Raw genomic sequence first — 72,089 nt, forward strand, 5'->3', positions numbered from 1 at the left:
TCAGCTGTACATTACAAATCTACTTTCTCAACTCAGTTCTTCTGAAAACTGCTTGCTACAGTCCACCTCTCTTGCTGAGGTGCATGATCTGATGCTTCTCTTCCAGCAGGGTAAACCAGGTTTGTATCTGTCCTGCCCACGAGCAGCTGCTGGACCCACGCAGCTCTGATCCTACTGGCAGCACATGCACCAGGGCAATCCTGCCAACATATTGCAAAATTCTTTTCAGAGAGCACACCGCAGAAGACAGAATAGCATCTCTCCAACCATACAGTCATTTTCATTAAATCAATGTATCTGCCCCCAGCCTGGCCCCAGGGCAGCGTGCAGGAAGATGGTGTTGTGGAGACAAAAGGCCCATTTACACAGTCTTGGTGCAATGGATAAGGGCAGCCAGTCACGATAAATTGTACACAAAAAGAAAGTAAACCCTCTGATCGACCTTCAGAAAAGAAGAACCTTTGAAAAACTCCCTGTATCTGTTTAAAATTACATTAGAAAAAAGTTATAACGAATGTCCCTATTTTTCACATAGGATGTATTCTCTATAAACTCTTGGCAGACATAACACTCTAGACAACAGGATAACAACCATACATTTAAGCTATCACTTCCCAATTACACACAAATTAATAATTTAAGAGATCTCAATTCAGAGCTCCACCGCCACGGGGAAAAATGAGCCCAATCATACATCATTCTTACAGCAGCTAATTGGGCATGGAATGGGCCAGCTCTGGTGGTAGATGGTAAATAATACATATAGGATACCAAATGCTACATGTAGATAGACAAGGTAACTTGCTTCCCACTAAAAAAAAAAAACCTTTTTATGAAGTCAGCCATTTATCTGACCACTATCATGCAGAAGTGCCTTCACAAATACACCTCTGATTACATGTATCCATCACGCATGAAAAACTTATTAGCAAGCATCAAATTTAAAGATGCATCTGCATACATACACATGTATATGTATATATATATATGTGCACATAAACAGAGAACCTACTGATGCTGTGTATTGATGCTGAGATCTAATGACCTAAAGGCTCTCCGCTCTTCTTCCATTTCTAATAGCACACTTTTTGATATTTAGATAGCACACTCTTCTCTATGGCCCCTACAAACAGAAAAAGGAAAGAAAGCCCTTATAAGTTCTCCTGGCTGATGCTGAAGGAACTTGTCAGCCCACAAAGGGATATGGCGAGATCCAAAACTGAGCTCTTTGTAGTTGAAAAGTCTTTAGCCAACTGGAAAGGACTTCTGATGGAAATGTTATGATTTTTCTTTTCCAGCAGATTAATTAAAGGAAAAGTTTAACATATTGTTTCATTCTGTATCTACTGGCAACTGATATTCAGTGATAACTGATACTCTCGATATTGCAGAGTCAAAGCTTTTCTCCTTCATGCAAATGGCATCACACATTTGGTGTTGATAATGCAGAGAGATTTGGCCAGAATTCAAAGTGATCTAAGGATCCAAACTCATGAAACTGATTATTTTTCAAATCTCATGTTTTTTAAGATGAAGTGGAGCTCACGTTCCCTCACATCACCATGCATGCTTGTAGCCTTAGAAAATATCTGGTTCATGTTTCAAATGGTCTGATTTTCTGATCACAAGGACTAGAATTTTCTGCTTTGTACTTTGTTTTTATCATTCAGCCTAATTATTTATTATTCACCCTAAAATTCAGCCTCTGAACGCTGAGGAATACTGCAGACACCACAGTGCTAGGTACCATAGGAGCTGCCTCTGTGAGAACTCCCTGAGCTTCTCCTGGCAGTGCGAGGCTGCGGGGTGCTGTACATGCAGCAGCCACTGTGCCGTGGGCAATGTGCAGTATGGTACAGCCCTCACCAGACTGAGATGATGGAACCAGGGCTATCACGCTGATTTAGAGCAATTTTGGTGGCAGAACATTCAAACAAATAAAGATATTAAAACATGGTTACAAAAGAAAATAATTTGTCAAAGGTTGAAGTAAGTTTTGCCTAATTTTGCCTTTGGTAAAAAGAAAGATACATGTGTGACAGGCTTCATATTTTATTTTGACCAACTTATAGTGTATAAACAACCCTCAGCTTCCTAATGAGCACTGTAGGAAGAAAAAAAATTATTATTAAAGCCATATCTGGAAACACAGGATCATCCAAAGGCACAGAAAGAAACAGCCCTGGAATCCTCTGGCCTGGTGTTTTGTTCCCCAACCCACAATCTGATGACACATTGTAGAAGAAATGCTAAGTCGCAGCCTGAAACTGACTGAGCACCTGGTGGGAAGACAGGGCAAACCCAGATGAGCTCAGGTGTAAACAATGTACCTGAGTGACCAGAAGGGATGGAGCCAGGATCCACCCCTTCCCAGACCTCATTTAAGGGTTGGCAGTGGAGGCAAGAGTATCTCTCTGGAGATCCCTACCTACCTGAGATCTTTTGAAGGTAAGTAGTTTTTCTTCCCCTGTTTCTGCATTCACAGCTGCTGCATTTGGCCTTGTTCTCATTGGCTGCAGCCTAGGATTGTGTCATCCTGCTTCTGTCATTGTACTTTCCGTCATGTTATAGAATTACAGCTTTACACACACCTGAGCCATTAGCCATTCTGCAGTTTCTGTAAGCAGAGTTCATTTAAACTGGCCAGATGGTTTGAGGAGGGGGATATCTCTGAAGCCTCCTGCAAAGATGAAACTATAAATCATGTCCACATAGTTCTAAAAAATATATATATAATAATAATAAAAAAATCATGAAGATAATTCTCATGAAGATTGATATAATGCTAAATGGAAATAAATCGACATTTTCACTCCCCTACAGCAACTAAACAGAAAAACCCATATGGATGAAACAAAACCACATCATTTGCTTTGGAAAGACAGCTTAAAATTCCCAAGTTTTAACTCAAACATTTATTTTATTAAAGTATGAATGCATTTATGCTGCAGAATAGTTTACATACATTGTAAAGCAACAAGCTTTTTTTTTTTTTCAAGGGGTGTGGGCCCTCCTCAATATATCTCCATGCTCAATCTACATGCTTTAACACTGGACTCGCACATACACACTCGCATACAAACACATAAACCCACAAAACATAGACATTGAGCTATCTGCTTCAATTAGCTTTCTTTTAAGGCTTCTGTAAGGTGCCCCAGTGCCCCTAACAGTACCAAAATTACAAACAATAGTGTATAAAGGAGCAGCATTACTTGCAAAGCATTGATCTGCTCTTGGCCTTAAAAAATATCAAGTGAAACAAGATTTTTTCCTTTTATCTGAGTTTTATTAAACATCTGCATTTAAGAAAGGCATGACTCTTGATATCTGTGAACAAGGAAAGGTACGAGAATCTTAACATGAGCTTCTCAGCCAGAACAGATATTCAAATCTGGCTCCTACTGGACCATTTCCTTTGATCTTTATAGTAATGCAGCCCTGGATTCCTGACTAGGCAGCACCAGCTCCATTCGGTCAGGCCCAATAGACCACAGAGTTGAGGCTATCATCTTCATTACTGCTTCAGACCTGAGGTTGATGAGAAGTCACAGTTCAAACACTGACAACAGACTCAAGCGTCCCTCAATTCTTTACCAGTGGGCCACTCACTTGTAGAGCAAATAAGGGCTTGAAAATGCCCAGGTAAGGGTGCTGCCTCACTGTACTCCTAGCCACCATGGGAGTTTGGCCCACCTTTCTTGGTATCCTGCAGTCTGCAACTGCAGCTACTGGTGCTGGGTGGAAGAGGTGGCAGCAGGTATATTAAGAAAATAGGTACAATGAATAAAATAAAGGATAGCATATGATATAATGTGTAGATACAAGCATCTTTTTTTCATTCTTTAATCTGTGAAATGTGAATTAACTGCAGAAATGCCAGGCCACTAGTCTAAAGGCTACGTATGGCTGTCTTAGCATATGTATGGTCAAATGATTTTTGTGATGCATCATGGAGAGAGATTCTTTGGGAGCCATTAGGGCTCTCCAGGTCTACTTGATCTTCTGTATCATCAGCCCCCAGCTAGGAACGCCAGAGGAGCAACTAATAGTATTGCCTTACCAGTCTTTAAAGATAAACAGGAATGCATCTACTTCTCAGTATGCACCTGAACTACAGAGATGAGAAAGGGACAGCAATGAGTGGGTGCGAGACATTTGGGGCAAAAGAGGGGGAAGCTTTTTTTCTCATGTTTACAACAGCAGCAGGTTTCAATGTAACATAATTACTTTAATGATGCATATCTTTAGGTACCAAATTACTCTTTTGACTTGAAAAGCTAGTCAGCCAAGGGTTTGGCAGTCTTTCTGTTCCCCAATTTCAACTGTTGCTTATTCATCTATCAGCTCTGATTCCCTAGGCCATTTCTGCCTTTGCTGAACCATGAATGAGTTCAGTCAGCCATCATCAGATTCAAATCCATGAGACACTTCCTCTGATGAGCTATTCCTGTGGATCCGGCCATCACTTTTCATGCTGTGAAAAGTCTTCTTAAAGGCCTCCATCATGGCATGAGCCAGCTTCTTGGCCTCCAGCTTGCTCTCACACTCTACAGCATGGCAGTCCATCTGGTAGGACAAGTCATCGTTGATCTCCCTATAGACCCAAGCAAAGATGTTTGGGCTGATGTTGTGGTCAGCAGTGCAGTAGGCTATACGTGCTACCTGAAAGGTATCCATGTGGACTGTTGCCTCGCCTTTGAGGTCTAGATGATGCAGCCAGACTTGGAAAGGGCGAATTTCCAGAAGAGCATTAGCTGGGTAAATATCCTCCCTGGCAAGCGTGTGCTTCTTCCATAATTCAATGACTGGTTTCTCTGTGCAGCCTGACAAAAATTGCATCCCTTTTGTGGAAACTTTACCCAAATATGTAACCTGCAAAGAAGAGCAAAGATAGCTGAAACACAGACATTAGATTCCAGTGTTGCTTCCTGCAATTTGAGGGAACGTACTTTTACCTGGAAAATAAAAGCAATTCCATGCCCAAATTTCCCTATAGCCCCATCACTTCATTAAAAAAAAAAAAAAAAATTCTAACTGGTTGCCAGAATTTGTTTCTTCAAATGATTTCACCATTCAAATTCCAACACTAAAAATGTTCTGCCTCCAAATTTCAAGGGACTGCATTCTCTTCAGCTCACCTGGAATAAGCCCAGGTTGAAAGCCCGTGCCTCTAAGCTCATGTTAGCTGGAGCAGGCCCCAGGTAGCTGGGATGCTAACCACTGTTTTTGTTATTTTATACTACGTTCAGATTACTTATTTGTACCGTATTTCAGACATTAATAGTAGAGGTCGGAAGAGCACAGTCACAGCAGAGGAATTAAAACTGTTTAAATGTTTTGTTTTCCTACTACTTCTGTTCTTTCTACTTAAGTATTAAGCCAGGAATAGCTCAAAACTGTTCATACTCTCTCTTTAAAAAGGGCTGAGCTACAGAGCTGAGACATTCCCTATATTGATTTAAGAAAACAAGCTGTTAAAAAAAAAAATATATATAATAATCTAGTGATAAATCCAGCTTAGTTTAATCACATCATCTCCTTGTCTTTCTGAATAGCTATTTTGAGTGTTTTTCCTTTTATCCAATCTACAAAAAAAGGCAATGTGTATTTCATGCCCTTACCCTATTTTGTTCACTAAAAGTCAAAGTCACTGAGTAGTCCCTATCAAAATGCCATATTAAGTCTGCAGAAAAATTCCCCTAACTCACTATAGCTACTGAAGAAGCATTTTTCCAATTACAGCTGAATGGAAGACTACATAATCTGGGAAAAGAGATTTCCTCTAGAAAAAGATAGAGCAATACTATAAAAATACAATTACACAGATTATTCTCTTTATTGCTATTGTTAGAATGCTGCATTTATGAATAAATATATGAAAGAAAAATTATTGCTAAATTACCTCTTGCAGCAGTTACTGTTTGAGATAGAATATGGTGAGTTTCATCATGCCTTATAATCTCATGTGCATTTTACTCAGGGTGATTGGAGAAAAAGTAATCACATGCACTTTCCAAGCTAATTTCTTCAAAACGTTGTATTAAGTACACAGCATCAGCACTTTTTTTATTTTTTTACATGCTTTAAAAAGATTAAAAGAAAGAAATACTAGTTTTAAAACATCAAAAATCCACAAGGAATACAAATTTTGTATTCCATGCAAACAAAATTTTCAACAAGAAAAATATTTTGCTGCTAGTTTCATAGGTTTTCTTAAGCTCAGAGACCTAAATTAAGGCATAATTAAGAAATAAGCTTACAAAATATTATTGGAAGTCCATGTGGCTTAAACACTTGCCAAAAAAGCAATTTCATAGCACTGACATTTCAAAATAAGAACCCTTATTCTTTGTCTATAAATATTCTCACTCTGCACTGGGAATATTTTAAGTCTTATATGGCTTTATAATTTGCGGAACAGCAGGAACCACCAGCTAGAGCAGTTAACAAGGCAAGACCTACCAGAGTTTTGTTTTACTTTATTTTATTAGTGATGAGAGATGAGTTCCCTAAAGTACTGTACAGTAATGTAAGAGAAAAACCTCAGAGCTCATAATGCCAACTGAACACGTACAAAAAGCACATAAAAGACCAAAGAGGAATGTAGCTGCAACATACTGTGGGGTAGTTCAACATACATCTGCAGTCATACTCCTTTGAAAAGATCGAGATCAATGTGCAACTTTGCATGTTCACAAGTACTCAGTGTATCCTCCGAAGGTTTGCTTGGTACCACTTCATATTCGCAAGCCAGATAGCAAAAGACTAACGCATGCTGCAAGTTAATTGTGCATCTGGGGTCAGATTCAAAGCCCACTGCAGCAATAGAAGTCCTTCACTGACTTCAAGGAGACTTGCACAAAGCCCTTAAACCCTGAGGAAAAGAAAATTAGCCTCCTACTCACGCACTCTGTCACTGCCCAAACATTGCTCCGAATGCCTGGCTGCAGGAGAGATGCTGCCACTGCTACAGCATTTGTGCCCCAGAGAAGACCAGGATTTCTTGGAGTGTGCAGAGAGTAACACCTCAGAGCTGAGCCCAAACCCTGAGGCCCCACAGAGAAGGGCTGCAGCAAGAGGCAGCCACCGCAGCATGCTGGGGATGATCTCCAGGCGATGCCCAGGGCACCACCAGCTGCAGAGGCTGTTCCTCCCCCTACTGCCAACTGCACCCAGCTACCAACCCCCACGTGGGCTGCCTAGGTCTGGTGTTAAAAAGTAATTCTCTTAATGAAGTTATTAAATGAAGAAGAGTGGTGAATTACTCTGGAAGTGGCCAAGGCAAAGCAGCTAGTGAGAAGGATGGGATGATGGCTCATTCACCAAAATAGGACTTAACAGTCTTACTGTCCCCAGTGTGTCACAGTATAACTGTGTAGCAGCACTTGGAAAGTTGCTTCCTTACACAACACACTGCATCATCATTATACACATTCATTTTCCTTTGAGGATGCATTCATAAATATTTATAAGATGCTTAGACAATATAAGGAGTCCACAGAAGTTTTTTTTTAAAAAAAAAAAAAAGAATGAATGGAATGGAAAAGCCTATCAATGCCACTGTGTTAACCTTAAGGAACACAGGTATCTCATATCGTATCTTCTTCCAGGGGAAGAAATATATTTTCTTAAGGTTATTGCAGTCTTTTGGTTTGTACATCTCATTTTTCCAAGAGATTCCTGGAAGATTCCAAAGAATGCCCTGTGCATGTTAAAAATTATCTATAATTCTTTCCATCCTCTCTGTGGAAACTGGCATTTTCCATTAGATCTTTCTCTTGCGGGCAAGCCACTGCCACCCAACAAAACACCACATACTCATGGTTTCAGCACTTCTGAGCTTGCAAACATTCAAACCTTTAGGAAAAGCCAAGATGCTCTGAAGAGCTCCTTATTTTGCCCTAGAGACTTGCCAACACTGATGTCAGTATCTGACAAAACTGTCCTCAGTGGAAAAACACCATGCCTTAGCCTTTCATAACAGCTACAGCTATCTGACATGTAAAGATGCTTCATGTCAACATACACAATGCATCTTCCTTGCCCTATGGTGGACATATAAAACCACTGAGAATTTTGACATTGTTGTTTTAAATGTCTTCGGTTCAGTAATGCATAGTCAAAATTTGCTTTAATAACTAGGCTTGACAGCTTACACTCTAAAAAGACCAAAAGAATGGCTGACAGAAATCTTCATTTCTATCACAGTCAAATTTGTCAGATGTAATAAAGAGTTTTCACTTTTCATACACAATTCCTTTCTTCATAATTAATTGAGCACATATTGTTTACCTTTAGCTCATCTGAGCAAAGAACAACTCAGCTCCTGCACATGCCAAGCACAGCTCCACAACCCAGCCCACAGCACCATGTAGCTGATGGCCCACTGGGCACAAAAAGCTCCACATTACAAGTCTATGCTGCCCTAAATCACCATCTTCACCTGGGCTCCTGAAGTCAAGTGGCCCAATTTCCTTTTCTCCCTCTGTTCCCCATTTCCAATCTGTCAATTAAGATTGCTCCAGGAAAGTGGATCCAAGCTGTAAAGAGGTGTAATTATTGCATTACGCAGGGGCAGATGCTCTCTTGGCACAGGAGTCTGGCACAGGAACACGTACACACACAGGACTCTGGGAGTTCTCATTCAAGACTGTGATCAAAAGGTCATACAGAAAATGAACGACTCAGTTATTTAATATATTTATTTCCTCCACATCAGACAACAAGGGTCTCTGTCAACAAAACTGACAAATAAACACAGTTAACAAAATTTAAAAAAAAAATGAAATGAATCACTGGACTTGAGCCATCAGTTATTTACTCTGGATATTTGCAATTACCAAAGTCCAGGCTCTGATATAAAATAACGCATCTGTTACACAAACACCATCACCACAAAGTGTAAAAACAGCAGAGAGAAAGTTAATGCTCCTGCATGGCTGATCCCAGAGAGGCAGTGACTGGCCCTGAGAGAGGAAGAAGAAAGGCTGCTGGGATACTGAAACTGCCCTAAAGGAACTGGTATCCTAATTGATCTCAGCACTGGTGACAGTCTCCCCTCACCATATGGCTCTCTCTACTCTTCCTAGCATAATCTCTGGATGCTCAGATATCTCTGGATTCCCTGTATTCTCCCCAAGTTGCCCTTCCTTGTTTCTGCCCCCTGCATTAGCTACAGTGCTGGCAGATCATAAGCATCACCTCTTTTTGTTTCAGAGACAAAACAAGTACAAAATGAAAAAGGTGCGTTTCACCAGAGCCATTGCCACCTGCATACTGCCTCTTCATGGAGTATGTCACCCTGTTGTCCCTGGGCACACAGTCCTGAGGCAGTCTGGCGGGACCGACCATGATGTCTGCCAGAGCTATCGGGACAGGGACATGGTACAGCACTGGGAAAGCCAGCCAGGAGACAAGGCATTGCTGCAATGGGAGCATGCACAAAGCACCCAGTGCTCTCCCTGCACTTTCACAGCACTGGTTCTCCTCGCGCGTGGGCAGTGACTGCTTCAGGCCGGCGGCGCAGGGATGAAGAGCCAAAGAGCACTTTTTGGCTCTGGAGAAAAAATAAAAATATCCCAGACATTCCACTGGGTCACTAAGCAAATATTGTGAACTGCATTCAAGCAACGTTTACTCAAGACCCAAAAAACTAACTCAGTTAAGGGGAGAAAAAAGGCTGCACAGTTTCCCTCTGCCTGTCACAGCCGCTTTGCCCACACTGAGGCCTTCCAGGCAAAGCCTTCACAGCACAAACATGGGGGCTTTGTGGGAACCGCTTGGCTCCACAGAAACAGGCAGTAGGTGCAGTAATGTGGCTCACAGATACGCACGAAGAAGAGTTTTATTTTAGAGAAGCAATTCAGAGGGAGAGCAGACTGAGCTGGGCAACCATCTAATGGAAAATAACCATCAAGTGATGGTTGACTTTCAGTTTAGGAGGGAGGGGAACTGCCACCCTTTGTTAACATCAGATTTTTCTGAGGAACCAAAGCACAGCTTTAGAAGAAGAGGGGAGCACCAGTGGGGAGGGAGCCACCAGCCAGGCCTCCCACTCCAGTGTGCTGGGTGGGGGGCAAGAACACCAAGCTCCACAGAGCCGAGCGCCCATGGGCTGCAGCCCTAATTCCTACCCAGCCACCACTGCATGGGGCTGAGGAGGGAACGCTGGTGGTTGACAAGTTTAATATTTGGTAAATAAATGTGCTGGAAAAGTTTTACCCTTTACAGCTTAATTGGGAGACTCTGAGAGGAATCAGAGCAAACAAGAAAAAGCCGACTGGCTCCGCAAACCAAATAGCCAGTATGGGATAAAGGCGGCAGCAAGTGAGCTCTTCTTTGGAAACACAACTCTGAGAAATGCAGCAGTCGGAGCTTTTCACCTTATATTACATCAGACTTCTGCTCAATGAGTTTCTTTATAAACTACCCAGGATATTAAATACTGTCCTCGTAAGAGTGAACTATTAGGCTCTGCCCAACTGTCAAAACCCAGTTAACCAAGCACAAAGACAACCTTAGGCAGAGCCAGCTCTGCATCCTCTGCAGCACTGCTCCCCACAGCCACCCATTAACAACAAAGGGATATTCTTTTGCATTTCATTTTCCACTGGACAGGAAACTCTTTTTGTGGTTTGGCTTGCGGGGATGAGTCTGAAATGAAATCAAGTGAACTGGCAAGCTGAAATTAGCTTGCACTCAGAGATACTTGGGTCCCAGTGCAAGTGAAGGCTTATAATGCACTATTTAAAACTCAAGGAATCACATTAATTCTAACAGCAATTTAAAACAGTTGCAGTTCAAGACATAAATAGATGAACAAAGATCATAGGCAACCTCAACAGCACTGCTGGACACCCAGCTGTAAAAGATTATGATTGCTTTTATTCTGAATTATTTTTCATCTTGATATTTAGATCACTTTCCTCCTTTGACTCTTCTCCTTGCCTCACGTAACTTCCTTTCTCTGTGTCCAGATACTATTGGGTTGCAATCCTTTCTTGGATACCCCAGGTCTTTTCCTGCTGTCCTTCAGGAGGCTTCTCAGGATGAGAAAAGATGGGGAAGCAGCCAGGGAAGCACGAAGAAAATCAACCCACACTCCAGTTACTTTTTACAGTTACTTGGACCTTCCTTCAGACAAAATCCTTCCAAAACCTAACCCTTCTCATTTCAAAACTTCCACTTGGAGAAGACCCTTCTACTACGAGAAAGTGGTATAAGAGTGTATGAGAGTGATCTCCAATACAGACGTCTATCTTTACTTTCATGCTCAAATTACATTAGGGTTCTTTTCCTACACATTCTTTATAATATTTATCAAGAATGGAAATCTGATTAAGCAACTTATCATGTTTCAGAAAGCTTTTTGGTCTTAGCTCCCTCACAGTTGTTGTCTTGTAACAGAGGGAAGGAGCACATGGGTGGAGGGGGAGAATGAGCTGGTTGCTTTCATTTTTTTCCCCTTCCTTTCCAGCCCACAGAAAGCTCATGTTGGCACCAGTCCTATGAAAACTTCTCCAATCGTCCTTAATGGAGCATGCAAAGGACAAGTACGGGAACGGCTGTATAATGTGGGCCACTGTTTCCACCAAGGCATGTGCACTTTATATACTCTCCAACACTTTAGATACTGAAGTACTCCCAGAAAGCCAGGTGGAGTACATGTTTTTCAGGATCTTTTATGGTTAAGAGATTTGTTCTTAGGGTTCCGTTCTTTGAGCATTCCCCATGAGATCCTTGTATTTCCCCTTTAGTTCTTCCTTTCAAAAGAAGATGCCAAGTAATAAAAATGAACAAAGCCCACGTTACTAAGATATTGAGTTCTGGAGACCAAATAGCTCAACTGCACTTGCTTTCTGGCACAGTTTAACAACACCTGAAATTAAGAGCAAAAGGGAAAGGAGCCAGCAACAGTGACAGCTGAAGATGACCACAAATTGTTTTTGTATTTCAAGAAGTGTTAGGCCTACATTGCAGGAGAAATAGGGATAAAAAAAAATTAAAAAGAAGAAAACTAAACCATTTCAGCTCTTCCTCCCGTTGAGTGTTGCAAGACCAGTAAAATTAGGAAAAAAAAACAACAAAAAACAACCACAGTAATCACAAAACAAGCCACAGAGACATGAAAAAGTCCTAGAAATGGCAGCATTTATTCCTTCTGCTATCCTCCCCATACTGCAAGTGAAATGCATTCCCCTAAAGAGAAAGGGAGACCATGGAAATATCAACTCCCACATAAACGTAACTATAGCCACATCTACAAAGTCTCCTATAAAGGTACACAACCATTAATTTTACATCTCCTCTATGTATCACTATGTGAAATGAGTTCCATGACTTAACAAAACCCTTAGAGATTATTTTCTAGCACTCAAAATTTATAGTGTCTCCAGGAAAAAGCTTTATTCCAAAGCTGCCAAAGTAACACACTGCCTACGCTGAGCTGCAGCTCTTAAACTGCAGCAATGAGAAGAAAACTTTGCATATTTCAACATAATAAAAAGCACTAAATATGTTATTAGAAGAAAATATAGATAAACAGCTCTTCTTATTGCTAAGTGACTCTTTAGATAAATACACCTGATTTATCATTCATATTTGTTTGATCAAATTCCAGACTAGGGGCATAACAACCCAGTCTCTGTACAGACAGAAAGAACACATCACTGCCTCTGAGATTTAAGACATGATGTTACCCTCTAACCAGAAATTTCCCACTCAACAATGCAACAGTATGTTAGCAGACTAAACAGAAGATTTAAAGAAAACCAAACATGTCCCATAGAGTAAGTATAAGGCTAGAAGATCATGATGCCATACAGAATTTAATTCATTTCAAAAGCCATGGTTCACAGTGCCTCCAATGTTCTGTTTTCACAATGGATTTAGTGTTGGCCTGTGCCTTCAATACAGTCGCTTTCCATTTGGCTCAGGTGGGTAAACTGTTTCCAACCAGTATAGAAAGAGCCAAAAGCAATCCTCAGCCTACATAAGGAACCAGTGAATTGAGTAGTGACGCAGGGTGCCTGGCCCCAGAGAGCTTCACCTCCTGGGAATCTCTCCAGGCAACACAAGGCCTTTTACAGTGACTTGGCGAGGAAGCCCTCCTCATTGTCTAGCTAATTTAATCTCAGCATCACCTGCATGCCTCTCCAAAAAAGCTGCGTTACCCCCAGTCCACTCTCCCAGCATACATTTCAGCTCTAAGATGATAAGCCTACACAGCAGCTGAAAAGCACTACCCAGAACAACCTGGAGCAAAAAAAAAAAAAAAAAAAAAAGCAAGATGGGAAGAGTTCTACGGTACCAAGTTTAGCCAAGATGAAAGGAAGACAAGCCCTGGTTTGGAGAGACTGGAAGGCAGCACTCCGAAGTGGAGGACTGTCTGAAAGAGAGAAGGGGAGAGGTGCAAAGATCTTCTCTGCAGGCAGCTCTTGTTATCATTACTTCAATTTAGGTATCTATTATAGCAGCTTTCCTGCAGTATAATTTGGAAGGCTACAGGTCAGAGCAATCACTATTCTCACCAGCTGTACAGACAGCAAACTCCTAAGAGCTCCCTTCATACCCGTAGTTCATCTCTCTGGTATTACAGAGGTCATCACTCTTACAAAGGGCTGAAACATCATTTTCATAGTTTCCACAGGCCCTGAAGTTGATTTTGCATAGAGTTAGTGACACTGTCTATAGCAGATAGCCCTGCTGCTGCTCTGTTTGACAAATGACAACCTGGTGCAAATTTGGGGGATCTCTGGAATAAAAGAAACTACTTCTGATGGAAATAGATCAGACTTCTACTGTTTTTCTCGTGACTCACTGTCCTCATGAAAAATAAATACCTCAGTTAAAAACGTAATAATCAGTAACATTATATAGAGGTCCCAATCTTGCAGTTCTCAGCCAATCAAAACAGCCACCTGGATTTTAAAAAGATTGTTCTAATTTATATTTGCAGAGGATCTCTGTATTTTTAGTACACTATGAAAGAAAGGATATAAAAATACAGCGCCAAAACACAACGGTAGGATCAATACTAATTCAGAATGGCCACTGAGCATCACATTCATCTGTTCTCTATATCCTATCTTGCTTTAGAAGAAAAAGAAATACAGCTGCAGCCCCATTTATTCCCAGTTTTTTTAATCTTCCTCTTCGCAGCTTGGCAGTTGCTGGGACTGTACAGCAAAGCCTGCACAGCCGGGAGCCCAGCGAATGCTCTGCCACTGAAGTTTGGGCACCTTTGCTCCAGTTGCTGCTGGGTATAAACAGGGATGAAAGGCTCAGTACTGAAGAAAGCAACACTAACACTCTGAAATCACTCTTCAGCATGACAACAAAAGACAACTTTCTCAAGCAAAGGACATTACAGGTGGCCTACGATGTCCTGAGCAAAATGCATACCTCCCTACGAAGCACAGCCATTCTGCAGCACAATAAGCTCAACGACGTCTCATCATCTAAAAGTTAATAACATTGCTAGCTATGACTACAATATGTAGCTGATAAAAATCCCAGAAGTCTGATGATAGTGTTCTCCACATAAACAGTTGCTTGAATGCTTTCCATCAAGAAGGTTCTTCACAGCTCCCAAAAAAATGCTTAACTTTAAGAGACCATACAGTCAGAGAAAACAGCATTTAGGGTAACACTGAACAGACACAAAAAATATATATACATTAATTTAAAAGAAGAAAAGAGAGAAGAAAGTGTTTTTTACTCCAGGCAAGGGCATCTAGCACACGATGCTTCTTTGGAGAATCTTCTTTAACCTTTTTTCCCAAGGAGAAAAACCTGAGATACAAGTTAGTCCAAGTCCAAAAACCAGGACATGTAACAGATAGTATAGATTCTAATTTGTCTTTGCGGTTTGTCATTAGCAAGATAAGATTTGAATTAAAGAATGTAGATACAAAACAACTGCCAGAACTCTTTGCAACTTCCAGTACCAAAGAGATTATAAAAATCTCCACATTTAAAACACAGCCACAGCAAGAACAACACAGTCCTCCCATGGATGTGTGTGGGCAGCAAGATCAAACAGTATGCACTAGTGAACTGGGCCATGGTCCTTTGGTGATGAACTTGTTAACAGCCAGAAACAGCATTAATGTATCATATTGTAATGCCCATCACAGCTTAGGTTTCTAAGACTGAAGATTGCTCAGCAGTGCACATCAACAACTTCCTATGTGCATACATCAAGTGACACTGCACTATTCTTACAAGATATGATATACATATCTATATACTACAGAATAATTCCAGTCAATTATTCATAACACCTTTCTTCCCAAATAAACATTTAGCAAGCTATATCATCTGAACATAAAGAGCAGCTGTTTAATGTCCCTGTATACACAACTCCAGGGTTTAGAAGAGGGATGATAAATAGCATTACCAAGAGAAAATGCAAGGGCAGTTTATGAGGGAGCAATGTAATTAACCAAATGGAAATTTGGTTCTAGCAGCCATGCTCAGAGTGTTACCCTTGCAGAAAAAGACACAGTTTTCAAATGACTGCAGTGCTCAGGACACTGTGTCTCATTCCCAGTATAGTGTCATCAGGAGCTACTAACAACATGTGGGAGAACTGCCTTGACACCAGTATGTCTGCTACTCTCCCACTCACTTTGCAGAGCAGGTCCTGACTGTTATAATCACCCAGGAATACAAAAGGTAGGCATTCATGAAGCAAAATAACTTCACTGCTTTCTTTTATCTGCCTTCTCTCCTGCCTGCCAGTTGTGCTTCTTCCTCCCCTCCTGCCAGGGAAGCAGTGCTGGCAGCAAGCTGGTGCCACAGCAGCACAGCCGCACAGGCTGCAGGATGGACATAGGCATGCAACTGCTCAGGACAGAGTCAACACCAGAATGCTGAAGCTACGATAACCACAGTGAGTGGGGAGAGTGGAAAAGTGTGGAAAAAAGTAAGAGGCGTGGCAGGACCCTGAGAAAGCTCTTGCTGAATATGCGACCATTCCCAGGGTAGACAGCAAACCAGAGCACACTCTTCACATGGTAATGTGTGGACATCCCTGGCCAATTCATAAGAATACTACCTCAAATTTGATCATAAATCAGTGATTAGAATGAATACTGCATGGTTTAACCAGACATTTTTAATTTAAGACACTGGGAAGAAATTTTAGAAGGTGAACAGAAGAAATTCCATGAAGTGGTCCAAAGGAAGTGCATCGCACGGGTGGGTCGTTACAGTGGAGGATACCAGCCAGAAAAGGCTAATAAAAACAGAGAAGCTGTGAGATCCCAGCAGAACTGCCACCTGTGCTCTCCTGGAGATGATCCAAGAGGATGACAGCACAGTACCACATGCCAAAGCAAAATCTACTCTGTTATATAAGGCTGCTGTACTTTGGAAAAATACATAACCAGCACAATTAGGTTTTGCAAGTAAGAACTTAAGAGAAGGCAAAAATCACTTTGGCTACTACTTACAGATTGGGTTTGGACTTGTATTAGAAACTATCTGGAAGGAGTCATGAAACCAAATGTTTATCTTTTATGTAAAGCAAACTGTTCAGGAGAACTTCTCTTTAAAAGGAAAACAGCCTTCTCATTTTATGCTTTAGGCAAAGGGGATAATGGCCTTCACACTTTCTAACTAACAGTCAGACTTTTGTACACAACATGGAGTCAGGTATAGCCAAGGTATTGTATTTGAACTAATTAAATCAAGAATGCAATGGCAAGAAGGGGTTTCAGCTTACATGTATTCTTCTTCTGCCCCAGTAATCAAGCTGCCACATTCAGGAATTTTCTTTTTAATGAAAACAAAAGAAACACACACTATGCACATGACACACCCACCCACTAAGAGAATGGAAGAGAAATTTGTATCTAAGGGTGTACTACAAGTGTGGAAAATGATGTATAGCTCTGGGTTTTGTCAGCTGGTATAATCATTATCTTAGGCATGGAAGAATTCTGTAATGGTCAAGAGAAGATGAACGCAATTCCTTCCATGTAGATGGATAATGCTCAAAGAAGACTGACTTTGGTAACTGTATAATGACTCTTCTTTCACTATAGAACATTTTAGGGAATAATACTCTCCTAATCCAAGTTTCTTCAAATTCATATGCAATCCTCAATGGATGATTCTCTGACAAAGAAAACCATAGCAACACCTGAAGGACACTGCAATATATATAATATTACTGGGAAAAAAAAAAAAGAAAAAAAAAAAACCACCACTCATTCTGAAGATGTACCAAATTCCTGGTTAAAAGAAGCTATTGCCAGTCTCTTTTCCAACAGATATCAGTTTGAAGTTACTAAGAGATGAGTGTATTTCTTTGTTACTATTAAAAAGATAGAGTAGCATCAACTCTTTGATAGCAAATCAACAGAGAGCAGGAAATCACCACGGTCATAGAGCAAAAATTACGTTGGGCTTTCCGGTCTTCAGCCCATGTGGATTTATTTTGTGTTTTGGCAGCAGAGGACAGAGCAATGCTCTTCAGTTTGCATTCCCCTCACAGTGACTTCATGAAGAAGAGCAACAGCTGAAAGCAAAATGTGATTTTGACATCCTTGAACAAGAAAAATTGTAAAAGCTGGTCAGGATAGCTGGCCAGGGAGAAAATTGAGGACAGAACTGGAGGTCCCAGAAACACTCAAGGTAATTCCTGCTAACACCATAGAGGGAAAACAAGCAACAGCATTAGTAATACTTTTCCAAAAGTATTATGAGTCCTATGATATGGCCTTGTTTGATCTATCATAACCAAGATAAACAGATCAGTATAAAAACTTGAAGGAATAGCAAAGCCCTGGTTCTGGTTCATGCAATGAGTACCAAGTTGTCAGTCAGACATCTATCTGAAGTATTTCATACTGCCCTTATGTTAGTCCTAGCCATTGCCTAAGAGGAAGGTATTTGGGCTTTGACCCACCCTGCAGAGGATCACCAGCATTTGTGAAGTGAAAGAAACAAATACAATCCTAACCTCTGGCACAGAGCAGAGCAGGCAGAAATGTGATGGCCAGCCCAGCCTCTGGTACATTGCTGCCTGTTGTTCACATCAATCCCATTTACTAACAGTGCAGTCAGTTAGATGCCTGTTCCTTCACCTCTTCTTCAGCTGTGCATCCCATGGTCACTTGTGTTAAAGGAATTGTACTGATATACAGATCTAGAAAGCTCATGGAGGCCTGACAAAAAGATAAAGGCTTCATAAAAGATTTTCTCAATATGGTAATCTGTTTAGTATATACAACTGGATGTCTGATACATCAGGTTTATGCATAGTGTGGTGGTACTTCAATGACATGTAGGGAAACAAGGGACTACTAAAGCATCTCCCAAAACAGATGAGAGTGAAACTGTGGTGCCATATGGTGAACAAGAAACCAGAGCCAAGATAAATACTCTGCTTTTCCCTAATGTAGCCAAGACACCATTGTAACAGCTGTGTTGAACCAAAACTAAAACAGGAAAAGGATCAAAAGCCCATTCTGATGTCTAATAAAGTCTTCTGGAATGCTCAAACCTATCAGAAAGGAAATCCTGTGGTCATACACAGATGACATTTGCTTGGATGCATCAGACTTGCGAGTAATTCGCAGAAAAGTTATTGTGCAAGGCAAGAGTGATCTGTCTAGGCTGGCAGAGGAGAAGAATGGGAAAAGTACATGGTATACCAAAATGGAGCCACCAATAGGGCCTGGAAATCCCAAAAGGTCAGATGAAGAGCTTGCCATCACTATAGCAGTAGCATGAGCATAACCTCCTTCTCCACTACTAAATACACTCTGCATAACATTTCTAACCACTGTGGGCTGGTCAGCTGGGGAGGACAGCATGGTGGAACCTAGGGGAACCATGCCTTGGCCACCCACACCCTCTCCAGCACTGCATCTTCCCCCTGCTGCATCTTCACCCAGGCTAGACTGGAGTAAGAGTGGACCCATACCTAGCAAGTTTCCTAGGCAGTGAGCAGGGAGCTCACCCAGAGAGCAAGAGATGGGGTTCTCAGAAGGGTGACCAATCTCTCAGCATCAGCTGGCAGTGCTCAGCTCTCGCCAGGCCATGGAATGAAGCCGCATCTGTTCCTTCTGAAGGGCTACTGGGCTCTGAGCACTTCTCAGCTCAGGATCTGAGCCTTTTTTTCTTTCTTTCTCTCTTTTTTTCTTTTTTTTAAACAAATCCAGAGTGATCAGTGAAGGTTCATAATTTCTGACCACCACATGATAAATGTAAAACAAGTATATGCTAAAACATAAACATCTATTTCTGTTGTATAACTAATCTGATACTAACAATGGGAACTTGTGCAATAAAGAAGTGGAGTAGTCTACCAGGTCACATGACTAGAATACTAAGTGTTTGGCTTAACTTCCCAAATACCACTTTTCAACCCCTAAATCATCACTGGAAATCAGGTTCAAGAACAGAAACTCATGAGAAATTGGTCATACATTTTCCTATGACAGTCCATTGCTACTTAGGAGGAAAATACAAAGTGTTCTCTTTGTTAAGATAAAAATGAAGAATGACTTCCCATTATAAGTCTTTAAAGGATATACAATTACTGTTACACTGCTGTTAAACCTGTTTATAGTTCTCCTACTATGAAAAAAGATCATACTTCCAGCATTACTGCAATTATCAGTCTTTAAGGATGCCATTCATAATGAAGTACACATCCAGTATAAAAATATTGTAACTTCAGCTGATAATGTTTAATTTTATTTCAGTTAAACAACAGTCTAGAAATTAATGGTCTTCTTTGCAACTTGAATGCAAACCAGAAAGCATATTAAAAATTTGCCTTTGAAGAGCACTTAATATCACAAGAGACCATCCCACATAGGTCCCATATTCAATGCAGAGACATTTGAGAGATGAAGTTATATAACTTGAAAAGAGCCAAAGATATCTGAAAATACCAAGTTTGATTGGCATTTGCAGTTAAAAGCTAAAAGTAAGTATTTTAAAACACTGAAATTTCAGTCCTGGTCTGATATGGCCTCCCACCACAGGGAGCTGACATTTGAAAGACTGCTTAGAGAAAGTTTGAAGGTATCTATGCCCAATCCAAATCCGTAGACATACAGCTGTCAGATAAGTTACAGTCATTTATCCCAAATAGGGCTGGGTGATTAACATCAGGCACAATGTTAAACAAGGAATCAGCCTGCAGTGAATGGGACCAACTTTTCCTTCTTTTTGAAAACAGCCCTTAGTCTTAACAATGCTCTGTGATAGACTCCAGGAAGAACTATGATTCTTTCTTATCTGCAGAGATAAGCTGGCCCCTGAAGGGGGTGTACAGGAAAGCTGGGGAGGGAGTTTTTATGTGGGCATGCAGCAACAGGTCAAGGAGAAATGGTTTTAAATTGGAGGGGGCTGATTTAAGCTAGATATCAGAAAGAAATTTTTTACTGTAAGGGTGGTGAGACCCTGGAACAGGTTGCCCAGCGAAGTTGTAGATGCCCCCTCCCTGGAAGCATTCAAGGCCAGGCTGGATGGGACTATGAGCAACCTGGTCTAGTGGGAGGCATCCCTGCCTATAGCAAGGGGTTGGAACGAGATGATCTTAAAGGTCCCTTCCAACCCAAACAATTCTACAATTCTATGATGATACCCCATCTTCATTAGGAACAAGAGCTCTACCCAGTGCATTTACTCTGAAATACTCCTAAAGTTCCTCTTCCAGCAGCTGCCTTCACAGCTGCATATGTAATACAGTAGGCTGGAGTTACCTATTAATCTCGCAAAACAGAATTACATTGATGTCACATAGTTTGAACAGTAATTATCCTATGAACTAGAAACCGTTCACTGTAATAAAAATGGTTATAAACAATTCTAGATTCACAGAGTGTGATGGATGATTTGTTATGACACTGAATAATGTTTTAAATACTGCATTGCCTAAATTCCAGCACTCCCTAAATTTGAATACGATCCTGTAACTCAAATTTGATTCACATCAGAGTTTTGCTTGACTTTTAATACCTTAATTTAAAACTATGGATTACAGTTGGTTGCTCTCAAATGGCTTTGCCAACAAGGTCAATTAAATGTAATGTTTTATTTGATTTTTTTCTTGTTAAAAAGAATGGGGCAAGGTACTGGGACATTTTGGTCCTGTAAACACAGCACAATATCAAAGTGTCAAAAAGAATCCTGGATGCAACACTAAGGCTGGATGAGAAAACAGCAATAGGTTATACCCAGCAATGGATGCAGCAGCTTGAACATCTGCCACCAACACGAACACTCTTCATAATGGCATCTTCTAGGAAACAAATTTTCTAGCAAACTAACCAAAGATCATTTACAATGGATATTTTGAAACTTGAATGCCCCTTCAGTAACCAGCTATTTTTCATGATTCTTCCTATTTTCTGGAGGGGAAAGTTTGGAAAGATGATAGTTTCTTTTTGTTACCACTTGACAGCTAATCAAGTTTGATATTTATATTTTACCAGAATAATGAAATGTCAAACGGGATACTATAGTACATTTCTGAAGATAGTAATTTAACCTTCAGCAATTCAGTTTGATTCAATACTGTCTACACACTTGCAAATAGTTGTATTTTAGATCCTTGCAACCCAGTGACAGAAATAGGCCCTCCCCCTGTTAACTCCAGACTGCTGGTCTGGAGTGCCACTTGGTGGCCAAGTACATTTATTCACTCCTGCTGTGGCAGACATCTACCTGAAACCTGTTGAGTGGACTTACATCCCACCAAAATAGCCTCATAGTCTACAGTTTGAAACATCCTGGATTTGGAAATAATCATGCTGCAGTTGCTTAAATGACTGCCTAGCACAATACTAAAACATTCTTCTTCTTCACAAAAAGTTTCCATTGGGTAATATTGGTAGTCAGCAGTCTCTTGGTGAACCTCCAATTCTAGAGGTCAAATCTTTCACCTCTCAGGCAAAAAAAGCAGATCCATAGCCAGGTGGTAAGCACATCCTCTTGTGCATCGAGCACAGAGACAGATCTGTAACACATCTTCACATGTGGGTAACTTTGGATCTTGTAGATCTTAGTTGAGATAAATAGTAAAAAAAACCAAAAACAAAAACAGGCCCCTGAAATAACCAGTTCATTCACATAAGCCAATGAAGCCATTTCAAACAGAGAAAGAATCAGAAACAAAGATGGGGCATGCAACCAGCAGCTCACAATGCTGGGAGCATCTCATTATAGTATCACTTGTATACTGCCATTACAGGACACTAAGTTACTATTTATTTGCTTGTAGGATTTCATTAACTCCAAGCCAGCGCTGAACTTTCATCACCAGGTCAGAAACAGGCCAGACTCAAGGGCAAAGGACACCCTGTACCATCAGAAAACCTCAGCTTCCTCTTAGTCAACTGCCTCCTAGACACCACGATGCAATTGCCATTTCTTTGTTCCTACTTGCTGCTTCACAGAAGAGCAGGCACCAGCAGCGGAACTCATATTCAGCACAGGCATCATGGTGCGGGTAGGAGGTAAAGGAAAACATGGAGAACATTAGTTTATACCTGACCTACATCTTTGAGAGATACAAGAGAGTAATAACAAAAAAAATTATGTAACGCTACAAAAAGTTGAGCACTCCCTTACAAGCATCTGAGTTAGCTGCACTGTTTCTTTTCCTCTTGGGTAGTACAATGTATGTGAATGGAGGCCAGAAGTGAGCATCTTGGATGAAGAACCTTAACTACAGAAATGAGATTATATCAATGTCAAATATCTATTATTATTATTCATACTTTTATTATGAGCTTTCCAAGTTGCTGGCCAGCCTCCCAGAACATTTTTACCTCTTGTTTTCTCTCCAGGGTAAATGGCTCATGGTAACATTTAATAAATCTAATCAGAGCACAATTTTATGATAAATATTATTATCTGAATAAATCATAATCAGATCAAATTAGCTGAATATTCAGCCTTCCTCAATAACTCATCCACAGGAACTTAAAGAGATGAAACAGTACTACCTTATAATAGCTTGATATCAGACCATAAACAACTGTCAAATACAACACAAGGCAGGAAAAGTTAATTAATTTCTTAATTCAAAAAGACACAAACACATCTTACATCAATCTACACCGGGGGCAAGACTCCTGCCCCGACATGACTAAAAAGGGGAATTAGTCTAAATGAATAACAAACTGTCTGCAAAGCCAGAAAATCCTCCACAGGAGACCTGGACCCATGCAGAAAAGCAGCAGCAGGTTCAGAACACACTGGAGGTTCTGCTTATACTGCTCACTTCAACAGCAGCCTGGGATGCTGGAAACATTTATGATGATACAAGGTAAGGTCACTACAGCTGTATCTGCACTGTGGCAGCACAACTGTATTTCTGGAAGGAAGAGGGAAAAAAAAGAGACAAAAAAAAAGAAGGAAAAAGAAAAAGGAACAAGACAAAACCACATGTTTTTGTGAGAAGTCTGGGAGCTCACTGTTCCCCATGATTGCAGCGCATGAAAGTGCAGCAGGCTCTTTGTGGCAAGATTTGCACGAAGAGAAGTTAGAAATAAAGATTTGTGCCAAAACCGCATCATCCCCCAGAGGAGGTGCCAGCAGAGCACCTCGAAAATATAAAAATGAATATATTCCAAATACTTTTAAATTACTTTATCCTAATTTAAAAAAGGTTCACCTAGTGAATTTTTGCAGGGAGTCGCATGCTATGTTACACAGTACTTGAAAATGGGAACAAAAGGCCCTGGAGACATTCAAGGCCAAGCTGGATGGGGCCCAGGGCAGCCTGATCTACTGGTTGGCAGCACTGCACACAGCAGGGGCTTGGAGCTCAATGACCTTCATGGTCCTTTCCAACCTCAGCCATTCTATGATTTTATGATTCTATAACTTGCTGAGCGCAAGTGAACTGTAGACCTATGGTGTGACACTGCAATGACATCGGGGCTGGCTGAGGCCTGCCCTGCTCTGTGCTGGAAGATGGTGGGGAAGCAGCCGTGCCCCATGGAGCCCAGCGCCGCAGGAACAAAGGGCTGTGCCCAGTTGGTGCAGTGCGCACCCAGCAGCAGCAGGCCTAGCTCTCCAGCTGCATGTGCTTTTCCTACTGTTAGCGAAGTGCTTAAGCACAGGAACCTACCACACACTCTTTGTATAATAGGAAACATTTACTTTTGTGAATGATTATAAACAGAAGGCTCTTGAAAGAGCTTACCCTTCAACAGGACCCCTTAAATATTTACATTTTGCGGGCTGATGTGTAGCAGGGAGTGTTTACTGCAAGGCTGCTCTGACCACACTTGATATCTCGCACACAGCACATGGCTGTACTGCATCTCTCACTGCAGGGGTAAACCAAGGGGAACAGATTGCTGCTATTACAGCCTATCCTTCCCTCCAAAATGTGGTTAGTATTTTACTAAGTAAGAAACCTAAGATGAGGCAAAAAGAGGAAGGAATGAAACAGGGACATTTGACTCACTCCTGTGACGTGACTGAATCTTTTATTAATTGTGAAACTGCAAAAAGCCCATTCATCAGTTTATCCTTCAGCTTGCAGTTTTGAGAGAAGCAGACATTTACCAAAAGCAAACAGAAATCCTGAAAATTCACAATAGGTGGTTCCAGTTCTGAGACAGCTCCAGCTTATAATCTTTTCTCTTTATCGCTATTTAATGACTCGTATCATGCTACTCTTTCTCCATTCCTAACGTCTGCTGCTGAAATCTCCTCTAGAGAGATAGTACTTGGATGCCTGAGGGAAAGTCAGAGAGAAGGATAACTTTAAAAATAAAAAAATCACAGGAGTCATCATTTTCTAAGGCTGCACAGAAACAGATAAAAGTCTCATTGCCAAGATTAGCTCATATCGTACAATATATAAGGAGATGGACAGATCTCCTTACATGGTCTGATAGGTTGCATCTTTCCATCAGATACATATGCAGACATATACAAAATAGCTTCTTTGGAATAGGCTGAATTACTTTGGATTCACAGCCAGAAATTCAAGGTCTGAAATAAGCTTGCTCTGTGACTTGGCAGCTGGAAAATCCAACCGGCTGTCAGAGAGAAGGTACATCTTCTTGTGGGACAATGCCAAGATCTGGAGGTAGAAAAAAAAACAAAGCCAGATACTACTGCAACATAAAGTCCCATTGTTTATTATCTGATTTTATTTGGAATAAGCTGTTAAACTACAACTGTTAACTGTCAGAAGTTGGTCCCATCCCTATTTCATCATTAAGGTTATTTGATTCACAATGGCTTAACACAAGGCAAACTAATTATTGTACAAATTTATTATTATGCCCAGCTCTTAAGTTCCATACATTCTCTATGTAACACACAGCAGTTCTAAAAAAAAAATTATGTGGACTAGCTCATATCATAGCAATTAGTACAGGTGCCTCTAGCTCTCAAACTTCAAGCAATAAATCTCTGCTTCCACGAATGTATTATCTCACTGCTGGACAGCGTCCCTGACAGCACAGGTAAATGAAGATGTTTTATACAGTACATAAAATGAGAGATCAGAGATGTGTCCTGTGGAAATCAATAAAACTCATATGATTTCACAGCTGGGCTTGCAGAGTCTCCTCAGGGGGTTCCCTGGAAAGTTATGGCTAAGAATTTAGAAACCAAAGATAATTGTAAAACCAACACTAGGGCATTTTCCAAGTGGGCAGGTGACTGAATTTGGATAGTAACATTGCAATGTCTTGGTAAAACATACATTACAGCCAAATAACAAAGGAAACTCTTCTCAAAATAAGCCTGACTTGTGCTCTTTGACGAGCTCTGCTCAGCTTTTGACACCCAGCCAAGAAAACTACCACGAGCACATCGCATCCTGCTTCCCACACCGGATAGCCACAGTGCTACCCTGCAACACGTGCTCTGCAGCACAGCACCCTACCCACACTGTCTGGAAATCCACAAATCAAGGTAAGCACAGGGCACTCCACAAAGTATCACAGTGCTGTCACATCCCATGTTCCATCCTGCCATGTCTAATGGGGCGGAGGTAATTTCCCAGGTGGCAAACGGCAGTAAAACTGGAAGGAAAGCTGCAGATAATGCCTTTGGAAAGACCTGCACAGATGTGGGAATCTGTGCTGCCAGGAGCTGTGGCTTAAGCACAGGATGGCCAGCCTGTTAATTCACAGGCTTGGTGAACTGCTATGGGAAATGCTGTGCAGAGCCCTAGGCATCCCCTTCCCCAGGGCAGTGAAGCAGCAGGATCCTGGGACTAGTGGGCACACAGGGACCATTGCCAGACTGTGTGCATTGGTGCTCCCTTCGTATCTAATCCCTAAGCAATACCAAAGGCAGATTTGACTTAGAAATCTGCTGGGATCAAGAATTTTCCTTTACCATCCAACGTTTTAAAGCCCAGCTTGGTGTGACAATAGTTATGCACTTCCCACCACCTGCTATGACTTCCAGTCCGAAGCAAGCAGTGCACAGAGGTGAGTATGGGCAGAGAAGAAAGCAGAGGTCTGCCACCTCCAATGCTGTCCGTCCCAAGCAGCCAGCCAAAGCTCTGCCTGCCTTTGATTCTCTGTTCTTGCCATGCAAAGCCTCCAACAGCATTATTAAAGGATTCCCCAGCTAAGCAGGAGAATAATTTATCCTTGCAATTATCAGAAGACCTCATAAATCTTCCAAACGCCCTTCAAACAGCACTGGATTTGCACTGATGGAAAGCATAATTGATTTCACTCTAGCAAAGGCAGAAAATCCAGGGACGCATTACACTGCAGTTAGCATGGCAGAGATGTGGTGCCCTCAGGAACACCCCTGCTTCCCTCTGGCTCTAGAGACAAAGCCATCAATGCATTGCTGCTAAGCTGCTGGGAAATAACTCCTTGAAGTGTAGGTCTTTCATCACAGATGCCTATTTGATAACCATCACTCCCTAATGTAAATAATTGATTTCCATTTCAATTGATAAGCATCATTTAGTGTGCATCAAAAGGACCTCTACTGGCAGAAGGGATTAGAGGACCAGGGGTTTACTCAAGAACGCTTTGAAGATTTCCCTGATGAATTTCACATCCCAAATCTCCATCATTCCCTTATTTCCATCTCCGTAAACTACACTGTTTCATTCACCAGCTTTAGCAAACAGGTAACACTGGTAGTAACTCTCCTTGGGTGGGGAATTCATGCTCAGGGTTAAACAGTGTTCCACTGGTTTTGTAATATCTTTAGAAACCAAGCAAAACATTTGTGTTTGCATGACTTTGACACAAAATGCATTTAAAATGAAGAAGTTTAGTCTGAGGTTGGGGTAAAATTAAAAACCTTATATGGGACGCAACCACATAGGAAAGCAAATGCAATGAGCTTTGTATAAATCATTATAATGATTCAAGGAAAACAAAACAAAACAAGACTTTCTGTAAGAATGGCCAAATTACAAAGACAGCTATGAAACATTATAGTTAAAACACAATCATAAAAGAATTTAGGACTTTTCCTCGAGGCTGTTGCAGTCCAGGTCTCCATTAGTTTTGTGCACAGAATTTCTATTGTCTTCAGCAGGAGCCCTTTGTAGGGTAGAATCTGTAACTAAGGGACTACCCTGAAAAGGACAGTCCTTTATTCAAAACTGGTTCATTATTTTATGTACTGGTTGTAAAGTGCGAGGACGTTGTCATAACAAATATAGCAACTTACACATTTCAGGGGAAAAGGTGGAGGAAGATCAAACAAACCCAGAAGAAACTTGGTGATAGAAAATGGAAAGGGTTCCATGAAAGTGCTTTCATGCCATTGAAACAGGTTTAAAATATTTGCGTAAAAATACATATACGCACATATTCTCCAGTAATCTTCAAAATCAAGCATTAAAACAATCTTTCTCAACCATAAGAATCAGAAAGCAAACCAAAAATTGTTACTTAAGGAGAAATTATGTTTCTAGAAATGCAAAATAGTAACTAAAAAAAAACAATATAAAAGCAAACAAAAAAACATAGACATCAAGGCTTCTTCCAGAGTTCAGCTCATTCCATTAAATATTCCCATTTCTACTTTTTTTTCTCTTTCCTGACTCTGGTAGAAGGAAAATAGCCTAGCTCCTTTCTAATAAAGTAAGAAAGAAAGCCTTCTGGCTACATGCGACAGTACCCACTACAATATCAGAAACCATATTTCTCTTTATTTTGAAATGCAATATGAAAAAGGAATTGTCATACCCTCCCTTTGCACAGTAGGACACCTCTGCCCAGTAGTCCCCCTCCCCCTGAGCAGTGCTAGCAGCAGCCAGTTGTCTCCACTTGTCACCCCAGCAAAGGAAAGACTCAAAGAGGGAACCCACCCACCCACCCATTCTATTGCTGCAAACATCCCAGGAGAAAAACATTCATCTCAGTTTGCACTGAGAGAAGAGAGATTTGCGGTGTTCCAGTTACGGTAGTTTTGCATCTGTGGATGCTTTTGATGCTTTCTTAGATCAAAGAGAATGTTAAAATTAAATACAAATTACTCTCAGCATTTTGTTGGGAACTGCTCCTTACATAAGGCAAAGTTACAAACAAACCAACCAGGGTTTATTCATTCATTAATTCTCAGCAGGATCTTCCCCGTGCCTTGGGATGAAGCAATACTACCATTTCCTCCACAGCCACAATTCAGACACATCTTGAGGAAATAAAACAAAAAGAAGGATCTCTCAATGCAAACTTAACCTCTTCTGGGCACATGATGGTCATTTATCCTGCAAAACAAAAATCCTCAGCACAGGAAGCTGGAATGAGGAAGGATGGGCATGGATGCTCTGTCACAAAGGACAGCCACATCTGCCACCAGCTGTCACCAGGCCCACACGGGTCTGGCCTTGGAAATACAAAGGAATAGCATAGAGAAAGCAAGCACATATGCCACGCAGAAACAGATATAAAAATAGTCAATCAAACTCACAACTTTTCTACAAATAGGCTCACTGTTTAAAAAAATTGTTTTTCTCTCGGCGTTGTTAAAACAATGGAGCACAAAATAAAGCAAATCAGAATGAAATAGTGGAAAGTTCAGTATCTAGAAATAGCAGTGTAATTCCCTGCCAGAGTTTGATTCACTTACTGCCCTGGAATGATTCCAGCTTTACACCAGCCTGTCAGCCGACGATTTGCCACTTTATATGTGAAACCCTTCTCTGAGTCAGCACAAAGAAAGTCCACAAAAAGCCTGAAGAACTCAGAGAATCTCTGTTCAACAAACGCATAACGAAATGGAGTCCAAGAATCCCCAGCAAAAATATTTTTCTTTGTCCAAATATTCACATGTGGAAAAAGTGCCTCCGCAACAACTACAGCTTGCACAACATCAGCCTGCAGAAGTTCTGCAGTTACCTCTCTGCCCAAAAGCAAAGCATCTGCAGCCACTGCCATCCCTGCTCCAGTCAGCTGGAATCCTGTGTGCTGCGCTCCTGCTGCCTCCTGAACCTGGGCAGAAGGGAACAGGCAGAGGTGTGCCCTGATGGCCATGACCTTCCTGTCTGCTTTCAGCTCTTATAAAACCAGTACAGTAAACTATAGTCTTCCTGAAAAACAAAACTACATGTCAAGAATGAAAAACTGCTCATGACAAACAATTGCCTCCAGTCCATGGCACCAGAGACTGCCTCCTATTTACTAAAGCAGCTCTAAGAAGCAAGTTACATTTCAATCAGCATTTTCTGCCCAGACAATTCTTTCACTAAGCACTTTTTCCTTAGGAGATTATTTACAAAGCCACCAAAAATTAAGTGTTTAAAAACCAGAGGCTTTCAGGACTTCAGAGAAAGACCATGAGATAGGATCCTCAAACCTTTCTGGCTCTGCTGTCTGTTTGGAAGCCTGCTTCAGCACCTGTGGGATGGAGAAGAGTGCAGGAACAGACGCACAGCCCTCCCATCTAGCAGGTACTGGGAAGGAACAGTTTGGTGCAGGTCCTTCGCTGTGCCTGAGGAGCAGCAGCCCCACAGCAGGGTGCATTCCCTATGCTTGATGGTTTGTACGTCCAGGAAAGCCATGCTCACAGTGCTTTTACACCCCTGGTCCTAGTGATGCCTCGATTTGAAAGAAACACAACACGGGGGATGAGCTCAAGTGAAGAAAGACAAGCAAAATCTTTGGTAATCTAGCAGAGGTCTTAATCAAACAAGGAGTTTGTAAGAGCATGAGATGCAACTAAAACTCAGCAGGCACGTCAGACATAAAGGGTGTGCTCTGAACTCATTCAGCTCAGCTCCAGCCCTTCCTGCTTCATCCCAGCCCATTCCCATGAAAAGTTTTCAGAAAAACTGAAGGACCACAACAGCATGAGAGCTCTTGCTGACCATCTCTTGTTAGTCTGCTCATGAAAGCTAACTGCAACTCATCACACACAGATAACAGCAAATCAAGAAACAATGCACAAGAGACAAGCAAAGGACGTTTTCTCAAATAAGACAGATGTGTTTAATGACAGCGATAACAAGAGGAGATGGTGTATAAGCACTCCAGGTTGACAGATTTCTCCATCAACTCCTCCCTGTTTCTGTTCACATTTCTGTAAAATGGAAACACAAAATTATCCTGGAGACAAAGATAATCCCAAAATGATAACATGATCACAGCCATCACGTAGCTGCACAATCCTTCCTCACCATGTGAGCATTCAAAAACTCCTATTTTGCATCATATCTAATGCACATGCATGATAGTTTCATACTCATGTGGAAAGAATTGCTTTTTTTTTGGCAAAGGCTCTTAACTTGCTCCTATGATATCCTACATGCTTTACAGCTTCCTTTTTTCTTTCCCCCTTCAGGTCATCCTCACCTCACTCTTTGCTGTGCTGCATTCAGCAAGAGTAGGAGAATTGAGCGGAAGAGGACGGTCTGGTTTTGGCTCCAATTCCCCCCTTCCAGGGCAAAGAGCATGAAGACGGTGCAGGAGTCCCAGGAAAACAAGCTCTTTCCAGATCAGCGTTTGCAAAATTCAGCAGGAACATGCATCATTAAAATTCCTGGAACCTTCCACATAATCAGTATGGGTATCTCCACCTGTACAACCTCCATCCGGAGTCTCATGTTAGGTATTGTATTACTGCCTGAATGACTAGGAACAGAAAGATGTTCTCATCTGGATGACTTACTTTAAGACTCCTGCAACTATTTCTACTGCAGCATACTCAAAAATAATGCATCAGAGTGACTGCAGAACACATGAATAAACACAGCAACCTTCTCAATCACTCCTCAAGCCTTGCAAAGAAACTGTCTGCTGAAGTCTGTATGAAGGACCTGCTGCCCCTGCCAAGCTCCCTCTGACCACGTGAAGCTACGCTACCAAACTTGTGCACCGGACAGTGGCTGTGCCTGCACACGTGAAATAAATCCTTGCTAGTGCTCAGCCTTAGGACAGGGCAGGGCAACGTAACTAAGGCTCTTTCATAATTACTTGCTGAGTGCGATCCAAAGGTGATGCTTTGGGTTAATGCTGGGAAAGATTCCCCTTCCTTTCCCAAAGGGGCCACCGCAGTGCGCGAGCGCAGCCCCATGACATTGCAGGACCATGTTCCCACCCCATCCTGCTCAATGTGCCACACTGGTCCCCACTGCCCGTGTTCAGCTGGGCTGTGAGTGGCAGCTTTGGTGACAGCGGCTGGGACCGAAGCCACGAGGATTTTTAAGTGTTCTTGTTCATCCATGGCCAGCCTATCTTTATTTCTGTCATCTGTGTGGAATTATTGCTGCTTTCAAATTTGAAACTTGGTACATTTTATTTCGAGATGACTTTACAAGTCTTTCTGTGTGATATTCATTTCAACAGCACTCTAACATTGCACAACAGTCATATGATCCAGTGTGTGTGTTTTATGAGACAGACATGACACATGAAAATTAAAAACAGGTTATTTGTCTGGAATACAGAGAGGAACTGCAGGGGGAGAAAGAAAAAACAATGAGAGCACGCGCCCAAAGATCAGGGTGGAGGAAGAAAGGGGAGGAAAAAACAGGATGAGACATCAGAGTCATTTCATCCTGCCCAGAGTGAAAACAGCTTCCATCAGGAGGAAAGACAATTCATTTGCATAAATTTACTGCAGAATACAACTGAACTATGCTGCTGCATTTCAGGACCGGCACAGGCAGTGAGGATAGCTGTGCCTATAGTCCAGTCCTTTATTTATAATTCACAGTATTCCTTTACATGAGCAAAACTTTTTAAGTGTCCTTGCACTTCAAAAGATATTTCCTGTAGATATTGCATCCAAGGAAAAATACAGATAATCAGGTTTTAAACACAGGATTTTTAACTGTTATTTAAATGCTCAGTACCAGTAGTAGGGTCAGCATTAACCTTCCAATTGTCCTGCTTGACCTGGAGAATTCACAGGTATTTCAAATATCCCAGCCTGATCTGAACAGGTGTCTCACTCAGACTCACCCCAGCCTGCAAGACCACCAGCAGATGCAGCCATTTGGGTCTCCACTTGGGACACACCTGTATCACCATGCCTGCATCTGCATTGGGAGCAGCATGGGCAGAGCAGCATACCTCCACCTGAGAAGCAGGGTGCTGCAGCTGTAGGCTATGAGCTTTAGCAGAGGACACAGCTGGAAAATGCCTTTTTACCTTGTTTGGCCTTACGCTACTGGCTGAGAGAAAGAGGCCCTCATTTAATCAAGTGTACTTCCCTAGTTAAAGGGTTATAAAGTTAGGTATTTTACAGAGTTAGGTAACACAGCAGGTGTTGTATTCACACGTACATGAGCATGAACAAAAAGACCTGAGGTAATCGAATCTCATGCTTGAAGGGTAAAAGGATCCATAAAATGATCACCAGCTGAGATCAGGCACAAGCTACTTAATCCCACACCCTTTTAAAGACTGAGCAAATGGGCCAGGTGCAGGCAATGCTTTTTTGTTTGTTTTTCAGTTTCTCCCTCATCCAGGCATCACTGCTGGACGTCAAAATACAGAATATGATGACGGCCCGGGTCCACTTGTTTTACTCCATATCGGCAAGGTGAGGATGGCACACAACTATCTCAGCACTTAAAGACAGTGCAGAGACAAGTCTGCACTAGCCAAGCTACCTGTAATTCTGTAGGGATCACAAACTCATGCCAGAGATTACCCAACACTAAAAATGCTCCTCCAAGGGTGTGAATGATCCTTCACTTTTCCTGCCTCTCTCATTCATAATATCCCTGGAAGTGGCTAGTAACATTGTTTAGGTAAACTTATGTTGTGGTGTATGGAGATTGTCTGTCTCCCAAATGACTTCATCTCTGTGGGGTTTTTTTTTGGAGTATACAATTTTAAATGAATACTATCACATCCATATGTGCTTTATGAAAGCCTGTCTTTTAAAAAAATATTTTTTAAATTTAGATGTTGATTTTATGGGGGACTGAACGCCAATAAACAAGTATAAAAATACTAGCAAAAGAACATTTCCTTATAATGAGAAAAGCCATTGGAAACAAACTCCTAAGAAGTCATTTTTATAACTCCTGTTCTATAGACTACTCAGGACACAGGATATGCAGCGCAGCAAACTGTGCGTGCCTGCATATACAGTTATCCTGAGTGCATTAGCAAGTGAGTATTTCTGTCAGTAAATGACTTCTAGTGTGCATGTTGGGCCTCTTTACATATGCAAAAAAAAAAAAAAAAGAGTCACCAAGAGAATTATCTGAACACTGTGAATTTTCAAATTGTCTTTCATTGTTTTGCTTCTGTTCAGAGCTGTAACGAGAAATTTATTTTTTCTAATATCTGTGTATCAAGTTCAGCAGCTGCTTGTCAAGTTTATGCTAGTTAATGGATGGAAAAGGAAAGAAAACAAAGGAAAGACATAAAATGCAATAGAACTCTTCAACCAAATCTAACTACTATCAACACCAAAGGAAGATTCATCATGAACTTCAAAACAGGATGGAAAAATGTACCTAAAACAGTGATAAGAAAAGCAAAAGCAGCTTCTAGACAGTGAGAGAGCAGGGGAACTGCCTATATGAACAGGAAATAATATAAATAATTTGATATAGCCAAATCTACATTCATTGACACTCAAGATCAACACTAACTGCTGGCTTCGTGCTCTCCACTAGGCTGGTGTAGAATATCACAGAGAGATACAGCCCATTTTTTTCTCCTCCCAGAAGAGCAATCAATCCCTATTCAATCTACAGAAAATGACAGAGAAAAAAAAAAAGCAATAACCAATTTTCTTCATAGTATTCTGCAAAGAGGAACAAAAGAGCCCCAAGACAGTATTATTTCTGTGGGCTTCAAAAGAGAAAAGTAAGATGATCCTCATAATGCTTACGATTTATTTCCTTTGTTTAAAAAAAATAAAAATAAAAAATAAATTGGAAAATTGTTTGTTTAAACCAATCCTTTGGAGAATTTGTTAGAGGACTTTCGTAGTCCTAAATGTGAAAGTACCATCTCCAGCCAACACTACTTATCTGAGACAAACCATATTGCATCCCCCCATGCTGAAGCAAACCAGGTAAATGAATTTTGATTCACAGAAACCATAAGAATTGAATCACAGTACAAACCCAGAGTGTACTGCCATATATCTAGCATAACCAATCTCTTAGCTTTTCTATATGACCTCCACAAAATAATTCAGAGATCAGCAGTATCATAAGGCCAAACTCTGTACCCTCAGGGCATCTGAAATCGAAACAGAAAGCTTACTCTCAGACTCATCTCTTGCCTGAATCTGTTCATTGGGTGTGCAAGGCAACTGGACACGGGACAAGTCAGGAATCATGTCATTACTCACACCTTGTAAGGGAATCAGGACAACAGGGACCAATCCTATCTTACCCTTCTTTAATGTTTAGAAGGAAGAGAAGGGAATAGTGGATCAAGTTCACACTAACATATATATTATTTGTGAGGAATGCATGGTTCTTTGGTTTTGTTTTCTATTAAAGAGCTGTGAATTTTACACTTGGAAATAGCAGCCTGAGCCATGGCTTTTTGAGACAATGAATAAGCACCTTAAATATCTCAGGTCATTATATCAAACTGTTCCAGACATGAAAACCTCATGACTATTTCTGTGTTATACAGAAATGGCCATAATCATTTATACGATCAGGACACTCAGCAGAAAAAAACACAAAACAAATTTCACTTTGTAGAATATGAATAATAAGCCTCCTGTGTTACAAAATATGTAAGGTTCGGGTGTTTTTGTTATTTCTTTGTTTTTTAACATAGCACTTCTCTTATCCTGGAGGAACTCAAAACAGTGCTTTATATTACAGTGGTGGGATATCAGAGTAATTCCACAAGTGTAGTGAAGTTGCAATAAAAGGAACAGGAAATTTGCTTACAAATCTACAGCACCATTAAAAATATCTTTTCATAGCTGTATAATCAGGCAGCACTTTCACTCCTTCATCATCACTTAATACATTTCATTATTCAGCCTATCAACTTTGGGAGAATTAATTGGAAAGATAGCCCTGAGAAGTGAACCAGCATGCCAGCTTAACCAAAGCAAGGGTTAAACCACAAGGCCTCTCTAGCTCATTCACAATGATGATCCTCATTTTACCATCAGTCATACCACCTGTCAGCTGGAAATAAAGAAATGCTGTTCATATCTTGAGGCTACAGTCAAGCATGACTGCAGGATAATTTGTCTATACACTGTCTGATTCCAACAGGAGCCTGAGCTATTAGAGAACTAGGCAGCTTTTTCTACAAATTCCCTACCCCCTTAATATCAAACCTTCTAAAAATAAAAATTAAAAAAAAAAGGAGGGGAGCAGACAAAAAATGTAAAACGCTTTTTTCTCATACTGGAATCTTTATAAGAAAAGGCCCTGTACTTGAGGTTGACATTTCAGACACCTCCCTCACCATCAAAGCCTGTAGACTCTCCTAATTCCTCCTCTTTGCACGTGTGATAGGGACAGACAACCCAAGCACCATGAAGTCATACAGCAAGGTGTTCTGAGTTCTCATCCAGGCATCAGGTCACTCCACCCAGTAACTATGAAGTTAGCCACATATTGGTGTACTTTGACTGCACTTTCTTGATCCAAAAGAATGACACAGAAAGTAGACAGCAGATCTTTTTAAGTGGGTGCAAACTTCAGAGAAAGCAAGGATATCTGTTTGTGTCACACACAGGCTTGAATTTGGCATGCCTGCATTTTTGCATTGTCATGTTCTCAGAAAAAGAAAGCATTCGTTTCTTTTTTTCTTCTTCTTTTTCCTTAAAAAGGTGGTGAGGCTTCCTTTCATGCACTGGGAAATGTCATTCTCTGTGTATGCAATTATCCATGCACATCAACAATGCACTTGAAGTACAAAAGTCAATTAATGCAGATATTACTCAATCCTTTATAGTTGTCTTTCATGTAATAAAACTTATTTCTACCCTACACACTGTTTAAAGGCATTGTTTCATGAAAGACGTTGTAAAACATACCACATAACCACTACCGTAACTTCTATGTTGTATTTATGTTGTATTTAGTTCTCTTTTCTGACTGAAGGCAGCTCGGCCTTGCAAAGACAGATATGTCAGGATGGAACTGAACTACCTTTGACTCTGTGCAGCTACAAATTAGTCACTTGACCTCCCCGATCTCTGCCCATGTGCATAATGGTGCAGTGCTGCACAGGACTGTTCTGAGTTTATGACACTAAGAGGCTTTGAGACCTGCTCAGTAAAAATTATTTCTATAATATTGCATATGCATAAACTGCTAATTGATGCGAGCTGGCCTTTCACCCCAGGCAGCAAAAACATCTTCTTACCACACACACATTTCCTTTACTGGGCACCAGAGCATACTTTTCATATATAATGCCTGCGTTTTGCCTTATAATATAGAAACCTTTTCATCCTCAGGAATACTGCTTTTTGTAGAATGATGCAGAAAGGTATTTGAAAGATTACCTTGGTGACTCTTTATAGGCAAAAAGTGTTAACACTGTAACACCCTTCAAACCCAGCAATTATTCCTATTTACAACGTACAGCTCTAGATTCAGGTCTTTGTATCTTGAAGAGTCTACAGTGCCCTGTACATTTCCTATATGAACCAGACAATCAAGTTACAATAGCTCTTGAAATGAAGCTGTTGTTCCTGGACTGGCCTTATATGATCTAGCATCACCAAATTAAGATATCTAAGTAATTTTTTTTTTTTCAATTTTCCCCCTGTGCTGCAAACCATTGTGTTTTCTGAAGTCCCTCCCTCTGCTGCAGAAACTTGGATGTGCTCCACCTGCTTATGTTTGCTGATAGAAGCCAGAGGAATTTTCACTTCATCTGTTTCACAGATGCTCAGACTCTCTTCTCAAGACATGTCACACAAAAATGTCTCCAAAATAATTAGCAGGATTTCAGTCAGCTTGACTGCGATAGCTGCATGTAAGGTAAAGCTCAGACATCTCTTAAGAAATTGCAACTCTGGAATGAGTGTCTAGGACCTTAGCAGTACTCATTTAAATCTTCCTGCGTGACACATTTATAGTTCTCCATGTAGTCAAAAGGGCAAAAGGGTTGGCATGCAGAAAGCTGCTACAATGTGAGAAACATCATGCACTTTTGTAACCTCTTGAACTCATACTGACATAAAAGTAATTGATAACAAAGAGCAAAGACAGAACCTAGGGAGTCAAAGAGGGGGAAATTACAGAAGGATGTCTGCAATCACAATCTGTGTCTCATTCCAAACTAAAATTCATTACTTCATTGAGGAGCTAACTGAAATAAAAATAATATTATGAAATGTATCACAAAGTAGTATTTTAGTATTTAATTGACAGATGCACCTCCCTTGGATGTTTGCCTCATGGTGTGGCTGTCAAGAAGGGCTCTTGACTATCCATCACAAGCCTGCTCCTACCTTGCTGCTCTTCTCTCATCCCCAGCACTGAAACAAACGATGACTCCACTGGAAAATGAGGCCAGGCTGACAAATGTAAAGAGACAGCAAGAGCGCCTCACAATTGTTCACGAGGCTCCTGCGACAAAGTCCAGGGGCTACGTTCCTTCTCTCCTCTGGTTTCACAGTAGACTTTCACAATATGAGTCCTTTGGTGTCACAAAGGAGGACTTATAAGCTGAAAGTCTTTTGTCTGAAATGACAGGAATTTAATTCCCATTGCATAATCTCTGGATGAGAGTATTTCAAACAGGCACAAGTTACTGATATCCAATTTCAACTTACACGCAAGCTCCATCCACAAGGGCCAGTAAGGTGGACCTAAGGGAAAGGCATGCTGCTACAGCCTCTGCCCACCACACCAAGGCCCCCTGAGAACAGTCCTTCCGTACTTTCCTGGGGGCACAGCAAGGCCCATGACAGCTTTTTTACTGATAACTTATTTAAGCTATCACAAGCACAAAACCTGCAGAAAAGCTGAGAAAACCATGGCCAACCTGCATGACCCTCAGGCAGGCCCTCCAGCAGCTGCTGTATGGCCTGGGGTAGCCCCATCCTGGCCGGGTAGCCTGGGGAGACAAGCAAGAGTCCCATACCTAGGCCTGTTCACTCAATTCCTACTTTATTTATTTAAACTCGAGCTCACTCGCCTGTAATATCTACCACACTCACAATCTGGAAAGTCAACACAGCTACACCTGATGAGCAAATCAAGGCGACAGAAATCCCAGCGCATTTGCTTTGCTAGCATTTATTTCGTATCCTTATGCAAGTATGCACGAGAGCATGCAGTCGTGCAAGACCTCAGTGTTAGACATTTATTAGGTAGATATCAGATATTCCCACCTGGGAATGCCGAATCACATAATCTGTTTGCCCCCGTGTAAAGGCCTTTAAATGCAACTCCAGGCAAAGCCGCAGGGTGAAAACACTCCCCTTAAATCACAAACAAGTTGCTCCATGTAACAGAAAGCCTTTCAAGAATTATCTAATATTTTTAACACTTGAAGCTAATAACTAATGACAAACAGCTCTGGTTCACATATCCTGTACTCAATTACTTTGATTTAATTAACGTCTGTTAATGATCTGCTTTCAATCATTAGGAATTCCAAGCCATATGCCAAGCTAAAGCCCAAATTTTGGCTGATATAACTTGGCATAGCAAACAAGTCAGAGGAAGTACACCAGCTTATACCACAGCAAAACCAACTCAAAAAACTGCATCTCATGGTGATTCTCACCAGTGTGGTCAGAAATAGCTGAGCAAACTACATTATGATACAGTTTGCAAGTATGTGTTGAATGTATCAGCACACTGGAATTACTCCTAGCCTACTGGTAATTTAGTCAAAGAAGCAACCCCTATAACGAATTAGAAACAGTTTAGTTTCTGCCCATCCTGTCCCAGAGAATACCTAGAGTCACCTTCAAGAACATTCTCAAAATAATCATGAGACAGATATTATCTTACCTTATTTCAGCTTTTCTTCCTTATCTCCCCTCCCAGTTTCATATTCAGCTATATCAATCTTTACACAGATCTTCCTCTGACCTCAGAGATGCTAATTTAAGTCTGCTTCTGACTTGAAACTTGTTTTTCCCCCCTCTTGTTTTCTATCTGCTACCAAAAAGTACATTGCTGATGGGGAAAAAAGCACAAGAACATACACACGCTAAAATAAACAAGTCCCCGAGAATTTAAAAAAATCCCACCAAATGACTAGTCCTTAACAAACAGTTCAATTAATTTTATGAATTATTTAGCAAACATTTGCAACTTACTCTCATTTCAAAATTTGCTCATTTAATTTTAAATAATTTTCTTCTACTTAAAATGTTTGTGTATGGACACTATTACTTACAGACTTTCCAAACCAGGCTGTAGACTTTTAGAAAGGAGACTAATAAATTTTAAAGAAGAAGGGGTGGGGGAGAAATCATGCCTCTGTTGCACTTGTTATTCCTACACAAGCTTGAATTTCAGAGAAGAAATTGTGCTTACTTAGAATCATAGAATCAGCTAGGTTGGAAAAGACCTACAAGATCATCTAGTCCAACCATCCACCTACCACCAATAACCCCACTAAACCATGTCTCTCAACACTATATCTAAATGTTTCTTGAACATCTCCAGGGACGGTGACTCAACCACCTCCCTGGGCAGCCCATTCCAGCGCCTGACCACTCTTTCAGAAAAGCAGTGTTTTCTAATGTCCAGCCTAAATCTACCCTGGTGCAACTTGAGGCCATTACCGTTAGTCCTGTCACTAGTTACGAGAGAGAGGAGGCTGACCCCCAGCTCACTACAACCTCCCTTCAGGTAGTTATAGAGAGCGATAAGGTCTCTCCTGAGCCTCCTCTTCTCCAGACTGAACAATCCCAGCTCCCTCAGCCGCTCCTCATAAGGCCTGTGCTCCAGACCCCTCACCAGCTTCGTCGCCCTCCTCTGAACACGCTCCAGGGCCTCAATGTCTTTCTTGCAGTGAGGGGCCCAAAACTGGACACAGTACTCGAGGTGCGGCCTCACCAGGGCTGAGTACAGAGGGACAATGACTTCCCTACTCCTACTGGCAACATTGTTCCTGATACAAGCCAGGATGCCGTTGGCCCTCTTGGCCACCTGGGCACACTGCTGGCTAATACTCAGCCGAGCATTGACCAATACCCCCAGGTCCCTTTCCTCCACACAACCATCCAGCCACTCTGCCCCAAGCCTGTAGCGTTGCCTGGGGTTGTTGCGGCCAAAGTGCAGGACCCGGCACTTGGTCTTGTTGAACCTCATACCATTGGCTTCAGCCCAGAAATCCAGCCTGTCCAGATCTCTCTGGAGGGCCTCTCTACCCCCAGGCAGATCGACACTTCCTCCCAGCTTAGTGTCGTCTGCAAACTTACTGAGGGTGCTCTCAATGCCCTCATCCAGGTCATCAATAAAGATATTGAAGAGGACAGACCCCAGCACCGACCCCTGGCAAACACCACTCGTGACCGGTTGCCAGCTGGATTTAACTCCATTCACCACCACTCTCTGGGCCCGGCCCTCCAGCCAGCTCCTTACCCAGCAAAAAGAGTGCACCTGTCCAAGCCATGGGCTGCCAGTTTCTCCAGGAGAATACTGTGGGAGACAGTGTCAAAGGCTTTGCTGAAGTTTAGGTAGACCACATCAACAGCCTTTCCCTCATCCACCAGACGGGTCACTCGATCATAGAAGGAGATCAGGTTGGTCAAGCAGGACCTGCCCTTCACAAACCCATGCTGGCTGGGCCTGATCCCCCAGTTGTCCTGCAAATGTCGCATGTTCTCCCTCAGGACAACCTGCTCCATAACCTTCCCTGGCACTGAGGTCAGGCTGACAGGCCTGTAGTTCCCCAGATCCTCCTTACGACCCTTCTTGTAGATGGGAGTCACACTGGCAAGCCTCCAGTCTTCTGGGACCTCTCCAGTTGACCAGGAACGCCCATAGATGATGGAAAGCGGCTTGGCTATCTCCTCCGCCAGCTCCCTCAGTACTCTCGGGTGGATCTCATCCGGCCCCATGGACTTGTGGCAGTCCAGGTGGAGTAGTAGGTCTCTGACCATTTCCTCCTGAATCATGGGGGGTTTGTTTCGCTCCCCATCTGAGACTTTCAGGTCAGAGAGTACAGTGCTCTAAAAGCCAGACCAGTTGTCCTCAAAGACAGACGTAAAAAAGGCATTGAGAACCTCAGCCTTTTCATTGTCCTCAGTGGCTACATTCCCAGCTGCGTCCAGCAAAGAATGGAGATCCTCCTTGGTCCTCCTCTTACTGTTAATATATTTGTAGAAGCATTTCTTGTTCCCTTTAATCCCAGCAGCCAAGCTTAGTTCGAGCTGGGCCTTTGCCTTTCTAATTTTCTCCTTGCACATCCTGACAACCTCTTTGTACTCTTTCCGAGTTGCCTGTCCCTTCTTCCACAGGAGGTAGATTCTCTTTTTCTCCTGGAGCCTCAGGAAAAGCTCCTCGTTCATCCACGCCGGTCTCCTTCCCCGCCGGCTGATCTTGTGGCTCAGGGGGACAGCCTGTTCCTGCGCCTTCAGGACTTCCTTCTTGAGGAGCAACCAGCCTTCCTGGACCCCTTTACCCTCCAGGACCGAATCCCAAGGGACACTCCCTACCAGTCTCCTGAACAATTCAAAGTCTGCCCTCCGAAAGTCCAAGGTAGCCGTTTTGCTGTCCCCTCTTCTGGTTCCATCAGGAATTGAGAACTCTACCATTTCATGGTTGCTCTGTCCAAGGCAGCCCCCAACTTCCACATCTCCCACCAGACCTTCCCTGTTTGTAAACAGCAGGTCTAGCAGAGCACCTCCCCTGGTGGGTTCTCTCACCAGCTGCAGGAGGAAGTTATCTTCCATACACTCTAGAAACCTCCTAGACTGCTTCTTCTGCACCCTCTTGTATTCCCAGCATATATCAGGGAAATTGAAGTCCCCCATGAGGACAAGGGCCAGCGATCGCGCAACTTCAGCCAGCTGTTTATAGAACGCCTCATCTGTCTCTTCATCCTGGTTAGGCGGTCTATAACAGACCCCCACGAGGATGTCTGCCTTGTCAGCCTTACCACAAACCTGGAGTCTAATACTAACAGTAGACTGCAATCAGCAAGAGGTAACATTTATCAAGCCTTAAAACTGCCCAGAATTATACTGTAAGGATAGTTAATGTTCTAAGCATTTAACTAAATATGCAAATCCTTTATGAGACAAGAATATATATATATTATTACTCTCAGACACTGATGTCCATCCCCAGGAACGGAAAATTTTCCTTCCTCTTTCAAGCTAATATACATAGGTTACTACAAAAGTAGTGCCTCCTATTTATTTCCATGGAAACTACAACAAAACCAAAGAGCACAATAACACTGTTTGATAGAGCAAATTCTCTAAAAAACACTATTTTTCAGCATAGTCACCACCATTAGCTGTGCATTTTCACCAGTATGCCAAAAGCCTACATGCTGCACTCATAACAATCTGCACAGCCATATGGAACATGGCTTGTCTTTCACATTGCTGTCACCACCACTATAAAACACCACCCACCACCTCACCATGCTAACTTCCACTGTTTGGTCTCCAGAAACATTCAGCAAACATCAAAGAATGTCAATGAGTGTAATTTTTTCTGCACAGAGGAATTCAATTAAATTACACACCTTTGCCTCATATACACTTTCATGTCAGATAGCATTCTGTCAGTCTGCCCCTCTGCTGCCATCTATCACACGGCAACAAAAAGTAATGGAAGGTTCAACCTCTACTGCTATACTACCAACATCTGCCTCCGACGTTGTGGGCTAATATAATAAAATAGGAGGCACTACTTTTGGAGCGGCCGTCATCTTTATACATCATTTTGCATTGCAGGCTATACTGCAATAGGATATGCAATTACTCCCAAGACCAACAAAAGCAGAGGTGGCACACAAAGGACATTCTCTTCTCTGATTACGTGATTTTTTTTATTGCAACATTAATCTACATTCCTGCAGCCTGTGCATCTATAAACAAGGTCAGCAGTACCTCATCAAGGGAGGAATGGCTCTATAATCCAATTTCAGCCTCCTTGTTTGCCATTGTTATTTGATTCAGTGGGAAGCTTTGAGCACATAGAATCAGCACCAAAATAAAACCAGGTGCCTTTGGCCATAGCACAGCTGTAAGGAGAGATTATAAATTCTTGAGAAGAATCACGCAGCCACAAACGAGTGTGAGTGGTGGGTACTCAGCACCAAATACAAATTTTGCAGTATTCTAATGGAAATCAAATAAAAAAATATGCACAGCTTCAGAGGAAGAGCCACACAGAATATTTCCACAGAATAACCACACACGTCTTTGTTGCAAAAACCACTGCTTAAAAAGGTCTGCCACCACCACTTCCAGCCTACTCCATGCTGCCGACTGGGGAGATGCGCGCAGCAATGATACAAGGCAGAAACAGCCACTGAACCAGAAGGTCTTGGCTTTAGTTAAAGAATAGCTTCACATGCTATGAAGGAGGATGCCTGCTCCCAAAAGCCAGCTCACAGCATGCCCTGACCACCATTGAGAAGCACCAGCTTCCCTGTGCTCGCCAGTCACCGCAGCAGCATCACACAGATTACAGCTCCTTCCTCCCACTGGAGCAGCCGAACCACCACGGAAACATTTCCCAAGGACACAGCAGAACAAAACAATCGACGCTGACTGCAGCATCTGCTCAGCATAACCACTATAATAAATTTCAATCTCATTTTAATTTTTGTATGTCAAAAGCTATTAGGTCTTAAATATTTGAACCTTAATGATTATGGAAGCAATTAGCTCCTATGACAAGAAGGCCTTGCCTGAGTAACTGTGATGAGCACAATGTTTTCTGTAGCATAAGAAACAAATACTGTAAGAAAAACCACAACTATCTAGGACCTTACCATTGCCCTACACTTCGTAGTGCTATCTTGGCTTCATACTAGACTGCGCAAGGTGGAACTTTCTCCTTTACTGGCACACAGTGTGTGACATTATACAGCCATGTAATGGAAGATTTCCTAAAGGAGGAAATTTAGAATTCCAAAATTTAAAGATTTCCAGCAACAGACAGATTAAGTTGCTTTTAAATAGTTAAATAAACTTTGAGGAAACAGTATTCTGGTATTCTCTCCTCTAAGAAGACAGCCATGATTAGGCAACAGCTCTAAGTACCTTAAGAACTGTGATTTCTAGAATTGACAAGAAACACATCTGGGTTTCAAGACATGAAAGTATTTAATGGGATTTCATGCACTGAAGGAATTTCATTGATATATATTCTTTTATATTACCTTGTTTCAATACAATACTGTTCAACAAAACTATGCATTTTAGTTTTCAGCACCTTTTTCAGTTTCCCTAGTGCTGTAAAGCTGATCTGACCCCTGCAAACAAGGCTGCTGGCCGGGAACGGCAGCTAAACAGCAGGGGAGAACAGAGCCATTTTAGAAAGTGGTTTGGGATCTTTCTGGGTGAGAAATCCTACAGAAATACAAATTATACATACTAAAGAGCTCTGAGCATTCACCAGCACAGTGACTGGTCTCCTTGTTACCGCACAAGTTTTCCAGCAGCGTTTACAAGCAAGGCTGAAATTTGGGAATAGCTGGTGCTCATTCTCAACCAAGTCACAAGAAGTATTTTCAAGTTCTATATGCCAGCGTTTTATACCGTGCTCTTTGAATACCAGTCACTATCGCTTCCATACCTAATTGAAATACAAACTGTTAAGTGTCTTGTTTTGCATTATCAGGTTGAATTTAGCCTACTTCTGCTGATAAATAGAATTTGCTAACAAAATTAAGGGCTGATGATCTCCAATTCAAGCTTTTGTTAAATCAAAGTCAACTAACGCCACTAAAGATCTGAAGGCATAGGAAGCAGTCAACTCCAGCCAAAGGGATTTCTGTTTGTGTTACCAACACTTTTCCCAGGCTGCACATTATGCACTGTTACTCATTTTCTTTACTGGAACTCACTGCATCTGCTGCAGAGGCAACACTAAGGACGTAAAACTATACACAAAGTATGCAGTGGTTGTGCAAGCGATACACTGCATGTACCAACAGGAGGAGTAAAGCATAGTTTCTAATGGATGCTGTGACTTTATTTCCCTGCGTTTTTCAACATATTTTATTGTTTAGTCTGGCTTATCTGAATGAATGTGCTCTCACTGTGGTGTGACATATCTGCTCCTATTTCTTCATGCAGACCAAAGCAGTGCTGGAAACAGGTCATTCTGTGTGCAAAGCCAGAGACCCTGGGCATTGCTCTGAGAACGGGCTGAGGAAATCCCAGCATGCTAACAGTAAGGACATCATTTGCACAGTCCATGGCAATTGAAAGCCTTCCTTCTCTGCCCGAGGCATAGAGGACACCACCCTCTTGTCCTCCCAGGAGCACGTGTACACAGCCATGTTCATCAAACTCTACAAAACCCAGCTCACTCCCCAACTTTCCTCACAATTCACCCAGCAAAAGCCTTGAGTTCCCTCCTTGAAGCAACTCCCATGGGAACCAGACATCCACACCACCTCCAATCCTGCACTGCCCACCAGCACACAGGGCAGCTCCCAGAAATCCTCCTGTTCTCCCTATCAATAGTGCTGTCCCAGGGTTACTTTCATATACGTTTTGTAGAACTCCTCAAAGTGGTTTCAAGAGTCACCTTCTCAATGAAAATGCAAAAGAAAGCAGAAAAAAGTGGAAACTGTTTTCCTTTAATTAGCATGCATTTATTCAGAGCAAAGTTACTCCATCATACACAGAAAACAGCCACATACTATTTCCTCCAAAGGTTATTAAATCAGTAACATGAACTTGACTGTGAAATACAAGACCGTTTTCAGATTGGATATGAGAACTTCCCAAATAACAAGATGCCCTTTACTTGAACCATGGCTTGAAAAATGTCACTGGTGCAAATGTTATGAAAAAAATACCACTACCATATCTGACAGGACATAACTTAGACTGCTCTCAGAATATATTAATCTTACAATGCCACTTTACCAGTAAGCAAATAAAATTATGCCAAAACACATCCAACACAGCAAAACTAAACATCGCAGAAGGTCCTATTTAAAGCAGGCACAGATTAAGATTTAATAAATGCTTTAGTCCATCAATATTCTCCGCCGAGGACTCCTGGACTACAGGAAATGAAGCATTATGACACTTTAACGTTCTCTGCTTGCATCTACCCTTCATATTTCTATTAGCTCTTCTGCACTCACTTAAAGCATCAATCCTCATTGACGCAAATGGACTTTCCATGCATGAAATAAATAAAATCATATGCAAGAGAGCTCTTCTCCAAAGCTCAGCACTGAGAGCCAGTACTGTGCTGTGCGAAAGTGGTTCCCGTTCTGCATGGCTACACTTCAGGGTGCATCCCAGCACACTCACAATGGAGCCCACAGCAAAGCTGCTGTTCACTTTAGAAGTGCAGGACAGGACCTTGCCATTTGGTCATGCCTTGAGAAAGAAAGAAAGCATAACATGCAACTCTCCATTTCTAAGAACAGGACTTGGACAAATCCTCATGAAGCACTCTGGGATACAGTCATATGAAAGGCCTCTGCAAGCACTTCACTTTTCCATAACTTCAGTTATAATCATTTTTTTTTTTTTTTATTTATGTAACACTACATGAAGACAAAGTAAACAAAATACTTCATATGGTATCCTTGCTGTGGCATCAGTTTATTTGATGAACTCAACTTCTGGAAAACACATCATTAAAACCCTCTTCATCTCTCACCAAAGAGCACTGCATCTAAATATACTGAACCTATTAACATCTGCCCCACGCAAGAGTTCATATGCATCTTTTTGCCTCATTTAATGAGGGGAGAAAGCAGCAGAAAAACAAGACAGACTGATAGAATAAAGCTCCCTCTTTACAGTACAAAATATGTAATGCTTAAGGATAACAACAGAAGGCCTTTAATGAAGCAAGACTGTAACAAGCCCTTACTTCACATTCACATTAAATATGGTGGAAAACAGTAAGCTGGAGAGTGAGTGATGGTACAGTTTAGCTTTTTTTCACTTGTTTAATTTGTATCTTTATTAAAGTCAATGTCCATCTTAATGTTGCGGGCTTACAAACTGGTAATGAAGACCAGCCAGCTAGCTGGACTTGCATTTACAACTGGACAGGGCTGCACTCAAGGCAATGATTCCTGACCATGCAGTAACTGCAGATAATCATTTTTATTAAATTTTATTAGAATAAAGTGAGGTGGTTTTAGGAATATGTGCAGCTTCCAACCAGCTATGGTTTGAGTAGCCAAAATAGCAATAAATGTTTTAGAGGATCAGGGTATTTAAATCCTCCACAGTAATTTAAATAAAACACTAGATTGTTAGCCATCGATTTGTATCTTCTGGATTTCCCTGTCTTAGGAAGCCTTGAGGCACATTTTCGGCCCTTCTGAGCCAATAGCGTGATATTAACAGTAAAGATCTATGGGTACTGAAATGAGAGAGATTCTTTGTATTAATGTTAATTGATTCATTATCAAGAAACAAAACACAACCTACGCTCAGTGAAGTAAATCAGATGGGAACCATCTACCTACTCTTTTGACTAGCCAGAGCAAAAATATAGAGTTTGGGAAGCAACAAAGAGGAAGATGCATGAGGCTGGGGTTGCCACCTGGGGGGATGGTTCCTCAGCTGGGGGATTTCCTGAAAGCTGAGGGGGGCACCAGGAAATGAGGAGCATGCTGAACCAGCTGATTCCTGAAATTTAAAGCAATGATGTATTTAGCTCAGATGATTAAGATAGGACACAAGTGGCAGAGATTCCATAGAACAGAAATGCTGGGAAAATGGCTTGAGAAAGGCAGATCTAAATGAAACAAAGTATTCAAGTTTTAAAACTGCAATGACAAATAAAAGCAACAACAGTATTAATAAATTTACTACAGTGGCATCTAGGGTAGAGTAGAACTGGGTTATTTTACAATGTGGTAAGAGACAGCCGTGCTGCAAGGCCCTTGCGATCAAAATTAATAAGGTAGGAAAGCAAAAAACAGGCAGCAATGTCCATGCGGACATTATTCCTAAATTACTCTCTTACACAAGGCATCAGAGACAGGCCTAGATGGGCAATTTTAAGACAAAGTTTTATTTACTTAGTAAGTATCCCAATGAGAAACACTGTATTTTTATGGAACATAATCAGATTGCTATCAATATTGCTTGCTATTCATCCTGCAATGTGAATTTTTACCTCACAGACTACTTACCAGTCCCTGCTACTCTGGTGTAAATCCTATTGCTTGGGGCATGCTGAGGCAGTTTTACACACAGAGAGATTTATTAGTAGGGCCCACAATGCCTCCCGCAGTGAAAGTTACTTCAGGGACAAGAACAAAAACGGGAAAGGCAGAGACACAAAAGGGAAGCAGAATCTGCCCACGAGGGACGGCCAGGCAGGGAGGACAGCAGCCAGGAACTCCACAGGAAACTCCATGGTGCTAGCTGCTAGCCGAAGCTGCTGCAGGGAACCCAGCTCCTGGCTGCAGCCCCTTCCTGCTACACAGACACAGATAAAACCCACTGTAGTCACCAGCCCACAGCAAGATTAGCACAGGAACCTTTTTTTTTTTTTTTTTTTGCCTTGTGAGCAAAAAGATTAAGCTATTCCCAAAGTCCAAATTCCATTTATTTCTATTAATGCTTATATTTCTTTAAAAAAAAAAAACCTCTATCAATATCTGCAAGATTTGATTTTAAAACACCAATATCACCCTAACAAGACGTTAGTCAGTCTTAACCTAAGATATACCACTACAGAAATTTCAACCGCATCCCTTCCTCAAAGCTCGAATGAATAACCTCACCAACCAAACCCAGTAAGACAGGCAAGCAATGAGTATCATGTCTGCAAACACCACATCATGAATAGACAGTTTGTAATTTAATAAAAACATCCTCTTAACAATGTAATTATTTGCATCGTTTATGTTTCTCATGTCAGCCTCCCATCTGCTGAGAAAAGCTTATCTACTGGTGGAAACTGGAGAAATAAAATCATATCATCCAGGTGGGTTACAGCTAGCTACTGATCATTCAGCACTGATTTCACTTCGAAGAGCCTTCTAATATCAGAAAACGAAAAAAAACTATGACACCACTTCAAAAATCGGAGGCAGTGTTTTTAACCTCTGTCCTTTTACATTAATACAGCAGTGCCTGGAAAAGCTACAGCAGTAAAGGAGGAGTCATTGAGGCAGTTCCCTTCACACCACCACCACAGCTGAAAGGGACAGAAATCAAGAAACATTAGAATCAGTGTAAGCTGATAAGGACGTTAAAGAAGAGTACAACACACAGAACTTAAACAAAATCTGTTAAAAGGCACAGAGAAAGAACACATTTCTGAGCAGACAGTGGCTTATTTTCTGGAGGTGTTCCAGATTTTCAGTTTCCATCTGGAGGTACTTAGTGCTGCGATAAGGCAAGAGGAAGTTTCCAGATGCAACACAAGAGCACATCACGTTCGACATGAAAGACCTACAAGTCAGACAATCACAGTCAAATGAAAATCCTTAGGACCTGAACAAGGACAGACACATATTCATGCCCATCTAATCAGCACTCACATCTGTATATAAAAACATTTTTAAATAAGAGCAAATTTGGAGCCTGTGATTGAAAACGTGCCCCAGCTGGGAAGAATAAAAGATGTTCATACTGTTTTTTGTCCTTCTGCAGCACAAGGTGGTTCAGCTTAAGCTGAGACTTGCTACGTACAAGTTTACAATAAGCCAGTTTGGATTTTTCATTCTTCAGACCAGCTCCTGCCCATGATGCTCAGTACTCCAGTATTCACAAACCCCATGTCCGTTGCAGGGAAGAGGCAGGCAGAACACAGGAGCTTGGCTGCAGCTCCTCCGGGGTACAAGACCTGCCTTTCACCTAACATACACCGTGACTTCTAGCGAAAGCAGACAACCCCCCACAAGGGTCTAAGTGCTTTATTGAACCCAGAAATCCTGCTCTGTTTTAGGCTGTCTGCTCAGTGGAGCTGCAGCAGTGCAACAGCTGAGTGTGGGGCTGTCACTCCCCATTTGCAGACACAACTGGTGTGGCAAGGAGGGCAAGAAGATGCCCCCTGGGAACAGCAGCCTTCGAGTCAACTGCTGTCTGAACGAGCACTCAGAACCACAAGCTCTGAAACATGCATGCCTACAGCCTTGCACTGCAAATCAATGCAAACAATATCTGCTCTCCCTTGTCTGGTGAAATCGTTCCAATGAGTCTTGTGGGGTGGGAACAGTGACAGTGCAGCCAGCCCAGGCAGGCAGGTGTGGGCGTGCAGTGACAGGAGGTGCAAGCCTGAAGCCTTCTGCTCTAAGAAAAAAAAATATATTTCAAGAAACACAATGGCACTGAAATTGCATCAGAATTGGAAATGTGGATGAAAGAGAAGCAGACTCTATGAAATTCTTCAGTTATTTAACTTTACAGATTATGTGGGCGTTCCACGTGGATTAGTTAAAGCAAGCTATTTCTCCGCTATTCTTAAAGCCATCACATCCAATTACAGAATGAGATTGGATCTGAGCAGAAAAGTTTTGTTTCTTTGGGATTCAGAAGCTAACACTGAATGAAATAGAAAAGAGAAACTTGTCTTGTGGTGAAAGGACAAGGAAAAGAGCAATCGCATAAGAAAACCAATGTCCAGACCTCTGAACAGCAAGGCAATTGCATGTGTCAAGTTCCCATAACATGATGGTGCCAGCTGAGGCTTATGTTAAAGCAGTGCAATAAAATGAGATGCCTGGAGCCTCTGTCAGAAGAATGATGCTATCTCATTAATGGGATTACATAGAAAAATTGGAGGAATTTCAGTCAAGAGGAATAAAATGATTAAGGATCAAAAGACCATAACTCATGAAAGAAAGTAAAAACTGGATACTGTTCTCTTGCCTGAAAAGCCCAGGTCTCCAAATCATGAAGGCTTGATGGTACCATAGACACCCCAGCATCTCCCCCACTTATGCCTGGAACAACTGTGATGGATCAGACCCTACAGAGCAAAAACTCATTATAAAATGTTGGCTTTGTTATGGCAATACTATTATCGCATCACTCAGCAAGGAACTAATAATCAGAGGTAAAAGAGGAGAGAAAGGGTAATTATCTAGAAACAGCTGGAGGATGTAAGTTCCCTTAGAGAAGAATACATTTAGTCAGTGGAAAGAAAAAGGGAAAAAAAAAAAAGATTGTGGCTAGAGAGACTAGGTAAAATTGGCGCACTTCAGTTAACGACTATGGGGGATTTCTTAGCCATAGGAATGACACACATACAGAATCATTTTCCCAGGGAAAGTACTGAAAATCACAACTGTTGAATTGTCTGAAGGGAGGCTGGCCATGTCCCCAAAACCACATGGTAAGGCTCTGGCATAGACAAGAGCGCACTGGCTACAGAGGAAGGGGGAAAGGAAAAACCGTACATACAGGAAAACGGGAGCATTGTGGCAGCAGATGTTCCCTAGTCATCACTACTATGTTACATTGCAAGAAAAATAAATGAATAAATAACAAAGATCTCTAAATATAGAATGAGATTTTCCTCACTGAGGGGTTCAACATCTCTCTGCAATCTGCCTTTTCAGTTGAAGGACTGTAGGTTAAATAAAAGGACTCATTTAAATTCTGCACACATTCGCAGAGGTAAACTGATTTCAGAAAGCATTATTATGTCTGAACTCTCTCTCAGTAGGGGTGAAAGCCAGATACTTTGTGAAATGTTTTTATGATAGCTAATATTCTCTAAAAATTCATTAGATGTCAACATAAAGGACAAAAGGCATCACCGAGGAAGAGCAAATGCCACAAGCTACCTACCACGCAAAGTATATTAGAGTCACTTGACCTGTGTTCCACTGCGTCAGCAAAGGGCAGCACTGCTTCAATATCTAGCAATGGTCTCATTTCTTAGCTATTGTAGCAGGGAAAAAGTCAAATAAAAATGACACTTCCCAACAGGAATCTTTGCTAAGGAGCACCAGACCTGGAGGTGCCACAGCACAGCCCTTTAGAGCACACCCACACCTCATGCCATGGGCACTGCGTGCCAGGAAAGCTGCGGATCTCACCAGGACGCAACCTTTTCCAACTCCATCTCTGTCCCATCAGATCCCCCAACAAGAAGACTGCTCAGAAGAAGTGTACATGGATACGTGCGCACACACACGTGACAGGTGATTATGCACTTTGGCCTTACCAAGCACGTGTAGCATCAGGAAACAGCTTTTCCACAGCTGATGCTTTACAGAGCAAAGGAGGCTCATGCTCTATGTTTGGAGACCCTCAAGAGTGTGTAGTTTCCCCACACAACCAACTTCTGAGCCAGACAAAGCTAGTTTGGCTGCCAAGGCCCAAAGGGCAGCACACGCCACGCTGGAGCCTGGCTCAGGCTGCTTGTGGCTGTGGGAGGCAAGGCAAGCTCTGCCATCAAGTGAGACAGCTCCAATGAAAGATGCACATGGAGTAGATTTGTTTGCTACTTTTATATGGATTTTTTTCTACAGAAGAATGCACTGAGAGCTCCTAAGCTGTTAAACTTTAAAGAAGCAGAGTTTCTTCTGATATGCTTTGATGTAAGTGGACAAATTCATCTTGTTGCTTAACCGAATCAAGATCTAACAACCCACACCACCCCCACCACCCCCCACATACCCTTTTTTTTTTTCAATAGTCAACCTTAAGTTTTAATCTACAACTCTGTTTCAGTAGATTTATACATCTGATAGTAGAGCAACGGTAGAGCCCTTCATATGCAAATACACAGCACTGGACCCTTCATCTCCCATTGCAATGCTAGCACTTGCAGAAAGCAATAACTGTGTCTACAAGGAGTGATGTTCCTTAGAGGCTGTCAGAAATTCTCCACAATTTGTACTGTGCCACACAACTCAACTTCCTTTTTAACATAAGCCCAGAATTTCTGTTAGAACCCCTCTGCGGGAAAACAAAGACTGACCCGCCACCTCGACTAACACCTTGGGACACGTGACCAAGGGGCTGTTACGCGGGTATAAAAGGTTGTAAGCACGTACAATGAAGGGTCTTCGTCCTGCACTAGCAACGGAGTCCGTGCCTCAGTTGCCACAAATGGCGGCCGAACAACGACCCTGTGTCAGGGTCAGCCTCGGGAGAGAATCGGCTGTCAGGCTGACTGGCAGCAATCGGGACTAGGGCCGCTGAAAGGAAGCGGGACCCAAAACCTGCTGAAAGGAAGCGGGAATCAGGGCCACTGGAAGGAGGCGGCACCCAAAACCTGCTGAAAGGAAGCGGGACCAGGCTGCACAGCCGCAGTCACTTCTGCAGGACGGAGGTGAGCAACGGGGAACAAGTGGGATCGAGCGTAACAAAGGAACAGGAGGCGGTTTGCAAAATAATGGAAGTGATTTTGCAGAAGCACCGCGCTACAGTGGAAGGTTTTGATTTAAGGCGACTTTTGGTGTGGGTCTCTCGTAACGTAGGAGTAGATGAGGCTATGATCTACGACACAGAGACGTGGGAGAAAACGGGAGTGAGGCTGTGGGACGCAGCTACGCGCTCTGACCCTGTGGCTGAAGACCTTTTGGGGCCCTGGAGATCGGTTTTTGAGTCGCTGAAAAAACATGCGGAATCCACTCCACTCATGGAGCCCAGCGCTCCTCCTGTGGAGGGGACCGCTGCAAACGGCTGCGATGAATCTGTTGGACTCTATTACAAGGACAGTGACCCTTTAGAGCCCGGACCAGTGAGTCCGAAGGAGGAACCAGATTTGTGCAGAGCGGGAGGGGGATTCGGGCTCTGCTTTACCTATACCAGTAATCTGTTAGGCTCTGTTTTGAAAAGTTACACTCTTTGTCCTCGTGATTGCAGGACCTTGGCACCATTGACTTTGACAAGTGCCCAGTACACGATGTGGATGGGCTTTTGGAGAGAATCTGCACAACAAAAGGCGATAGAGAATACACTCGCCAACGCCACGGGCCAAGACACCACCCCCCTCGAACAGGATCGGTGGGAACCGGTGGCGTCAGCAGCAAAAGCCGAGTCACTTCTACGGAGAAGGCTTACCGAGGCAAACAGACTGTGGTGCTTGGTGCAGTTATACTGCAACCAGTAACCAGCGTCAAGCAATGCGCCAACTACCTCAGGGCATCTTACACCCAGTCAGCTTGTTCTTTTCCCTTAGCAGCTCAGTAACTTTGGAAGTATATCTGCTTCTGAGCCCAAAATAAGCTACATGTCGAAACCTCATGGGATTAGTTTGATGGGTGGTTTCAAGGTTTACACAACTTTGTCAAAATGAGGGGAGGCATTGTAATTCTCGAGGGCGAAGTGGAGCTAAACAAATTTATCTGGTTTGTATTTAAAGTGATTTCATTATTACTGCATAGAAGTTTTGTACTGTTTGGAGACTACCTTTGGGTGTGATTGTAACAACAGTGAGTTTGGGTTTTAGTGTGGAAGTTTAGTCACAAGACATGTTCTCAGATTACTGAGATTGCTGTTTGAGTTAATATTATTTCTCAAGATAAACAATCCGCGTGCCATCACTGATAACGTTTTCTGGAGAAAACATCAATAGGTTTTAGATCCTTGTATTATATCGTGCCTTAGAGCCATGATTAATAAGGCGATCAACCAAGTGCTTGTTGTTCAAACTAATAAAGAAGGGGGAGATGTGGGAAAACTAAGACTAACCCCCCACCTTGACTAACAAAACACCTTGGGACACTTGACCAAGGGGATGTTACGCAGATATAAAAGGTTGTAAGCAAGTACAATAAAGGGTTTTCCTCCTGCACTAGCAATGGAGTCATGCCTCAATTGCCACACCCCTCTAACATCTTTTATTAACAAACCTGTGGTAGTTAACCCACACAGTGGTCATCAGTGGGGTTTCCAGGACAATGAACATGCTGGTTACACTGAGCTCTTTCTATTCCTCTCACATACATGCAACAATTCCACAGTGGTCTAGTTCCTTAAGTTTCTACTCCCGAGTACCTTGCATCCAGTGTGAGCCCGGGTCTTCATGAGGGGTGTTGTGGTGCACAGCTCGATGGCTTCTGGTTCGTGAAAGATCACTGTCGGGAGAGGCTCTTTCCGAAGAGTTAGGACATTCAGCTTGGTCTTTAACATGGTCTGAAAGTGCTGAACAGAGAAAGAAAATCAATTATCTCGAGTTCAGGTGCAGAAAAATAAGAGTTAATAGTTGAACCAGCCTGTGCGTTTCATTTAATATTCAGTGCCTTGGAATTTCCATGAGGAGAGTTAATAAGTTTCATAACTTAAAAAAAAATTAAGGAAAGTTATTCATTATATTACTATTAGCAGTGTGGAGATTATTTTTAATTAAAAAAGATACACACACACACAATTAGATGATTTTTGAGCTGAGAAAACATTTCAAAATTTGCCTAATTAGCATTACAATCCATATATGTCCCAAAAAGGGTTTAAATTCAACCTCTAATCACTCCTAAGCACATTATACAAACTCCTCATAGACCCAGTCCCACTACTAATGACAATATGGAGAGAAGAAGAAACGATCAAAGAACAAGTTTAATCCTTTCTTGTTTTCTTTCCTCCATACTTAAATCTCATCCCATTGATGTCAATAAAAGTTATCACACTCACCAAGATGAGTGCCTCATTGGTTTGCCTTTAGTCTATGAATTTTAAAATATCTTTGTAAGCAGTTGTTTCCCCTAGTTTCCAGTGTAAAAGCCTTTACTAGTACATGACTAATAGATGTCATGAAAAACTTGATATTGCCCATAAACAAAAAAATTCCCCAGACTTGAAAGAGGAACTAAGTGAACACTGATACTGTTGAATGAAAACCTTCTCAGCAATTGCATAAGTGTAGAAGGTCAATCCACGAAAGGTTTCTAAATCAATTTTGTGGAATCAGAAGAGCGTGAAAAATTTTTCAACATTATAATACAATAGTCTAGCTTCAAATCTTTTTACTGTGTGGTACAAAGATCTTTGCACTTCTCACTGGTGACCGGCAATAGGACTCAAAGGAAAGGCACAAAAGTGTCAGGGAGGGTCAGGTTGGGCAGTGGTCATGGTCCCAAGCTGCCAGAGTTCAAGACAACAGACACTGCACAACACTCTCAGATACAGGGTTTGATTTTTTGGGGGTGGTTCTCCATGGAGCCAGAAGTTGGACATGATGATCCTTGTGAGTCCCTTCCAAAGCAGGATATTGTATTTGGATGCATCTTTAACCTGTCTTTGATTTGAGAAACTGAACATGTTCACTTGCTACAGTTTATCTAAGGGATAAAACATGCAGATATGAAACAAATCAACATCACATTCCAGCTAGAAATATACTACAGTTCTGTCTAAAGAAATGTGCTTTTGTTGAAGCTTCATAAATTGACTCTTACGAATCAGCAGTTATTAGATGTATGCGCAATGACTCCAGATTGCATTTATCAAAACCAAACTGTATGCTCTGACTGTTGTTGGGAGATTCTCGTTTCGCAATCACTCCTCTGCCTCCCCTTCACCTCTCCCAGGCAGAGGAACAGTATGGGTTCTGGTTTGTAGAAAGAGAGATGCTAAGTGATTTCCCAGAACCATACAAGAAAGCTGTATCAGTGCTCGAGACTCAGGTCCTTGCTTTTCAGATCAGTGCTTTAGGTGAGGAAAATGCTTATTAAATATTTTATTTACACACAGGGCATGAATCCAACTATTCAGATTTTACAATGCATTCATACATATTTTTGTGGATTTGAGTTTTCCACTGAAAATTAATGAGAATTTCTTGGAAATAAACCTGCTACATAATCCGTAAGTACTTATTAGCTAACTGAAAGCCTGTTAAAACAATATGCTTCTGAAACAGTATAAATTTTACCTCATCAGTGTTTGGATCTAATAATTCTTATGATCCTGGATCTACAGCATTTTCAACACTCTCTTAAGCATATTCAAGGTATAAACACTAACAGCCTGTGAAAATAATACTTGCTTTCCTACCTCACGCATGAAGTTACAGCTTGTTACAATAAGACTTCAGGGCCCCTGTGCAGTTTACGCAAGCAGTCAAGCTTCCAGGGAAAAAAAAAATTCTACTCATACTGTTTTGCATCTGGCTCAAATTACATGTTATCCCATTCACTCTCCCAAACACATCTCCAGCGAAAAAGGGCTCTGCTTAAAATGATTATGCATTTAAGAATATTCTTTGACAAATGTTTCTGAAGATAACAGTGCTCTTTGCCAGCCAGGATTACTGAGCTCATGATTTCATTTCACCTTTCAGTTCCCATTAGCAGCTTTTTGTTTGGAGTTTCCTAGGCTTCTCTGGTGAAGCTGTTAGCAAAGGCCAAATGGCTTGCCAGCCCCAAAAAGCACAAAGCAAACTCAGAGCCTGAGATCCAGGTTGATTACCTGCTGATGACCAACCACAGCGCTGGGCCTGCTGGGCCCATCAAGAACTGCTGTCTGCTGCAAATGCAGCTCTCTCCAACAGCTTGTACAGCTCTTATATACAGTCTCTAGATCTGCTACCTTGCTGAGGAGATTATCTTTCTGGAGAAAACAAGTAGAGAGAGTGCACTGGAGACCAACACCAGGGTGACCTTTGCCTGGGACCGGCCCTCCAGGGAGCCACAGCCCCTCACTGAGCACAGGGAAAACCACGGCACCCTCGGTGATGTGCACGAAGAGGTGGAGGTGGAAAACTTACCAAAATGTATGTTTAACCTGCAGCTGTACTGTTTTGCGAGTGGGTTTTTGGATCGAAGCAAAGTTAATGGTTGGGAAACATCCAGCTGAAGAAGATTCTATCCCAGCATTTAATTTCTCCCTCTCCACGTTCTGAAAAAGCTCAATTTCCATTGGTGAGCTGCACACAGAAGTTCTCAAATAAAGAACACTGCATCCATTAGATATTCAAGAGATGAAAACACTCCTTTTGGCCCCTGAATATTGAGCCGGTTCTTCAGTACAGTTCCTCTCCCCTGCTAGCATCTCTGTCGACTTTAGTGGGACTACTGACAATGTTACAGACACCACACTTTGACCAAAATGCAGAAAGCTATGATGACAATCCATTTTTTTCCATGTTTTAACAACCACATATACAGTCTTAAACAAGAAAAAGACTACTCTATGCTTTCCAAAGGCAATTCAATACTTGCATGAGCAGCAACTTGGAGTGATTGAGTGCCAAAAACTCTAGAGCACAATTGGCAGCAGATAAATAACTAGTTGCCAGAGAAGTGCAGGGCCAGCCGGGGGTGGATGGAGAAATATCCTTTTGCTTTGGACTGTGTGGCTGGTGCAGACAACGCTGCATTCCCTGCACGCAGGTCATATGATGGCTGCCATAAGAAAATCAAGACTCTGCCAGGAGACATCATGCAGTGAGACCCCAAATAAGCAAGTTATTTAAACACGTGCCTAGCTTTCACTATGTGAGCAGTCCCAGTAAAGCACACGTGGGTAGTCAATGGGATTATTCATGTGCTTTAAGCCAAGAACAGGATAAAGTGCTTTGCTCAATCCATTTCTTAGTTTCCACTCCAAACTGGCATCTCCTCCGGAAACTGTTGGCAAATGCTGACATATAACAGTAGCCAATGTATTTATTTATTTATTTATTTTGAGAAAAAGGCATTAGCTCTCCACTATTGTGAATCCAGAATATTTCTTTAAAGTGTTTTTAAGTTTACAAAGTTCTTGAAAAGCATGACTTCGGCAATTCAGCAAATAAATTTTCAGGGAACATAATACCATTCACGTTTCATTTGCTAGAATCACTAGGTTCACTTAGTACCTCTTATACTGAACATTATCATAAGGACAGAATCTTATCTGGCATAAATACAGAAGTTTAAAACTGCACATTATTTGTCCTTCATCCGGTTAGATGGTGCAACTAATGTAGACTATGTTTGAAAGAAATGAGAGAAGCAACACAGCAATAAGAAATTGGCAACAAGTTTTAAAATTCCTTGAGTAAACAACATAGCATATTTGCCAAAGCAAGGTTCGGAGTGGTAATTAGCATTGTGTTTTCCTACTTGCTGAATAAGAAACCATTCAGTGTAAGATTTAAGTAAAGCTCCCACTAATATTAGAAAATTATCTTCATATAAAACCATAGTTTTACCTATTCTATGCTTCGTTTAGCAATCCTAACAGTATCCTTTCCCTCTGTAGAAGAAAACACAGTAGTGTATAACTGGTATACCAAACCTCAGCAGTCCAAGATTGTTCCTGCAGAGGAAAAACAGATATTCTCCTCCTTGGTGACCTTCAAAGTATTTCCTGTTCATATGAAATACACATCATCACTAAACCTCTTATCTACAGGTTAATTCAACATAAGATTCAAGTACTTCTGATTCATTTTTTCAACATTTATCAACTCAACAGTCACGTATTAGCTCTAGAATAACCATCATATAGCATTCAATTTCCAAATCCTAGGTACTATGCATTTAGTCTAAGCATAATTTTTGTTGCTGCTAAAAATAAAAATTAACAGCATTTTGGTTTAATTTGTCAATAAAAAGTACAGCCTTTTCCACAGCTCAGGCCAAATGGCTTGGAGAAAACAACTGTGACACTATACAGTTAAATGTGGCATCAAAGAGAAAAGCAGTCATTGACAATATGTAATAATAATGCTTAATACTTCTTCACAGCTCTTCATTTTCAGGTCACAACTAAACAGTCACTGTTGTTCACAATATTGAGTACTGAGACTGAGCTGGATCTTTTTATTTTCTACTAGGCAGTGGGGAAAAAGAGAATAGACTCCCATTCAATAAACAGAACTAAGAAAGGGTTATATGTTGAATGCGAATATATATTTTAAAATTTCACAAAAGGGGAGCCTGGAACTTATTATAGTCTATAATCTAAGGGATGACCAAATAGACACAATTTAAAGATGACAGGGGTAGTGACATGGTGAAAGTAAGTCACAAAGTTTTCAGGCCCTTGACCCTCAGAATCTCCTAACATCATCGTTGTAACCAACAGTCAGCTACATCAGGAAGCACTACATTTCCAGATGACCTGTATTTTGCCTACTTTTGCCAAAGACACACATTGAGTGAACTGTATTGCAAACCCCAAAATGGCAGAGTGTTAACATATGAAAAAGAGTAATTTTGAAAGTTAAAAGCCTCCGAAATAAAGATTTTCCAAAATCAGAAGCAATCTTCAGTGCACCTCAACCTTCCATAGCATCTACAGAGGAACTGCCACATGAAATCCACATCAGAACAATAGATCAGCCACTGGGAAAAATCAAAAATAACCTCTATTAAGTACTACTTCATGCAAGTACTCCCTCTTCCTTTGAAATTCATACAGTTCTGGCATCAAACTCAAACTGTTTAAGAGCATCCCACAGCAACACACAGCAGCGTAGGAGAGCAAGGGCACAACAAGTACAATGAACCACAAGAGTATTTTGGTGAGCCCAGATGCTCCTTTTAGCTACTCCCAGTGAAATGCGACTTATCAAAGTATCCAACCCATATGTATAACGGACTGCACTGTCTTATTCGTAGACAAAGGATCCAAAAACACAGTAGTCCTTTATGCTTACTCCATCACTGACACAAGCAGACTAGTGACCCCATGACCACCCCAAAGCTCCAGATTTTCAGCAAGAAAAAAATTCAGACACATTTCATATGAAAATTTATCCACTGCTTTTATTTAAAGCAAATGCAATCTAGTATAGATAAATGTTACATCTGATCCAGCTCTTGTTAAACAAATACTGTTAATACACTTTAAATATTTTTTTTTCCTTTTCCCCATGTTAAACTTCACTGTCCAGTATTTATCCTGTACAAGCAGATTCATATAAAGATTGGACTGAACATTAAAATAAAACACTCCACATAGGAGATGGAAGCACTTAAGTCAGAACGGATCCCATTAGCAGCCTGCTCTGCAGCACAGCACTGACCAGCAAGCACAAACCCAGGATTCTGACACAGATCTTTATACTGTGGCAGACCGGGCCTGTGAAATCTGGTTAGTACGACTGTATCCCTTCTGGGAACTTAAGAGAGCTGGATTTCACCAGCCTATGAAACCCAATTCATTCAATCTCTTTCAGATAACAAATGCTACTGAGATGAAAGAGCAGGTTAGTATGTCTGAATTCAAGTTTAAATTGCAGGGGAATGGCAGTGGGCATGAAGGTACAACAGACTCACCTCTGGGGACCTGGGACATATTTTGGAAACAGAGGAGCTTGGACAGCCCATGGTGTGGCTTAGCATGCCCACAGCAAGGGTACAACATCTGCCAAGGGTTCTGGGGAAAAGCACCTTAGCAACATCATGCCACAAGGAGAGACCTGTGCTGCATGGTCACACATCAGAAAGTGAAAGAGTGCAAGCCACCATTTCTCTGCTCATGTCCCCCCGGCCCTACCACCTGTGCCAATTTGTGTGAGCAGACATCAAGCAGAAGACAGAATCAAATCAAGCAGGCATGAGACTGGAGAGAAGAAAGTGCCAGGAGCGGTAACTGGCATCCTCCCAACACTGCTCCCTGCTGCCAGCACAAAGGCTGCTTCTGGACCTCTCTGATCAGCACTGAACACAACGAGGCGGTTAGGACAAAGGTCTGGCAGAGGAACCCATAGTATATAAAGAAATGGATATTTGAGGGGAAGAGGAACATAGGACTGTAGGTAGAAAAGGACAAGGACATGGAGAACCTTTATATGGTAGCAAGTCCAGGCACACACTGAAGCCAGAAATAGTTGAGGATCAAAACCCTTCTAGCAAAGATGCTGCTCTATGCAGGCACTGAGAGTTACTCCACCACACTATACTACCAGCTTCTTGGGGAATATTTTGCTTCCTGTTATGATAAAAACAAACCTCTTAAAAATGAACAAATATCAAGACTCCATTAAAAAAAAACAAAACTTGCACTCCTTGTCAGTACTCCTGATCACACAGCTACATGTATGACGATGGCCCATTTACTTACAAGTTTAAAGAACTAAAGAATTTCTGTTTCCTCACAGTTTAATTCATGTGAAACGTTTTGTTCTCAGACCCTGTGTACTTCAAGTTTGCTCTGGCTGGATTCCTCTATCCTGTTGCCAAGCTTATGTGATTCTGATCAGCAGGATTGCTGCCCAAAACAAAACACAGTCCCAGATACAAACACCCTCCAAACTACATGGAAGTTCAGAGCCAGATGAGAATTTCATGAGTGATCCTCTAACATTTTTATACAGCCAAACTGAACCCCCCAACCTCAGCAAACCTGAATATACAGGATATTCAGAAACCACGCACCCTCTTCAGCTGTAATTGTTCAAAACCTGAAGTACCACTATAGAAATCCACATCAGAATAGAAAAGAGTCAATATTTCAGGGTATTAATAATCATGAAAATAAAAATAATGAATCTTTAAAATGTCAGTGGAAAAGGTAAAAAAAAAAAGAAAAATCACAGTGCTACAATAGCTTTTTTGATTGTTCTTTTGAATATTGCAGTAACTGAGTGCCCACTCCATTATTTCAGTAGAAATTAGGCACGTGGATGAAAGATGGGCATCTAACCACATCTATTTGGATCTTTCCGGTGCCCAGTGTTCATGGCATATATCCTATACCAGGAGAACACTTTTTAGCATCAATAAAATGACTTTCACCAATTAGTTGCTGATTATAAGGAAGTATTGAGAGCTGTACATCCTACTTTATCAACTGAGCTGTACTCATAACTAACTGCTTCCCAAACACTCTGCCTTCTACTTCCTTCCCTTCTCTGATGATGCTGGCCTTCAAGCTACATACAGAAGTCAGCAAAGGAAACCAACGTGGGTAGCACAGCTCCATTGGCCCAGCACTGAAGGAAATTAAAGTCATCCCCTTTACCTGCTGTTAATCTCCTCATATCCAGAACAGCAGTACCTCCCCAGGAGCACTGTGACTACTGTGTGCAAGCCTAGATTTTTTACTAGATTACATGTCCAAAAGTACCAGTGTGCCAGAAATTCTCCATGCAAGCCCATGTATTTATCAGCCCCAGCATTTTTCAGGCCAAATGGCAGCCTGAACTTAAGCCCAAGACAAGACAAAAGGTTTAAAAAGAAAACAGAAGGAAAAAAAAAGGAAATGAAAGAGTGGAAAAAAAAGAAGAAATAGAGGCTGACAAGAAGGGAAAGAACAAAATAGGACATGCAGCGGCATAAATATGTCAAGTTCGTTCACTTTGATTTTGAGCCTGACCCCTTAAGCTCCTTTCCAACATATCCTTCCCCTAACATGAGTTTCCAGTAGATGTATTATTTGGTATAGTTGGCCCAATATTAAAACAATGGAATCCTGCAGCATGAAAGCAGCTGTTGCTTTTTCAATCTGCTCTTGGAGGCTTTCCAATAATTTCTGTGTCAGAGGATGCTTTACAAAGTTCTTTCTCCTTGCTCCAAGCCTGACAGGGAGAGCCCATCACGTACAATACCTGCCAGACAGCCACTACATTCCCCAGCACAGCCCTTTCAAAACAAACAAACAAGTTTTTCAGTCACATTCATTCTTTTCCTTCATTTTTTTGCAGTAAATCAATAGCTTGTTAGGCAGTTCTGTAGCTCAGTGATCTCCTTCTTGCCTTTCAAATGCTGAGACAGGGCTATGGATTGAATGACAGAGACATCTGTTACAAATAGGGAATGTGCCATGATTTATTTGCTAGATACTTGCATTTTTGCTAATATTATACAGAAACAAAGAGTACAAATTCTTGCCAAAAATGCTTATGTATTTGGTTAAATGCAAACCAAATGAACTTTTGGAATAAGTCTGTTGAATTGTTGCGTTTACAGCTATGAGACAATGATAATCCACTCCTTTCTCTAAAGCTGCCCACTTTAACACTGACTTCTAGTTAGCCCTTTGATGCTAATTTACAGCGATGACTTTTGCAGGTCCTAAACACTCTTGGGAATTAAGGCTGACATTCCTGAGGGTCTCAGAGTCAGGGTCCTCTACTTCTCATGGACAAACACCATCTCCAAGTGAACGGACCTGCTTTTCCCAAAACACCCTCTGTTTTGGGAGGCCTCCTTCAGCACCGGTGTCCCACCACACACATTCCCAAGGAATCCCCTCTGGCCACCCCTCTACTTACAGACATTTCATCTCCTCTACAGTATTAATCCTTTCTCACAACCATCAACAAATTATTAATGATGGGGAACCACTGCCAGGATTCCTGGTGATACAAATCTTTGGGGATGATGATGTAGTATACAGACAAAATTCGGGTTCTGCTGCAGTGCAGATGCATAACCCCTGTTCCCCATGGGGATTTCACACAGTAAGTCTTCTCACTTCCTATAGACATGAATAAGGGCAGCACACCAGAGAGCCTATGTCAGGAATAAGGGCGTCTACAGAAAATGATCAAAAAAATACTCTTCTACAAAGTGTCTCATTAATTCAGCAAAGCGTTACAGTTGCATAATTGACAGGACTTTCACCAAGAAGCCTTTAAAAATAAAATCAAACCAACTTGTTTACATTCCTGTTTCTCCTGCATCTATCTCACTGGTTAAGTTGAGCCAAAAGAGTCAGATACAAAACTCCCCTTCTTCTTGCAGAGCAGAACGGCTCAAGCAAAGCAGCTGGGCACAGCACTGCCCTTGCCTGGTGCCAGCCTGCAGCACGTAGGGACAGGACTGACCTCTCACGCCCACATGCTCCACACATAACGGCTCAATCTGCATGGGATTTTCAAGGTTTTCTGTAAGTAATTAATGTTTGCTGATGTTTCCACTTTTCTGATTTTCAAAGGACAAGTCCTTTGTGCTTGATGAGAAGGGAGATTAAGCTCCCGATTTCTCACAATTTAAGCACCCAAACGTGGAGATACTCAGAAATTTCAACTTTTCTTTAAAATCTCAGTTTCTTCTTTACTTGTCAGCAAGGTTCAGATATTTCTGCAGAAGCCCAACTAAACCCTCTGCTGAGTATTGCGTTTCAAAACTGCTAGTGATTATACATATACACACGTCTACAGTTCTTAGGAAAAAAAAAGAAAACGCTCTTCAGAAAAGAAATAAAGTAAGCACTATGAGATTCAACCAAAAGCCCTTCTCCCCCCAAGGCATGGCTAATATACTATCTGCAAGTACATATGGGACCAATTAAACAGAGCTAACTCCTCACACAGGCACCGCAGCGTCACTCTGGAGGAATCCACAATTGATTAAACAAACTCAAGTAATTCCATTCTGGAAACACATACTCATTCACAACCAAATACCAGTCTTTAGGAATCCCATATGCCATGAAAAAACTCTCCCTGCTTCCACAGAGATCCATGGCAAAGCATGTATGAAGCTTACCAAGAACAGCAACTAGTCCCCTTTCTCCTGCTGCCTTACATGTGCTACTACATTTACCTATAGCTGTAGCATTATTAGTGCTTTGTACAGTAGCAGTAAATGTTGCTATTTCAGTCTTATAATTCAACATCAACAATGGATTGAAGTGTATCAAAGGATGGAGATATTAAATTGTTTAACAACATTAAACAGAAGAGCTCAAAACTATACAGATGTTCCCTTCCAGCAAGGCTGGCATAATTTTAAGACTTCAGACCTGTATAATGATCATCATTCAACCTCTGACATTTGGAAGGTGACTTCCTCTTTTTCTGGTAATTATACTCTAATTTAGCCCAATCTGCTCCAAATGTTGAAAGACACTGCAGTGACTGGCAAGTTTTCCACACAGAGAACATCTGCAGAACAAACAGAATAAGAAAACCCTTTTTCTCAGCACGCTTTTCTCCACCCTTTTTTTCCTCCTCCTTTCAAACCAATGACCACCTTAAAACCACTATCAGCCCTTTTACAAATTAAATAATTAAAAAACAATTTTTTAAAAAAGCCAATCAATTCTGAATCTGCAAGTTTTGGCTCAACTGTGAGCAATGAAGTTGTAGGAGACACAGGAATGTAAATGAGCGAGGTTCGTTTTTCAAATGTTTCTTGTATAAACCCTGCCAATTATCACAAACAAAACAGATTTCAGGCTTATGGGAAATCAAGTAATACGGAATGTCAACTAGGGAAAAGGGCTTGGGCTTTTAAAGCTGCAAGCTTCCCTAGATACAGATTTAACATACACTCCTGTAATACAAGATGATGGAAATATTCTAAATGCCCAAGACACTTACAGTCTCCAATGTGGGTGTGTTGGGCAGCTAGTTAAACTAATGCGAAAGAACCAGCAAAATTAAAATAAATGAACTGCCTGCCCAGCATTTTCCACTGTCTTCTTCTCTTGCCCCAATCAATTTAATTTATAAGCATTACTGATGGAGTTATTTCAGCATCCTTCAAAACACACAGAACTGTAATTCTACAGGAGATGTTAACAAGGTGCCTTTTATCAAACTTGATGCATCTGAAGTCTAAATTATTTACCCTGAAAGTGAAGGAAGGGAAAGAATTTAGGGGCCTCTGATAAAATATTAAATGTTTGCATCTTGTGAATACCAATTAGTCATTCGTCTAGAAAAAAAAAAGACATTTATTTTAATGAAAAAAAGACATGTATTTGGCTGAAAAGAAACCCAACTCTGATGCAAAATGTTTGAACAGCTTTATATATTCAGTCCTCTGTATTCATAATCAAGACTGATAAAAATTCCATTTGCACAAACACCACCACCACAAATAAATAATTGCCAAAATAAATCCAGTAGATTGCCATGCAAAAATGGGCCTCCTACCACTTAATTTGTTTTAATGCTTTTTACAGCATGTCTCTCTGCTCAGATTTGTAGCTTTTGTTATTTGCATTCTGACCACTAAGCCCAAGGGTTATCAACTGTATAATTCACTTTTTCTTATGTTTGAAATTCTTCGTACTGCAGCCCTATTTCTGAATCACACTTATCTAAGCTATTTGCATGTATAATGGACATACAGTTCCTTCAAAAAAATCTCTGGGCCAAACTGATAAGTGATGTCAATGACAGTCATGTGGCCAAAAAAAAAAAAAGCCTGATTCTGAATGTTTGCTGATATGGCAGTAAGCAGGTAGCTTGCAGATACGAGGTACACAGGTGCATGCACACAGGGATTCAACCTGAACCTCCAGCGCTGCTTCTGTATGAGTCAGCCCCAACTCTGCAAAGTGAGAGGAATCCACATGGGACTTCTGAAGCAAATCTGCCAAGCTTCGTTAGAAGGAAAAGTAACTGTCCAGTTTGCAGCTCTTATTGAAGTTTCCTACCTTTGGAAAGGAAAGATAACTTATACAGCAATTCAAATAAAGGCTGACCCACAAGCTTGAACCATGAAGGCCAACTCCTTTGATGGAGTACCTTCAACAGAATGGAAACTCAGCAGAGAGCTTCTATCAGATGAGATTCATAGAACACAGAGAACAATACAGTGGCTGCACAAGGCTCTGCCTCATCTCCACTCACTTCCATCAGGATTTTCACTGCAGCTGCTGAGATCCCCAAGACTGCCCACTGCAAAGCCTTCTCTACCAATACGCTGTTTAAGAACACGCAGCAGAAAATGCCCCAGATGTACTCAAGAGTAAGGTTTGGCTTTCAATCTTCAATGGGAAAGCCAGCAGGAGGTCAAAGCCAGATGCTTACGACGGACATTGCTTTGGTCCAGAAGCAAATCTTGAAGCAGATAACCTCAGATGTTAGAAGTCTGAGTGAGCTATTAACTGCAGTCACAGATTTTGACAGGGAACTTTGACTCCACATCAATCAGTCACTACAAGTTTCCTTCCAATATACTGACCTTTAATCCAACTATAATATTTCTAGGCCTACATGGCTTTAGGAGCGGAAGGCATCCCTATTTGATTTTTATTTAATTTTAGATCCCAGATTCTCTGTCTGGAACAGATTTTCAGATGACATTAGAAAACCCCCTGAAATAACATCAGTAAAGTTTTGCATGCACAGCTATTTGCACAAGCCAAATCTACAGTTTTACAAGACAATCAGATAGATAAACATCTGTCTGTCCCATTCTGAGCAGCTGATGAGAGCAGGGGACCTTTGATCATCCAACAAAGCCCGTTCCCTCTTGGGTGCAACCCAGCAACCACAATAATAGAAATGTTCCAAGTTTTTTCTTTTCACATCTTAAAGTGCTGGATGGGTATCACGAGCATCTCGGCATCATCCATACTACAAAGAGGAAAACATGGAAAAATCAGACACTGAGGAGCTACAACATCTCCCTGCAGAAACAGGAACACAAACTAACCACATTTTCGGTTGTTCAGGCCAGGCAATCATACGTAGTACTTATCCATAAGGATGACAATAGTTTTCAACTGTTGCACAACAAGAAAACTAAGCAAGTAAATCTGCTTAAGCACTGAACTTTATAAATGATTATTTGTAAAAATAAAGATTAGAAGTCATCTAAAAACCATGGCATTCTGTGCCGTACTCATGCCTAATATGAGATTAAGAGGGAACCAGCTTCATCCAGCACATGAAACAGGGTTGTGGCTGTCATCTATATTCCCTGTAGCGTCTGTAGAAAAGTGATTAGTTTCAACTCCTGCCCTATGACATGAGCATTTCCACTTTCATGATTTATCCGCAGTAGAGTTAGAAATTAACAGGCTCTGGTGGCTGTCACTGATATTCCCAACTCAACAGAATAAAGCTGTTCCTGGAGCAGATTTGGGATTGCCTTTTCTGCTTACACAGTAACCAAATCACAGATGCAGTTTACTGTGAAGTTGCCAATACTTAATAGCGTTTAATGGTGCAGCATGCATCTGAGTGAGGACAGGGCACAAGCATCCGCATGGAGAACATATCAGTTTGTTGGCTTCAGTACAGCTTCCCTCTGTGCCTTCCTCCCTGAACACGTACTGCTGAACAGGAGCAAAACGCAGCTTGTGGGTTCCTTAAATGCTGAATGATCAGCTCAGAACAGACAATTCTGGGGAAGAAGCGCAGACAATCTGAAAGCAGCAAAAGCAATGAAAGCACCATGGAAGGAACAGCACATGCAGGACACAGGGATAGAACTCAACAGTCGCTTAGCAGTGGATGACAGCACTCACAGCCCTGTCTGGCTGCACAGAATGCTGCCAGCTGATACGGCTACGCTGGGTCACACCACAGCCAATCTGCCCACCAATGCTGCTTCACAACCCGCAGTTGACACAGAGAGAGCTCCATTTACTTACATGTGCATATGCTGCAGAAGGAGCCAGCAATACCAGGCTCATTTACCCCCAGAGCCCATTTTGTCTAAAGGAGACTTCCCCAGTTCAGTGCCTGCACCACTCTGGCCTCGGTTGCTTTTCTGCTTGGCACACAATCACATCATGCTGTGGAGGAATTAGATTTTTTCTAAAAAGCTGCATCTCAATAAACTGACTTACTTCTCTTCCCTACACATATTCGAAGGGTACTGCAAGGCTTCCAAAGTCATCCCCATTTGAACATGATTTTCCATCTGTACATTTCAACCTACAAACCTGCATTCAATATGAAAAAAAGCACAGAAAAGAAGCAAAGTTGTCTTACCATATTATATTCACTTAATAATCATAAGCAATTTCTCAGAGAAGTCCTCCAGGCACAGTTTTAATGTTAAAGCAATTCTTGATCCGTTTTAACCATCCACTGATACAGATAGTCCAGTTCATTAAAAAGTACAAGACTCCATTTCCAGAAATGCCCTCATTTCTCAGGCAGAGCTTAGTCACATTCCATGCAGCAGCCTGGCTGCACAGCAGCTGCCTCTGACACCACAAATCCAGCACCCGGGTCCCCACGCTTTGGGCTCAGGTACACACAGTGCACAAAGTCAGTGGCAAAGCTTTGTGATACAGCCATCAACAAGGCATTTTCCACGTGCGGTTTTTCAGGCAGCTTAGCTAGGTTTATAAACGAATGAATCCCACTTGAGTAACAACTCTTTCTTAGGGTTATCTATTTATACTCATTTCACCAGCTACAAAATTCATGACAGGGAAGACAGTTGGAGAGGAAAGATTATAATCAGTTTTTTGAAACTTTACAATATTTACATAGCACACGAGAAAAGACTGATTAAGGACAGAGTTCAAAACTGTGACAGAGCATAGATGGTCATCTCTCTCACTTTGTGCCTCTAAACACAGGCTGTTGTCTGGTTGACTTGACATGCCAGCATTGGAAGTGCACACTGGGACCATGCAAATTACAACAAGTAAAGCAGGGAATCGTTACCCAATCAAGCCCCCAGATTTTTCATCTAAGGGATGTGTCATGGTTTTATGATTTTTGGTTATCGGTATTCCACATCATAACATCACGTAGTGTACTGGGAGTTAAAGAGTTAATGCTCCAGTTCCATGGACTGTGGATAGTTCCGGGTACCTGGTTCTCAGAAGAGAAGAACTACATTTCCCAGAGGACTTTGCTGCTCTGTTACCGTCTTCCGTTCAGAGGGAAAAATAAAACTGTTTGTGTATCACGAGACCTTCCCTTTTCGCTCCTGCTCATCCTGGCAGCATCTTGCTCCCCAGCCGTCTCACCGTTGGCATTAGAGTAAGGCCCGCCTTAATTCTGGACACTCTCTCTCATTGTATTGGATTTATTAGATTAAATTGTAATTATATTGTATTATATTGTGTTATTTTGCATTCCGATATCTTATTTAGTAAATTAGTTTGTTTCTCCTCAGATTGTTGCCGCTGTTTTGGTTTTAGGCCCATCTCCCTATCCTTTTTCCCTTTTCCCTTTCCCAGGCGTGGGTCCCCCGCCCCATTAGTCATGGAAACAGGCCAAACCTGCCCATAAACAGTTGACAGGATGACACTTCGCTTCTCACAAGCACTCCCCAGCACACAGGCAATGCTGGTTTTGGACTGGTGTGAGAGGGGAATGAACAACCTCTCCTACTCATTAGCCCGTATCCTTCCAATAAAATAAGTATCAGAGAGAAGTGGCAAACCCTTACCAAGTACACATCAGGGACCATACCACGTATTTCATCAGGAAACTCAGATGGTTATTCTGATAAACTAGATGCTATACTCAAGTGAGACATAGAAAATCCACAGCACGTTTCTATCCTCCAACTTGGCAAGCATCACACTGCTCTGCTTAAGGCTTCATGCTTCTTTTTGGGGGAAAGAAAAAAAAACACCTTATTTTTAAATAAAGCCCACAAGAAGTTGATTAACTGCCATTAAAAATACTTGACAACCTCTTTGCATGTTTTCGAGTGGCCCATACGTAGGGCAGATGAGTACATTATCTTCTTCTACCGTACTAAATAAACACTTCTGTTCAAAATCCATAAGCCTACTTATGACTAGCTTGAGACATACAAATATCTGCAGCTTATTCAGTTTCAAATCCTCTGCTCTCAAAATGTCCATTCAGCAGCCTTGCCAGATATTGTTTCACAATACTACAAGCTCACTTATTCATAAACAAATCATTAACATTCTTGACATAAATCCATAGTGTACAACAAATCCCAGCTATGATAATGTTTTACTACATTTGCTGTGCCCATCATGAATGGGAGTTCTGTTTTCACAAAAAAAAAAAAAGAAAAAAAAACACCCTCAACAAACAAAAGGCAAATTATTCGCTGCAAGAAAACCACTGGGATGAA

At 41.6% G+C, this 72,089-nt stretch overlaps 1 protein-coding gene across 1 annotated transcript; it reads right to left on the reverse strand.

The window, feature by feature from the left end:
• Positions 2,897-55,616, reverse strand: PID1 (phosphotyrosine interaction domain containing 1). Its single transcript, XM_021396105.1, has 2 exons — positions 55,444-55,616; positions 2,897-4,875 (listed from the first exon to the last, which is right to left on the reverse strand). Exons 1-2 carry the CDS (start codon positions 55,576-55,578, stop codon positions 4,399-4,401), a joined length of 612 nt encoding a protein of 203 aa, XP_021251780.1. The 5' UTR covers positions 55,579-55,616; the 3' UTR covers positions 2,897-4,398.

Source organism: Numida meleagris, chromosome 4 (genome assembly GCF_002078875.1).
Source record: "Numida meleagris isolate 19003 breed g44 Domestic line chromosome 4, NumMel1.0, whole genome shotgun sequence".
NCBI classification, from domain to species: domain Eukaryota; kingdom Metazoa; phylum Chordata; class Aves; order Galliformes; family Numididae; genus Numida; species Numida meleagris.

What these genes read in the sequence shown, in the direction of transcription:
- PID1 (XM_021396105.1), bottom strand. Translation starts at nt 55,578, where the DNA reads ATGTTAAAGACCAAGCTGAATGTCCTAACTCTTCGGAAAGAGCCTCTC. An exon ending in GGGCTCACACTGGATGCAAG is followed by an intron (nt 4,876 to 55,443) that starts GTACTCGGGAGT and finishes TCTTCTTTGCAG; the next exon opens with GTTACATATTTGGGTAAAGT.